This window comes from Melanaphis sacchari, unplaced genomic scaffold (assembly GCF_002803265.2).
Source record: "Melanaphis sacchari strain LSU unplaced genomic scaffold, SCAv2.0 Contig37_pilon_pilon, whole genome shotgun sequence".
Classification (NCBI taxonomy): Eukaryota; Metazoa; Arthropoda; class Insecta; order Hemiptera; family Aphididae; genus Melanaphis; species Melanaphis sacchari.
The window spans coordinates 3,033-75,121 of NW_020271239.1; the positions used below are offsets into that span (position 1 = coordinate 3,033).

At 26.7% G+C, this 72,089-nt stretch overlaps 3 protein-coding genes across 5 annotated transcripts in view; 2 read left to right on the top strand and 1 right to left on the bottom strand.

Annotated features, from left to right (window-relative positions):
- The first annotated feature begins 9,511 nt into the window (after positions 1-9,511).
- Positions 9,512-31,144, top strand: LOC112597126. Of its 2 annotated transcripts, none has more exons than XM_025343053.1 (19): positions 9,512-9,924; positions 17,020-17,105; positions 18,299-18,560; positions 24,408-24,689; positions 24,789-24,921; positions 24,997-25,139; positions 25,251-25,550; positions 25,746-25,853; positions 25,921-26,363; positions 26,436-26,560; positions 26,819-26,979; positions 27,082-27,260; positions 27,731-27,870; positions 27,960-28,196; positions 28,313-28,463; positions 28,542-28,700; positions 28,784-28,950; positions 29,544-29,705; positions 30,496-31,144. In XM_025343053.1, exons 1-19 carry the CDS (start codon positions 9,849-9,851, stop codon positions 30,707-30,709), a joined length of 3,528 nt encoding a protein of 1,175 aa, XP_025198838.1. In that variant the 5' UTR covers positions 9,512-9,848; the 3' UTR covers positions 30,710-31,144. The 2 variants fall into 2 exon arrangements, with proteins under 2 accessions (XP_025198838.1, XP_025198837.1); XM_025343052.1 differs by having other exon boundaries at positions 9,849-9,924; positions 25,233-25,550.
- Positions 31,145-33,270: 2,126 nt separating this feature from the next.
- On the bottom strand, positions 33,271-37,091 carry LOC112597108. The gene is made up of 5 exons (XM_025343027.1): positions 37,077-37,091; positions 36,878-37,006; positions 36,633-36,760; positions 34,102-34,389; positions 33,271-33,583 (listed from the first exon to the last, which is right to left on the bottom strand). Exons 1-5 carry the CDS (start codon positions 37,089-37,091, stop codon positions 33,271-33,273), a joined length of 873 nt encoding a protein of 290 aa, XP_025198812.1.
- Positions 37,092-42,496: 5,405 nt separating this feature from the next.
- LOC112597111 (filamin-A) overlaps positions 42,497-72,089 on the top strand; it is a 112,005-nt gene continuing 82,412 nt past the window's right edge. Inside the window, exons 1-2 of one of the 2 annotated variants that reach the window (XM_025343034.1) lie at positions 42,497-42,925; positions 52,518-53,189. In XM_025343034.1, the coding sequence (XP_025198819.1) occupies positions 52,808-53,189 (382 nt within the window). In that variant the 5' untranslated portion in view covers positions 42,497-42,925; positions 52,518-52,807. Of the gene's footprint in view, positions 42,926-52,517; positions 53,190-72,089 lie in introns of those variants that run through there. The other variant, XM_025343035.1, reaches the window with a different exon arrangement.

Below are 72,089 nucleotides of genomic sequence, written 5' to 3' on the forward strand. Positions count from 1 at the left end.
AATGTGTGAGTAGTAAATGAACATTAGTGTATGTAATCTATTATCGTTTTTTTGTATAGAATGCAACTTTCGCATGCGCATGTAAACGTCAATACGTCGTGAAAAATTAAATGTATTTTTATTTGCAAAATTAAAAGTGATTATAAATTAAATATACGTACATACTTCCGAAATTCTTGCTTATTAGTAGTAACATATCAGTGTATTCACTGATGTATTTAAAATGTTATTGCTGATGAAGTAATAGTTAATACTTAACTAATAAGTCAATTGGTAATTTCAAGAACTAAATAGATATGCATTATATAGGTATGTTATCATTGTCCATTGATATTTACTCTGATCTCTGTATATATTATAGTTCTTTAATTATTCATTAGCCAACGTCTGCTTATTTAAATTTTTTAATTGAAAGATTTTCCGAGAATATTGTAGTATTATATTATATTTATTTTGCTCTTAGTAATTTATAGATTAGAACATTACGAATAGGTTTGTAAGTAGCTTAAAATTTTTATAAATATTTTAAAACAATTACCTTGTGTAAATAACAATTGGTATAAGTGGCGAAAAATTTCAAGTCTCTACGGTTAATATTTTTTAAATTATAAAAAAATAAATTATATTATTATTTTTCTTTAAAGTATTCTATGTTGAATTTTTAAATTGAAATATCTATAAAAAATTAATTTTATAAAAGTAATTTATATATACTGTATATGTTTTTGGCGGATATTATCAACATTTTAACTTCGAATGCTTATAATAAAATTAAAATTGTGCCTATGTATTTCGATATTCGAAAATCTATCTTGAATGAGGACGATCTATCAGCCTATTATTACTAAATATATTTTATTTTATTTAAATCAATATTGAAATAATTAATTTTACTATTAGTAATGCGGTAAATTTAGTTAATTTTTTTCGAAAACATTGCATTATTATATCTTTAATATTGATAATACTTAATTATTATAGTTGTAGTACCTATATATTTATATAATATATTATTATTATTATTATTAGTTTTTGAGTCAATATTGCTTTTATTTTTGTAGCATGTGTGTATTAAGTATTATAAAAATGTCATTGTGATATTTTTTTATGTAAAATACGTAAAAGTTTCTAATTCCTATTAATAATATTTTTGAATTTCAACAAAATAACTAAGTATTCTTTGTAAAATTTAAACTTCAAATATTTATAAAAAATAAAAAATAAAAATGTGGTTATACATACATTTTGGATTTTTAGTTTTAGTATAAACCATTTATGAGAAATATTGTATCCATAAAATATCTAGATAATACTCATATGAATATCTTTCATGAAATTCAAGTCTACACACTACGCGGTAATTAATTTATAAAAAAACTAAATTTTGTTAAAATTGAGTTTGTTTGAAAATTCCCGTTTTTCCTTGATTGTTTTTTTTCTGTAATTCTTGATTATTATGAAAAGTGTGCTCAAAGTTTTTTACTTTTAATCTTATAAAACACCAATTTAATTAAATTTACAGAAACTACTTTTAAAGATTAGAACCGAAAATTTGTTTCTGATATAAAAATTCTGTGTAGACAAAAACAAAAAACATATTTTTGTTGAACCAATAAATTTACTGTTTCATAAATTTATTATACAAGGTGATCCATTTAAGACTCTTTAATCATTTTTTTGAACTTGTAAATTTTCGAAAATATTATTTTTTATAAAATACAGTATTCATTTGTATGTATTAAATTACGCCAAAAAAATATTCTACTCAGAAATACAAAATTAAAATTTGTGTTGTCGATCAAAAAAATTAAAACTTAGAAAATGATAACGATCAAAATTAAAAAAAAATTATTTGCTGCAATAAACGTTGTTTTACAATGACGTACAATTATGAATGTAAACATTTAAATGGATCACCTTGTATAACATTATAATATATTAATATTCAGTTAAACTATATTATTGTATATTCGTTTTTACATATTTTGTTATTATAGTATTTTATATTCACTTATTCAATCCTCCTATTATATTGTTCTATTACTTTTCAAGGTTAAAGGTACATGTGCAGAATTCCAATGTCGACATATGTAATGATTATAGAGTAAAACTAGATTTGTTGGAATGTAACTAATTATTCGGTCATTTAATTGACTTTTGTCCTGAAAATATTCATTTTTAAATAGATTAGTGTATTGCAGGGCCTTCAGACTCGAGTCTATATATCACCAGAGTAAATTACTTTGATTGTGCTTTTAATTATATCGTACAAATACCTAAATTAGTTTTAATTAATGATCATAATTATGTCAAGTTTATAAAAAAAAAAGTTAAGTGACAAAAATTTAATTTAATTATATTAAGCTCATATATATTTACTATTTAACACTAAAATATATAATATGTAGGAATTTTATAAAATATAGAAATAAAAATTTATGCAAAATTTGGCCTAAGGCTAAAGAATAGTTCTAAATGAGATTCGTGAACAAGAGAGGGATTTATGGCTGCTATGGCTAATGATAATTGGTGTAGAAAACTAATGTAAATGTAAATTATTGATAAAGGTAGTGAAGATAAATGTGAAGAAATTCAATAATAGTTCACGCATAATAGGTACATTTTGGAGGGGGATGATTGCATAGCACCACCATTTTTTAATTTTTAATATTAGTTCTACTACAAATTTCTTTTAGATTTTTGAGAGGATATAGTTTCTATAATTAATTGCCAATGGACGTTCTGAAATATTTATAAGCTCCCCTGTGTTATTATTAATATTTTATATTTAACTTTAAATGTTTATCTAATTTATTCATAAATTCTTAATATTAAAGAATATGTACCGATATCAGTTATTAATTCAGAATCGAGTGAATCAGAAGATGTGGTTATTGTTACTTGTTAGTTGTATTAACTTAAAAAGAGATGTAAAATAGATGAAGAAAACAATATAAGAAAATAATATTTTATTAGTCTGCATTTGATAAAGAAATTATCAAATAAAACATTTTAGGTGTGTATATATATATAATAAATATATATCTGGATGGCCAACTTGTAGCTCTAATCATTGTCAGATGCGACTCGTGTCTTTTTTACAAAATCAAAATTTACTTATTATAATTATTATGAATTTAAATTTTCTAAGTATATATTTATATAACATGCATAAACATTTAGTTCCTGGTATTATTGTAAATATCCATATATATCCTTGTTGAGACGAAATCCTGTTCTGTGTGGTAATTTATTATGGTTTAGGTAGATTTCTATAATTTAACGTAGAATTAAATCCTTGATAAAACGGAACCTGTCTAACGTTAAACGGAAAGCTTTTTTTTGGTCCCGTAAATCATATAGGTATACTTTTAACCCATTGACGGACACTACTGCTATAGCAGTAATAAACGAAAAAGCATATTATAAAATGAACAAAAATATTTTCGATTCCCACATTTTTTTATTTTGTTATTAAACAATTATTAAGGTCAGCAATATTAATACGTGTCGATAGATAACTACATTTTATCTTGAATCTATATCACGAGTGCTCATTATTGATATACCGTATGGTCGTAGTTTTTCTGTCTTTCGTCTTGTCTTACTTGTTTTCACAATGTTTTCGAAGATTTATTTAAGTTTAAATAAAAAAAAGAAAGTTATTGAAGAAAGTTGTTAATTGTTAAAGAAAAAACTGGACAATAACTTTACTCAAATTTTGGAATTTTTAATTGTATTTTAATTTGCTTAATTTATTTTATTATATTATTATTTGATTAATACCTACTAAATATTATATTCTTTACATTTTGGAATTGAAATTTATCATTATTTTGAAATATCTAATTAATACATATCATGTAATTATTTATTAAAAATTAAAATTTATTGTAGCCTATGATATTTATTAATTTTAAAAATTTTAATTTTTATTATTGACCGGAAAATGTTATAACCTTAAATCTTAATCATGCAGAATATAAAATATTGTAACTTAATTGTATGGAATTTTCCTTTTTATTCAGTTACATGAAAACCTGCTTACAACGGAAATTTTTATTGGTTCCTTGCAATTCCGCACAGGACAGGTTTTATTGTATATAAAATAAATACGAGTAATTAATCTAGAATAATAGTTAGTGTTAAAGATTGTTGCACTGATGCAATACTGCACATTGAAGGATACCTTAAATTTTTTCAACTTTTAAATAGCCGAAACTATCGAGGATATAATATGGTAATAAAAGTAACCCGAACATTAAGTCTTAAATTTTACAATTTAAAAATTACTAATACTTTGAAATCGTAATTCAATCTATCATACTTGTATTATGCATGACTAATATGATAGTTTTTAATATTATGAAAATTCTTAGTACTTACATAGAAATACAATTGAATTTTCAACAATCCTGAAAATTAATGTATGATATAAATTAATTTAACGTAAAAAAAGTGAAAAATGTACCAAATAACAAACAATTGGAAAGATGTTTTACTGTTATAATTATTATTTTGGATTAGGTTAACTATTTATCTGCGTATGATATTGAAGATGTGAGTACTTAACTGATTATTTGAAATATGTAAGCTTGAGTTTAAATCAAATTTGGAGAATTGTAATCATTTTTGTTGTATCCTTGGATCACAATATAGGTAATTGTCAATTTAATTTATTCAAACCCTGTGATCTGTGCAATGAATAATGATATTTAAAAATGTATTAAATTAACATTGCCCTATTAAAAAAAAGAAAGGAATTTGCATTAATTAAATGTAAGCTAGGTTAGTATGTATTTAATGAACATTAAATTAATAGTGATCGCAAAGTTTAGATAGTGTAAAAATAGTAGTTATTAGATTGGAATGCAATAATAAAAAAAAAAAATTTACTAATTTTTATTTATTTTATTAAGGATCAAATAATTTAAAAATATATTTTATCTTCGAAATGATTTGTATGTTTATAATTAGTGGTTTGCTTTTATAGATAATGAAGTACCTACGAATGTTTTCATTAAAACGACCACGATGCAACTTTTTTTCATTGTTCACATAGTCGCATTGCTATATTTTTTTTACACATTTATTAATTGATTTCATTGATTTATTTTCAAATAAAATATCATTTACTAAACCACAGTAATACGTTCTTAACTGCATTATCTATATTTTTCAAGAAATACAAAAAAAAAAAAAAAAAAATACGTATACTAAAACACAGATATTGATTTACATATGTATTTATTATGCAATAATGTAAGATTACTATTAATTTTTATTGTAATTTACTAATGTACGTAGTACGTTTATTAACTACCAAAATTGAAGATGCCACATATTGGAATTGGTACTATTATGTATTGTTTAAGGAAATTATTTTTATAGAGATGTACAAAGAATAAAATTAAATAGCAAGTAATGACTCATAATTTTTTTATTATTTTTTGTTAGTTAATAATTTTACTTACAGAAGTAGATAGGTTATACATTAACCATACTATTTAAATTACTAATCATATTTTTATTTTGAATAAAACAATTTTAGAATATATTTTAATAGTTTTAGATTACTTCAAATTTTGAAATGCAAAAAATAGGGTTTATTGTTAAGATTAAATATTAAAAAAAAATCACTAGATCTTATTAAACATTACATTTATTGAACTTCAGTTAATTTACATTGGCGATAGAAGAGGATATAAAGATCAATATTTTGACAACAATACGTTTAAATTTTCACCCCTCGTATAAAACAAATAATTATTATAATTTCTATATTTTAATTATAATAGTATAAATTTCATAACTAGGGCTCGGAAGTTGTATGAATTGCATATTATTCTGTATGCTTTTAATTTATAGTAGACCAAGCTAGAAATCTGGTCTGTACAATGGAGAGTTAAAAATTGAAAATTGAAAATGCATATTTTGTTAATTTTAACTAAAAAAGCGGATATTTCATTGATTTTATACGTATATTATGTAAATTTAATATTTTTCTAAAATTTAATTTTTTTCCTTAACTTATATAATTCAATTAATATTGAATATAAAACTCAAAATTATCAACGAAGGTATTTATTGTCATCGTCATAGTTAAGAATTAAATTAATAACAGCGAACTTTAACTTAACTATTGGTGGTTCATTGCAATAACTTAACAGGTATTAAATACATGTTTTTTTCGTAATTTTAAAAATATTGGAAAAATATTTTTAATTATATTTTCAGCTCAATAAGATGTTAAGATTTCAAAATGCCAACCAGCTATACATTTTTTTGTTATAAACAGTTTTTATGTATATTATTATTTTATTAATTTATTAACAATATCTGATGTATTTTTTTTTGAAATTCAGAATAATTTTTTTGCATAATATTTAACATTTTTAATGCATATTTTGCAATTTTTTCGTGCCTTTTTTAACTCTTTCAACTTCCGAGTCCTAGTCATAACTCATATATTGTCATAACAAATGAAATTCGTTCAAATTTGTCAGCAATAATTTAGTATAATTAATAATTATTTATACAGTATTAATATTGATTATTGAATAATGAATAGTATTATATTATTTTTTAGTTTTATACTATCTATAAAAAATTTGTTTAACTTTTAAACTATATTCCAATATTGAAATAAAATTACATAATTTATTGAATTTTTACTATTATTAAAATCATAGCTAACAAAACTATGTTATGTTGATGACTTTGCGTTTTTCTTTTTTTTTATAAGATATTAAAAAATTCTTATCAAGTATAAATGCATTTTAGTTTCTGGACGCTTCGTCGTTATTTGATTTTTCTTTTAAAACGTTTAAATTTTGATAAAAATCGTTTGTTATTTTGAAATAAAATAAAATTTTCAATCTTTTTAGTCAAGGTTTGGAGATTTAAAATAAGGTTTTGACATTTTACTGAGCTGAAAATATTATTAAAAATGTTTTTCCAGTATTTTTAAAATTACGAAAAAATTCATATTTTTAATATTTGTAAAATTATTGCAATGAACCACCAATAGTTAGGTTAAAGTTCGCTGTTATTAATTTAATTCTTGACTATGACGATGACAATAAATACCTTCGTTGATAATTTTGAGTTTTATATTCAATATTAATTGAATTATATAAGTTAAGGAAAAAAATTCAATTTTAGAAAAATATTTAATATGCATAATAATATGCATATAAAATCAATGAAATATCCACTTTTTTAGTTATAATTTACAAAATATGCATTTTCAATTTTCAATTTTTAACTCTCCATTGTACAGACTAGATTTCTAGCTTGGTCTGCTATAAATTAAAAGCATACGGAACAATATACAATTCCTACAACTTCCGAGCCCTAGTTATCAGTATATTACAAAACCTAATCACAACGTTAAACACTTAGTCCTTATTGTCCGTATTGAATTAGAAGTTTATAACAATAATAATATATGACTTACATATTGTAATAGGTGTTAAAATAATAGATATTAATAATAAATTTATATAAAAATGCAATGTTTTTGAGAGAAAATAATTTTTAATCTACCCCCCTACCGTTTTACTAATAGTAAAATAAATATGTGCTAAGTAATCAGTTTTGTAAAAGATACTTTTTAAAAGTATTCAAATATAATAATAATAATATTTATTTATTTGCAAATAATTTCTTTTGTACAATAATAGCGTATCTTATAGTATTAACAAAATAAAAATAAAAATAATATAAATATAAGACGTATATATCAGAGTTCATTATATATATATATATAAAAAAATAAAAAATAGTAATTTTAATATTTGCAACCTTCCTATAAGGCATAAGCTATAGTTTGTTAAAAAGTTCAAAAGATATTACATGTGTTATTTTATTTTGGTATTATGTTTATTTATTAATTTTTTCATACAATTTCAATATTATTTAAATTTATACTCTTTAAATATGTTTTAAATTGTGTTACGTTTTAAAAATCTTACATAACTTTATTGCTAAATTTGTAGAACTTTTTGCACCAAAATGTTTATTGATTATTAAGGCTTTAATATTAATATTTTCTTTATATCTAGTACTATAGTCATGATCTACAATTGTTATTGTATTATCTATATCTGAGTTTGCATAAGGCAATCAAAATATTTTTAAAACACAATGCTTTAACATTATAATTTTTAAGTTCATGGTACATATATTCATTACTTGTATATTTTGATTTATTAATTTAAAATTTTAATAGACTATTTTTAAATATAGATACAGATACTTATTTTGAAAAGTATTTATGATACAATTTTGAATACTCAGTAAAGAAAGTATTTGAGTAGGTATCTGCAAGCACAAGCACTTAAAACAATATTTATTAATATTTTAACATTTTTATAAGCAATTTTTTTTACCCATTCTAATGGTTCAACAAAATGATTAAGTTTTTTTAGTCTATAATTGTTTATTGATACTATTTGTTTTTAATTTTATAAAGCAGTATGTATATAGGAACTTATTAATGTGATTGTACAATGTCACGTTGTTCTCGTTTAATGTAATCACTAATCATACACCTCTCACTGTACAGAACTACATCAGTATTGAATTTTATTTCTTTATACTTACTAGGTTTATACAAAAAATACGATTCTAGGATTTGTGCTTAACATTATGTTACAAGAAACGCCAGGTTGATCACATCTAGTGCTTACATAAAGTGTAATATTTTTTCAACACACATTCGGTAGAATAGTTTATTACTAGTAGGTAGGTATATGATTTAGCCACTGCCCATATCCGTCCGCCTACGTCACGGCGTTTTGTTGCCGCGAGAACCTCACAAGATATAGTTTCGATGGACACTGAGTGTTCTTAGGTGCATGACGATATGGCGTATACCGTGATATTTCATTGGTAGATACCTACGACTACCACTCTTGAGGCGTAGACAAAAAAAAAAAAAAAATAATTAACCACATAGTATTATATAAAATAATACTACGTACGCAGCGAAAGTCCGAGAATTACTACCGCTGTAGTTATAAATGCTTTTTATTTTTTAAAAGTTATCAAAATTATATTCTGTCTATCCAAAATAAAATACATTAAATCACACGATATTTTGTATTTTACTTTTAACCAACCATTTCTTAAACCAATTATTAGCCACGCCCCGGCAATAATGACCTAACCCCCCTTTTCTCCTTTAAATACACGGCTTACACAATTTTATTACAATATGCATAATAACATATGTACCTATATATATTTAATGTATACAGTGATGGAAATTCATGTGGTGACAGCTGAATCGGTTCGACGAACTCACGATATCGGTCCCCTCTACTGTATTCATCGTACAAAAAGCCACACACACACAAACGTGAGTTCACACCTCGCGGAGCCGGCGGCGCTATTTTTCCGGAAGTCGGATCTCTCGGACACAATAGTCGCGCGCACTTCCGGATTCGTGTATGGACGGTGGCTCAAGGACAGTGGATATTCACCCGTGGAGATCCCGGGCGTCCGCACAGTTCACAACGTCCGCCGATCTTTTAGCTCCACGCCGTCGATTCGGTCGGTTGTGTTTATCAGTCGTTCGATATTCGACCCATCCACCATACGTCGCGTGTCTCCCGAGAGCTGTTAAGTACGTCGTGTTTTGTTATTTATTTTCGCAGACATCAACAGTACATCGAACGTTTTCTGTCAATTTCGATAGTTGATTTTTTTACTATCATATTTTATTCAATTATCCACGCGCACATTACTCTTACTAGCGTGGACCGCAGTCAAACACTTGTTGTTCGTAGTGTCGGACACTCGGAACATGTGCTAGCACTTTTCAATTTGTGATTTACGCGAAAATGACATCAACAAATTGTTTAACAAATATGGTTCAAGCTATCACGGTTCTCACTGTTTTAAAAATGCTGACAAACGGTATGTTGTAATGTTATAATATGTGTTTACTTATTTATTATACGATAATTATTATTGGTACTATTAAATACAGGTACCTGTATCTATGAATATATTTGTGCATACGCCATAGGTATTATAAGTTTATAGAAATTAATACGTTTTAATACAATAATATAATTATAAAAGCTACATTATTTAGTATTTATATAAGCTGCACGTGATAAAAGATGAACTGGGTTTTATTGAATAATATAAGACGTATAAAAACGGACATAATTTTAAATAAATCAGTTTTTTTGCTTGTTATGTACAATTTAATAGCTAATCATAATAAGATTTTCGGATAATTTTGTAATATGGTCAAAAATTTGTTAACTCAAAATATTTTTTACAAGTCTGGTTTCATTCTCTCCTCAGCACACCACCAAAAGTATCCATCGCAATTTAGCGAAATATATGCGCTGGCTCTGAGGGGCTGTAGCTATTCGTTAACAATAGTAATTAGTCCTTCCGGTCGGCGCAGTCACAGTGGTTGCGCACATAATGCAAACTCAGGGTCCAATGGCCCTGTAATTAAATTACCAAACGATCCGTAGAATTCGAATAGAACAAAAAAAACGTTCAATATCGTATTCATATACTTATTACATAATGTTATGGCTTTTATAGGCATGAGTACTGAGATTTTTAATCATTGTAATTATTTATCTATGATTTTACAATGATCGACGCGTTTGAGTGAAAGATTTGACGGGATGACGCGTACCACCACATCTGTAGATTATTTTTAAATACATATAATTTTCCATTTTTACGCATGCCAATACGATTTTCTACCGGGCTAGTTACGAATACAAGTTTAGCGAACCGGTAACAAAAAAAAAAAGAAAAAGATGCAATTAGGGATGTAACTAAGGTCCTTGACACAAATACATATAAATAAATTAATTACCACTCGGACTTTGGTTATTATTTTTGTTATAATTGCATCATTTTTATTGAATACTTATTAGATATTTTGATTTACAATATAATGAACCACAAAAACAGTTTTTAAAATTTTTAAAAAAATAGTATTTTTAGCTGTTAATTTGATTACAAACAGTAATAATTGTGTTTAATATTTTATGACTTTATATTATAACATGTGAATTTGTAATACCTATGAATATATAAATACATTTGTATTGAAAAAACTTTTTTTTTATCAGGGTTTTGAATTTATCACATATTTTCCAAAGTATTATAAATTATAACTATTAAACCTAATAGTTTATAACCATGATTTAAAAATTATTTGTTTATCATATGTTGAAAATATTATTTCGACTTTTGTTTGAAATAATAATACTTTGTTTTGTATCTAGTTTTTATTTTTCGTTATTAATTTAGTATAAAGAGGTTTTATTTAAATTACATTAACTAACATTGAATTATTAAATTAAACTCAGAGTATTTAAGATATTTGAGTTTAGTTCTAACTAATAATCTTAGTGTTGTTTTAATCTTTTTTCATCTATATAAGGGCACAAGTATTAAAAATAATAATTTGTTCACACTTTAATGTAACGTAGGCAAAAATAAAATTTTTTTCTAATACATTATAACTTTTTTATAATTAAAGCCAAGCTTTGTAAAACCAGCAAGGTTAGGTATAATATTATAAAATTTATAATTATATCTATGGCTTATACAAATTAACTAATCATTAATTATTCGATTCTTTTTTTTTTGGTTATCTTTAAAGACTTTTATTGAAAACTTTTATGATTAAATTACAGTTATGTCTTGGATAAGTAAGTTTTGTATGTATAACCTTAATTTCAAAGTTTATAGTTGGATTTTTATTCATTTACGAAAAACATCAGTTAATAATTAAATCCTTAACTACACACGTTGGTGCACTTTTTACATCCAATTTTCCATTTATCTTCTTCTATTTTGATTCTTAATTGTTTTCAGTTTTTCTTCTAATCTAACTTTTTTGTTTGATATGTATAATAGTTAGAAATTCATTTCAGTCGTCTTTAGATTTTTGTAGTAGCATAAGCAAGCTCTGTATTAAATTATTTTTCTGTTGGTGAACGAAACACGGCATGTGTGTAAAACTTTTATCAATAAAAATATAAAAATGGGAACGTTTATTTTCTTCTTTTATATATTGTTATGATTAAACTTGAAAAAAAATTAAATTGCAATTTGCTTCAAGTTTTTTTAACAAGTAAATAAAGGAAATTGTATGTTCAGTACTATATTGATTTCTATGTAAATCAAATAATGTATAAAATACACTATACATGTAATTAATGAAAAAAAGAATAGTGCATATAGTTATTAAGGATTAACTATTATGCAGTAAAAGAAGTACGATAATTAATTTATTAAAATGCCACATATTTAGTTAAAGGTATAAAAAAAAGTTAGATGATCTTTATTTTTTAATCACTCCGATTAGGTGAAAAATTCATTATTATACGATTTGATGTGCAGTGGTATACCGAGGTATATTATTTTTTAAGTTCAATTTAGTATATCACTCCAGTATCCAGTCAGGTTTTTGGATATAAATTCTAAACGCAGATATTAAATTTAATGGAATTATATAAAATATTTCCACTTTCATACTTGTATCCTAGGCATATTTTAGACTTGAATTCGATAATCTATTTAACTAGTCGATCTCAAAACCAAAATGTGACACATAATGATATATGAAAGACAAATTTGGGATGCCACTATAGAAATAGGCATGAGAGTGGGTCTAAAAAGGTTAGACACAAGATATAAATTATTAAATTACAAAAAGTATGTAGTAGTTTTATAAAAAAACTCGAATAAATCGATCTACTGTATAATAGGTTTTAGGTGTATTTCATCTTGAGTAAGAAACTGTTATTAGTGCATTAAATTTTGATTCAATAACTAATTTTTATGGCAAATGAATAACGATTCCTAACATTCTATTACCCTATATTTCTAAGGATATCTAATTCATAGTATATTATTTTATACTGCTAAAAGTAATTATTTTTTTAAATAAATATACTAGCTAGATCAAATAAAATGGTGCAAAAAATAAATAGCATAATATATTTTGTTTTATTGACATAATACTTAACATTAAATTGGTATTAATTTATACATAATTATTTTAATATTATTTTATTTAATATTACTAATTGTTAATAACTTATTAAGTGTTAATATGTAATATAATTGAATATTTTTAAGATGTCCATGTGTATAGTTAATGAATATATATGTTATTTATATGTGATGGCTTTAAGTTTTCAAGTCTTTAGGAATAATATTATTTCAATTAAAAGTTTAATTTTACTATACATTTTATAACATTATATTTAAAAAAATTGTATAAACGAATTTTTTTGAAATTTAATGGTTATTGTAATTTTTGAAAGAGAAACCTTAATACACTTATTTTTAAAATGAAGTTATTCAAATTGAAAATGTTATAAATGTTTAATTACAAAATAGCTTAAGTTTTAGTGATTTTGAGGCATTATAGAAAAATTTTAACTTTAAATGCTTATGAAATATGAATATAACTTAATGTTAAACTTTTTTTTTAAATTTCAGTAGGAAAAATTTACGAGAAACTTGGTAGTAATTTTTTAAACTTTTTTGCTCACAAACAAAAATGTGATCACACGAATTCATAAAGCACCTAATAAAGTAGAGAATTTTAAAATTTTATAAAGAATAAAAATATTTGGAAAATTATATCTTGTTTAGAAAATAGCAAATGTCAAAATATAAATATTTGATGAATAATTCATGTCTGCCTATTTACTGTTGTAAAAAAATTAATATTGGACAAAGTTAATTTATGACGATTTACGAATATTCGTTCGTTATTTATTTTCTTATCATCTATTATTGACAACGTTGGCTTACAATATCTGAATTATTTAAATTTTGAGTCCCGTATTCCCACGTATTACAATATGAGATGTGTACATAATATTCCAACTTTGCGAACGTTTCATGGCCGCCGAGAGTTCGTATAGATCGTTACGATAACACCCCGCGGTTCGTTGCACTCTTTTGTTGGATAGATTCGAACGCCACAAGTTATTGCATGAGTGATTTGCAATAGAAAATAAGTGTTAAAGGACCAAATTATTATAATAAGCTTCACATATTATAACTGGTACAGTACGTGTATTATCTGTGTACGTAATTGTATATGTTTACGAATGTATTGTGTCAATGAAATGCGAGTTTTTATAGAAGTTCGTTTGAATCAATATTAAGTTTAAATTTGTTGAGATATTGATAATGAATAAAAATCCATGTTATACCTATTTATGAAGTCATCGAACGAGATATGAACGTTCGTAATACCAATTTCTTATTATTGAGTGTAATAACGCGTTTTACTGTTTATCGAAAATATCATAACCTCATATCCGTCAAATCAATTCACCGGAAACGAGAACATTATGCACATGTTTATTATAATATTTTACTTATATACAATGTCAGCAGTTTAGATTTTTGATGATGATAGGCGATTCGTTACAAGCATCTGATATATGATAAAATAACAAAAAAATAATTGTAATAATTTGTAAAACGTATTTAGTCTGAAAGGGATTGTGTTGCAGACGATATTTCAATACAAAAAATATAAAAGTATATTTAGTATTTTATACGATTGATTTTGATAAGATATTGCCAAGTTTTTATAACTAATTAAACAATAGGGTGATATTTTCAATTTAATTTTGTAATATTAAAATTATTTCAATGATAAAGTATAGTGATAATAACTATTTAATATGACGGCAAAGAAGTTAAATAGTTTTAAAAATCGAATTAAACTAATAGTCGATAAAGTAAATAATATGTGTAAGATAATAATTTACAAAAACGCATTTAAAAAAAAGATCTACGTATTTTTTGATAGCAGATATATTTAATATTATAAAATATCATTGGTAAAATACATAATATAGTAATAATTTATAAAATTAATATTTTATAAATACAAACCACATAGTTTTTGCTATAGGTTCACTTTTTAGTATATTAATAATGTTAAATATTAGAATATTTTTGTATACTAAAATCAAAATTAAAAAAAAAAAAAAAAAAAAAAACTATTTTATTTAAAAAAATAAAGGGCAGCCATGGGTCCTGTACATATTATAGTGTGTAATAATAAGCACAGTGTTAAAATGATAATAAATGATCAATGTTGTTTTTATTTTGTATTGTATCAATTTATGTAGATTTGGCAATATTTCGGATTAAAATCTGTCCACAATCATTTTATTATCATTGTGCTTTTGTCGTATCTTCGAAATTTTCTCTGCGACGAGAATTACTTACAATTGTCCTTACTTAATCTCAAATTCTGTTCAATTGTCTTTAACAGTAGTTGTTACCAGTCGCGAAATTTGATCTCTGCACCCAATACACGATTAGATTATTATTGTGAGTTGTGACACATTGTGAATAACCGGATTAACACACGGTTATGGTGAACTTTTGTGCACAATAACGGATTTTGGGTATTGTACTTTTTTACCAACGATAATGGGCCTGCCAAACTGTGTCAAATAACAATCGAACGTTGACTGGTGGTCTGCAGGAAGTTACGGTGAGTTTTCCTTGTTTCCGGTCCTGTTACCGCTGGGTTTACCAACCTCTGCACGCAGACATTTCCCCTCGTCTCCACTATTGACCTAGCCCAAACATTTAAATCTAGTATAATAATAATAATTTTATATTAAAAAAATTATAAATCTTTATTTTTATAAAGTTATAACGATAATATTTAATAATGCATTAATCGCAATATTATTATAAATTATGCCTTGAATAATATTAACAATGTAGTTTTATGCGTATCACTTTTGCCTATTCGATACGCCGTCTTAAAACTAAAATTATTGTAAATATTGTTAGTTAACTAACATAAATTTTTGGGTAATAAATTTCTTGAGCTATCTATAATCATCAAAAAGTATTAAAGAAGAATATTATGAATATTGTTTTAAAGTGTATAATATAATAAAAACGTTATAATTTATTTTATATTTTTATTTTTGTTAACATGTTTGATGTTTATAAAATGATAAACAGAGAAAAAATGTTTGTTAGCTCTCTGTTGTCATTTATGTTGCATATTATATAGCTAATTATTATTTTATTATAATACAAATTGATCAACAATTATCGGTTTGTTGATAATTTAATAATAATTATGTTTATTAAAATAAAAGCAAAAATGTTCAAAACGTAAAAATTTAAATATAGTTAAAATTCAGATATAATATAATATTTTTTAATGATATTTTTGATAACTTAAATTTGATGATGATGATAGCTTAAGCATATTTTCATTTCAGTGTATTCTATTGCATTATTTACAGTTTCAGTAAGTAATAATTACAATCGCGATATCGCATTAGTTTAATTGATAAATTGTACTTGACATAAATTAATAACCCCTACTCATTAAAACCCACACCATAACTGAAACGTATGATTTGCATTTATTTATCTTTTCATAGTATTGAAATTTTGTCGTGGATGGAAAGGACACATACAAAACCATAACTAGTTCGTGTCACACTCTCACACTACGACAATGAAAATTATTTACTGTTTTTCGTTTGATATATTATTATAGTATAATTTTAGCTCTTACACAGGCATCTACTCGTACATATTACCTTTATAGGTTCCTATATCATTAATGTTCATAAAGTTTTAATTTTCTGTCGAGTGATTATTTAATTTTTCATCGTTATAAACGATAACTATAGATAATTGTTTATCAAAATTTGATTTAATTTCAACACAGTACTATATTTATGCAGATCTGATCTAATATTCACACATTGTGCAACCATGATAATAAAAACGAAACAGACACATTACGTGTTGTACGTAGTGAGTCTCGTGGTGTTTTCAACTGCATATTCCACAGGTACAATAATATGACTGCTGTACAAACGCGCGATTTCTTTTTTTTATTATTTAATATTGGGGCATACATTAAGTCATATTTTTATAAATTAAAACGGTTCTAAAATGTAACTGGCAGTAATGTAATATACTTGATAATTCATTATTTTTCAGCACAAACAACGTGCAATCAAGGAATCGGCCGAATTGTTTACGAAAGACTACCAGACCAACAGTTACAAGGATTTGACGATGACGTGGTGAGTATATATATTATTAGCCTATTACCTACGCCAATTACGAGGGTATGATGTAAAAAATATTCCGCTTTAGTTTTTACTGATAATCTATTTTCAGGAAATTCAGTTTTCATAATATTCGCTAGTATGCAGATTTTTAAAATCCAATAATGTTAATAAAATAACATATAAAAATAAAAAATATATTTTATTTGTTTTTAAAACTCACGTATAGTATTATAGCATTAATTACTGACTTGGTACGAAGTTTCCATTAATATCATGTAAAATATAAATTAATTGAGATTATATTTCCATTCTTGACCTGAAATTTTTCTATTAAATTTGTCTTAATTTGTATATACAATTATAAATTATAAATAATTATAAACGTACAATTTATTTTTAAAATAATATCATGTACAATGTACATATATACATATATATAAATAAAAAAACCAAATATGTAATAAACTGGTAACTATTACAATATTTTATATCAAAGTTTTTTTATTGAAAGCTATTATTCATACTACTTATCTACCTATCGATTTTTCAGAGCCTTTAATCTATAAAAATTAAGTTAAATTTAGTTTATAAAAGTTATCCATACATTTTTAAATACATTTATATTTTATTGAGTTTTTTATTATTAAAATAACTAATTTATAATGCCAACTTTAAAAAACCTATATCATTATGTATATGATTTAGAAGTGTTATACAATACAATAATACATTTAGAATTATTTACAACTAGTAAGTATTATTTATCAAAAAAGAAAAAAAAGTGTATATATTATCTAAAATAATGATTTACATTTTAAGGGTTGGTACATAGCTCTAATTTCAATCTCACATGGTTCTTGTACTTGCAAAAATTACTCGTGGATACCGTGGTCAAAGGCTCTTAAAAATAAATTTATATTATTATTAGATGTTTTTTATAATTTTGTTATTAAAATCATATGATGATTTTTAAATATTCATGTAATATGAAAATTATTAAAAAAATAAAACAAACATTTATGTCCTTTTATTGATTAAATAATGCAAGTCAATAACTAATGATTTCATAGGGACTCTGCTTCCCCCTTCTTTACCTTAATAAAATGACTATAATATTGACCCAAATAGTGTAAGGGTGTGACTATTTTAAGTTCTACCTCATATACATTGTCGACGTCGTAAATTCATAATAGAATGTTGTACAGGTACGCGATACAGCTCCGCCATTCCGGGTACTGGAAAAGTGCCAAGAACTGTGTTTGCGCGATCGCACGGCCACCAACAATCTTGTGCGAACGTGCACGTCATTTGACTTCCAGCCGGGCAGTAGGATCGCGTCGTTTAGTGGCACGGTCGAGTACGAAGAGTCCACGTGCTATTTGACTAGGGAACAGGCGCACCCCGAAGGCATTGGTGTTCTGGTGCTGGTTCCCAACAGCGTGCACTATACTGAAGTCTGTCTGTCGTGTAAGTACTCAAACGCACAGTGTGATATTATGTTTTTTTTTAACGCTAAGTCCTGTTTTAAGTGTAACTTTAAGCCATGAACGCTAAAGCCACATTAAAACATATAATTGATCACTTGAGAAATTATAATATTTATTTAATAATGTTACGGCTTAACTAAATTTTTTCATTTAGATAAAAATAGCATAATGCTTTAATCTATCTGTACAGTATTAAATAAATAATAACAAATACAAATAAGTATATAGGAACTGTAGTCAGATGATTGTTTGTTAATTAAAGAAAAAATTATGAGCAAGCCTTAGTTAACCGATAAAAGGATAATCAGTTAAATTGTTAAAGGGAGATAGAGAAATATGAATAGGAGCAGTATTTCTAGTTTGACTTATAGCGGTTTTGAAGCTCTAATTTCAGTTAGTAGAGAATTGGAGTCAATGTAATTAGAAAAGAGTTTGGAAAGAAATTTAAATTAAATAATTGACTAATAAATTGTTGCCTATTGTTAAAACTATATATCAATCTAATATTTAATGTAAAGATAAGATAGATAATCGTTTAATACAAATTTTAGGTTTAATGGGTTTCTATTTTTAAACCCCATAATGATTATCATTTGTTTTAAGATCGACAATAATGTCATAAATATATATTTTTACTGGAATGAAATGTGTAATGTGAATAGGATTGTTTTCAGAGTTAATTAATTGCTTTATTAAAAATGTTGTTTGTGAAAAGAAAATGTTTGCTTATTTTTAATAGATCAATTTTTAAAGATACAGAAAAGTTAGCTGCATAAAAATGTAAAAGTTATTTTTGTTTGTCAATACCTTCTAAATAGTGAAAAGTAAAAGGAAAAAAAAAATTGATTTTGATTAAAAATCCAATTCTATATTGTCAAACTATTTGAATCAAAACTAAATAATGTCTCCGAGGATAAATAAAATTAAAATAATAATTTCTATACCCGTATTTATTTTATGATATTAACTTGACGTGTATAATATATTTTTTTACGTTTCAACGGTTGTGGTCAGTTTTTATACTATGCTTTAAGGAATTATTGAAAAATAAAAATGAAGTAACCTTTTCAAAAGTGCTTTTCACATTAAATACCCGATGTTCTAACTTTCTAAAGGTGGTTCAATAAGTCGTTTGGGCCTAATTAAAGATACTCATATTAAATAACCATTAAAAGTCTTCACATGAAAAGATAGCAAAAATACTTTATAGCACTAATATCGTATTGTACACTATTCACTAAAAATCTTAACTTATTATTTAATCTTGTTATAATCACGAATCGTTATATTTTTTAACTTGAATTTTATTCTCTCATAACTTATAATTAGTCACATTCAGAAATTAAAGTAATAATAAAACTACGCCGCATAACCGCATAACTAGGTAGGTACATCGTACATGGCCCATTATTGTTTGATAGAAATACAAACAGTAAAATAAGCTACCATTGATCGCGAATTTCCGTTTTGTAAATGTAATTAAAGTATTCTTTGTTACTTTTTTTTCAATCGGATCAATTTAAACGCCTAGACACTACAATTAACGATGTAAGAAAAGACAGTATGCAAATTTTATACTTTTTGTTTTCTATTTACAGATCTAGTAGTATCTTTTAGTTACTAAAAATTCTTGGTATAGCGTATCCGTCGTCATCGAAAATTTCTTTCTATAGTTATAATATGATAATAGAAAAAATAATAAAATAACAGTGGATTTAGGTACATGTAGTACTTAAGTTGTTTTGTATAATATTTATGGTATTAATAAAAATAAATATCGATATTTATAACAAGATAAGCCATTGGAATTTGACAACACGAAGATTTTATATAAGAATTAGGGTTTTTATCTAAACGCCTATATTATATCATAGAGCTCGAAGACAAAAAGACATATTAAATTTGTTTCAAGTCCTTTCGTTTTTAAGTCGTCAAATTTCCACTAGTAATAAGAAAATATTGAATTTTCGAAAATATGAATATTATCTATTTCACTTGTTGTTTGTATCTGCCATTAATAATTAATTTAGTGTACAATTTTATACTCTACGCGCATAGTATGATCAAGGTTCTTATATGAACAGTGGAGGACGATGTTACGTATAGCTATAAATTTATAATGTACAAAATAATTGTCACTTCTCCCGATTAATTAGACACGCCCATGCGTAGTGGGTAATTTAAAAAATAGTCGATAGATATTGTATAACAGTTTACCTATTGCCAATGATTGATTCTATATACGTTATGTATAACACTTATAGATAATAAGTACATAGGTATATATATTATATTTATTATTACATCATTAGCTTCGTTTTTTTTTTTTTTGATTCGTATAAAGTCTTAGCTGTACAATTTTGTTGTTATATAATTTGGCAATAACTATTAATAAGTGTTAGCCCCTTTTTACACTTTAATTTTTTTCAAAAAAAAAAGAAAAAAATAGAAATAAAAATGTTTGAATAATTGTATAAAACGATAATATATTATGATTTTAATGCCCTGAATATTGAAATATTCTAATTAGTAATAATAGATGGACGTTAAAACATTTAAATAATGTTATAAATTTTTTTTATTTTATAACAATTTCTTATTTGTGCTGTACATATTTAAAAAAATATGTATTTACATTTTTTTTTTTTGTTATTGTTATTTTCTTGTTCGAAACTATATTATTTAATACCTATACATTTAATCAACTGAAAGTATTGATATTTAATTATATTTTAAACTTGATTATAAATATGGTATAAAATACATTATCATTTAAATTTTTACTGTAGAATAACATTAATTTTAAACTTATTTCAAAAAACATTATTATTAATATAATAATTATAGAGTACATTTTGAAATTAAAATATATTTAACATTTACAAAATATCGGTGCAATTACCGCAAATTATAAAACTATACATTTAAAATATTTTGCCGTAAATTATAATATTTCAAAATTCTAATATTGTGTGGTGTTTAATTGACAAATAAAATAGATAATTAGAAATACACGGAAATCTTTTTAGAACATAAGTAAAAATTAAAATAAAATATTAAAATACTGTGAACGAGTATTTTATTTGGTCGTTTAGTTTTTTCATAATATACTGATATAACTTATAATATAGTTTACCTACTATGTTCAATTTAATCTATATACAATATAAATATAGTATATTTTTTACTTATAAATATAAAATAACTAGATCTGATTGCAGAGGCGATTTAAAATTTATTTGTATATACCTACATATAATAAAATAAACAATATTAAAAGTTTTCCAACAGAATTATATAAACATAATTATATTATTATGAACACATAAATAATTTACGTGTTATTTATATATTAAAATATGTATTTGGATCCTCTGATATTCCATTGTATTCTAGAAGTTCAATTTTTATTTTTTATTTCGACCTCGATTGACGTATAAATTTTCTTTGTTCTGGACAATAATAATCACCCCCGGTCAAACACACTATGTGCAACCAACCATAATGTTGCGTTATGTGATCGACATGAGGTTAATGACCTCATGAGATACAGATCGCGATTTAAATTACTGGGAAGTATAATTTAGATTATTATTTTCAAATACATGTAAAGTTTTTTTTTTTTACTGACATAATTATTATGATTAATAATTAGATAATTTGAATTGAATAAAATTATTGCCTAAAAATACATTTAAAAAGTATGTAAATAACAAATAAGAATATAGCTGCTTATAAAAATTTTAAAATTTCACTAAACCCACTACATAAAATTATAGTTGTTATAAATTGTGATGTTGTTTTCTTGTTTCACAACAAAAATAATGAATAAAAGAGTTTGATGGCATTTAGTAGAGCAATTCTACTCTAAATTTTTATTTTACACTAGTTATACAAACTAAAATTGACAAAAATTCATACACATTTTGAATTTACTTTGAACCATTCAATGATAAGTTAAATTTATTTTTATAATATTATCGTATTGATTATTTTTTTTCAATATAAAAAAAAAATATTATTTTTTAAATAGTCTCTTCACTTTTTAATCGTTAAATAGGTATCTATACTTTGCAGTAGAATAAGATAAAATTGAAAAAAAAATTGTAAGAATATTAGTTTTTTAGTTATATACAATATACATCTATAGTCAATCTATAGTCAAAATTGTATATATTATTTTAATTGCTTTTATATTTTTGAACAACTATATTATATTTTTTAAGAAAATGTATTATAAACTTTTTTGCAATAATTTGAATATAGCTTAAATTATTTTTGTATATGTAGTCATCGCATATTCATGTTCAGTTTAATTTTTCGTAATTAGTCAAATAATTTCATGGTTAGAAGAATTTAGATTTATAAGTTGTATTTTATTTCCATTATTTTATTTATACCTATAACTTATTTATCATATTTCTAGTAAATTAAAACTATCCATCAATCAATTTTTTATGAAACATTAGGTCAGTATAGCACTGTTATTTTTATTATTATTATTTATTTTTTGGTAAACTCTAGGATTTTGTATAACTTTTACAGGTGTTTTCAATTTTTTATTTAATTTTTATATTTTTATGCCTTAATGCATTGTTTTATATAAATATAATATCTAATATTAGCGAAGATAATATCTTAAATGTATAAATAATATGTAATATACACATAGATAATGAAAAACCAACAATTATTGTGCTCAGAATCGAAGATTTTTTGTATGCAACAATCATTAAAACTAGTAGTCAAAGAATGAGATTTGAATTAATTATACGTAATGTTTTTTGTTTTTTTGGGTTTATTTTTAGCTTTGGTGTTACACCTCTCACTTAAAATTAGAAATGTAAACAGGAAAAAAAATTAATTTTTTATTATTTTTATAAAACTTAATATTAGTAAATCATACTTATAAGTTATAGCTTTAAACTTATAAGCTATTTTATAAATATTTTAATTTAAAAAAAAAAATCCTAATAGATAAATATAAAGTGAAAATATTTAATATCTTAAATTAATATACACAGGTTTATACAAATTTTTATTAGTCATTAAATCTTGAGCTTAATATTGATTAACTATATGATTTAACAAATATAACGAAATGTTTTAAAATTTAAAACCTATTTAAATTTGTGTTCTTTTTATTTTAATGGGATTGAAGATTTCTATATTAATTTTACAAACGTTCTTGGAAAGACTCATCAACATTATTAAAATAAATTCTAAATAACTATATCAGCACTTTGTTAAATGAGATTTAATTTTTTTTAGTTAGATGTTATTAATTTTAACATAAAATGATTTACTATATATCTTATAGAGTAAATATAAAAATGTACCCACCTATTAAATTTTAAATAAACTAAAAAGATATGTAATATTATAGATAAATTAATATACAATACAAATGTTTAAGAACCATAAATCATAACATGGAGTAATATTACATATTTATTTACATTGTAAATTAATTGTACATTTATACTATATTTATTAACTGTCAGTGAATTTACCATAAAATGGCTATAATAGTGTTAGGCAAATAAATTGTTTATTTCATGTAAATTGTTTATAAACATCAAGATAAATATATCACACTAACTTAATATTATAAATATCTCGCATCTAATTCAAAATAAAATCAAAACATAAATAATTAATTAAGTATCTATCTACTATTAATTATTAGGTTAAGTTATATGTTATAACTAATAGTAGTAATAAAATTTAAGTATACAACATTTAACAAACTCAACATTTCGCTATTTCACACAATTGTAGTCCCTTGATAGAGCAATTAAGTTAATGTTATGCCTTTTATTTACAGCAAGTAGAATTGAAAGAGAATGTCCGAATAGGCATTATGTTTTCGAAAGACATACCAGGAAGAAACTTAAGTTACCATCTAGCGAATACAAGGAAATGATAGCAGCCAATCGGACAGATTGCGAAGATAAGTGTTTAAATGAATTTACGTTTGTTTGCCGATCGGCTACTTATGACTCAGCTTCAAAGACTTGTTGGCTAAGCCGGTTCACCAGGAGATCACATCCGGAATTACTAGAAGAAGATCCTAGTTCTGATTATTTAGAAAACACATGCCTCAATGGTAATAAGTGATTTTTTTTAACAAATATGATTTTAACTATAATATTTGTTTTAATATTATTTATTAAACCATAATATAACGAATTTTGTATAATTACAGTTGAAAGACGTTGTGATGGACCGGTTATATTTGTAAAAGAAGAAAATAAGCGTTTGGGTGGACCTTTTGAAGTGGATATATTCGCTAATCTATCGCTGATCGAATGTCAAGCACAATGTTTACGAGCTGAAAAGTGAAAAAATAAATATTTAATTACTTATTAAAATTAAAATTAAATATAACAATCGCATTTTTATTGTTCGTTTAGATACTTTTGTCGATCAGTGGAGTACGACGAACAAATTCGTCGATGCATTATATTTGAAGAAGATTCAATGTCACAGAAAGATGATCTAAGAGTGAGCAGTAGTCCAACACACGACTTATACGACCTAGTCTGTTTAGACAACCGTAAGTCTTTATAATTTGTTTAACACAATCCCCCCATTTTCATAATCTATCACCTACCCAATGTGTGTGCGCAAATCTCTAACGAAATATCAGGTGGTGATTTGCTTACAGCCAAGGGAAACGAGTTCTCGGACAACACGTTAACGTCACACCTTTTCGCTGATGGACGACGACCAGATACAGCGTTTCAACGGTACAGGAACAGCAGACTCGGTGGTGAATTTCATTCGGAAATTACTGGACGGTCATTGAGTGAATGTTTAGACGAATGTCTGAGACAAGTGAGCTTCCAATGCCGGTCGGCTGTCTACAGTGAACGTTTTAGAATTTGTAGACTTAGTCGTTTCAACCAAAGAGACGGACATCGTGTGATATACGACGCAGATTATGATTACTACGAAAACTTAATGAGTGAGCGCAACACATTTATAAACTCAAACATTAGTTGTTAAAATATTACTTAATTTGTATAAATATATTACTTACATTCAGAAATATTATAAGAAACTTCTTGAAAATAATTTAATTAATAAATAAATAAATTATAAATATCGACAACATATATTAGTATGCATACATTTTTACATAAAAAAAATGTATTTCTAGATGGAGGTGCTACTTCACCGCCATTTACAAGGCCTGATCCTTTAGGACAAGGATCAAATTTCCTTGGTAGTGGTAAACCACCTTATCCAACACCTGGGAAACCAATAGGTGAGTTTTAAAACAACAAACTAAAATAAAAAATCAAAATGAATAATAATGATTATTATAATAATAGGAGGTGGGTTTGGTGGCGTTTATGGAGGAGGTTCGTATCCTGGTTATTCCAGCACTGCAGGAAGTGGAATAGGTGGAGGAGGAGTAGTGAGTTCAAGTGTTGGACCTTATCCAAGTGAAGCACCTGGAGGATATTGGGGTCACGTTGGAGGTCATGGAGCGGACATACCTCCTTTTTTGGGACAAGGAGCTGGAGGAATAGGTGTCAATAACTATGGATTTGGATCTACACCAGCTGTTATTGGATCTTCAATACCACCCTATACACCTTCGGCTATACCAGGTGGATTACCACCAATTGGAGGACCACCTCTTGGACCTCCTTTAGGCATACCTTCTATGCCGGGATATTATGGCGGAGGCGTTGGCGGAATTGGCGGAAATGGAATCGATGCTAACAGACCGTTCAACATAAGATGTGATGACACCGATGGATTTAAACAAGTTATTTTCTAAAATATATTAAATTTATATTTAAATTGAATGTGTGTTAATATATTTTTTGATCTATAATAGATGGGCGTGCGAATGCGAATGGCAAGAGGATTAATCAAACGTTTTATTACTGCGCCTACATTATCACATTGTGAACGAGAATGTTCGATGGTCAGAGACTTTAACTGTCGATCATTCAATTACAGGTGTGTATAACGTGCTTTTTATTCAATTTAATAATTTCTATTGATCCGATAATACCTACTTGTTGAATGATTTCAATAATAAATAAATAAGTAAATAAATAAATAATAGTGATCTAAAATAATATAGGTAATTGAAAAACGATCAATTTCAATAAAATCGTTGAACCAAAAAATTCGATGTTAGAAATAGTTTAGTATTGAATTTTGTAAATGAATTCATTCTGTAAATGATTATTAATTTTTTATTACCATTCATAGAACCGCACCATACGGGACACAGAGAGAAAATTGCGAGTTAAGCGACCAGGAAACACGATTTGTCGATATGGGCAATCCAGCATTCTTTGAAAACGCCCCAGAATACGATTTTTATGAAAAGTCTGCAATGGGCAGTAGAAGCAGTCAAGAGTGTTTAGATGGTAAGTTTTTTCATTCATTTTTAATAAAAAAAAAATAAATAAATTGCCATCAAACCAAATTATGTTATTTGCGATATTTATTGGTTTCTTTATGGTTTATAGTGACTCAAGTATGCAGCGAAGACGGAATGGAATTTACGCTGCGTACGCCTGAAGGATTCTTAGGGAGAATATATACACATGGATATTACGACAGATGTTTCTACAGAGGAAATGGCGGAACTGCAAATGTTTTACGGATCAGTGGTGCACAGGGATATCCAGATTGTGGAACGCAACGGGTAATATCCTAATAAATTTATAATTACGCTTAGTTATACATAAACAAATTGCACCAAAACTATGTTAGCTAAAATAATACAAACACTAAAATAATATTATTACGGTTTTCTGTAGTGTAATCATAATACATATCAAGCATAATTTGTACAATGACAAATGACAACAGTCCGAAAAACGATTTATACTTAATTATAAACTATTTTGTATAACATTTTAACTTAAAAACTTATAATTTATAAGCATTCTATTAAATTCAATACAAAATATTACATTATATTATATGTACTTAATTAATTTCATTTAATATACAGATTTTGAAATTTTAATTTATAATAATTTATAATTTAAACTGTCGTAAAATTTATAATGTGACAATTGTACTTTCATGCAATTCTACTATTCACTTTATTATTTTAAAATCATTTTTTCAATAAAAAACTTACTTGGAACTCTTAAATGTTAACTTTAGTATGGAGACACAATGACCAATATAGTTGTGGTACAGTTCAGCGATTACGTGCAAACCAGCCGAGACAAGCGATACAATCTAACTTGTTTATTTCGAGGCCCAGGGGAGGCTGTCGTCACTTCGAGTTACATGACTGCAAAGTAAGTGGCATAATTTCATACACGACGAGCATCTGCATCGGATGTATACGTTGCATAAATGTTGCTTATTACTTGATTCCCACTTACAGTTCTGGAAGTCCGATTCCAATAGAATACTTACCGGCGGAAAACTCGCTGAGTTCGCGTGTGCGGCTGATGATACTATTCCAGGGCCGACCTACGCAAACTATAGCTGTGGGAGATCCGTTGACATTCCGGCTAGAAGCTCAGGATGGATACAACTATGCTAGTGACATATTCGCCACCAACGTCATCGCTAGAGATCCATACAGTGGTAGAAGTGTGCAATTGATAGATCGTTATGGGTAAGTCTTATGAATGGTTCTCTCTAGCCACTTGTACTTTAAATATTGGTTTTATTATTAGTGAAGATAATAATTCAATAAACACGAGATAAATTGTTTCTGATTTTTATTCTTAGATGTCCAGTGGATAACTTTGTATTCCCTGGGCTGGATAAGGCTCGAGAAGGTGATGGCCTGGAAGCGAGATTTAACGCTTTCAAAATTCCAGAATCTAATTTTTTGGTGTTTGAAGCGACTGTTAGAACATGTCGTGAAGGCTGTCAACCGGTAATAATATTAATAATATTTTAGTTATATTTTCGTCGACGTTATGATCATATTCACATATTATCATAAACTCTATAGGCGTATTGTACATTGCACGCTGGGAGAACGGAACCGTCATTGGGCAGACGTCGTAGAGACGTGAGCGCCATCGATACAAATAAAACGGCAATGGAAAAACCAAAAGAATCAACGGAAACAACACCAAGCGAAGAAGAGAAAGTGCGACAAGTCATAGAGGTACGTTTTAATACAAGCAGAAACCGTTATAAATGTATAACTATTATCTGTAACACTTTATACGCAATGGATCTGTTTTCCAGGTATACGAAAGTCGATACGACATGCCTTTGGAACAACTTTTGACGTCGGAACCGGCACCTCAGAGCGTTTGTTTGACGAGCAGAGAATATTATAGTATGGTATTTTCGCTGTTCATGTTTTTTGTACTCTTGATCACGGTATCTATGTCGGCCGGAATATACTACAAGTAAGCAAATTACACTGGTCTAGATAATAATTTTATAATCATTTGACCAATGCTTAACACGAAAATACATTTTATTTTTATTAAATTAATTTATTGAACTCAATTATTCTTGAAATCAAGACAAAATATTATTAGTCTTTTTTCGCGATTACTTATTAGAATCTATATACGTAATTATTATGTAAATATTATGTATTACGGTAACATATTTTAATATTTAAAAGCATGTTATAACAGCTTTTTTAAAAATTAAAATAAAATATTAACTTTGTAATTTTATAAAAAAAACCTTAGTAAAATATTATCCACATGCATCTTAATTAAAAAAAAAAAAAGTAGATTACGCTTAAATATCTGAAAACTTAGGTATGGTATTCGATCCCTCACTTAGGTGAAGCCTTGAATTTGACTAATGATTTCTCACAAATTCGGTATTAGTTGAAGTTTCTAAGTACAACTCACTAACATGTATCTATAATAGATATTTTTATTTCATACTAAGGCCGAAATTCTAGGATTGCAATTAATAATTGTTTTAACTGAACAATATGTGTACTGTGTTATATTATTGTTATATTTGACATTTATCACAGGCGTTATTGGCTGTTGACGACTAAAAATGAATTAGCAAACAACAGTTGTCTAGGAAGCACGGCCAACTGTAGCAGCGGATCAACGGGGAGGATGTCGTTTTCGGGGCGTAGCTTCTTCTCGAATATGTCATTTGGAAAACGCAAACCGTTCCTAAACATAAGGTTGGTACTTATTATATAGTTACTAATACTGTTTATTGATCGAAATTCGATCATAGAAACGGTTTTTTCTACTAAAATCTATACGTTTTAAAAGTTTTAATTATTGCATTTCTTATTGAACATATTTCGGTATCGGAGTATTTAGTTTTTGAATTATGTATATTATGATCATTTCGACATCTTATGTAAATTTGATTGAATAATAAATAGCAATAAAATATCAATTATTTTTACCATACAAATTGGTTAGAGATTTCTGTTTTTTTTTTTTTTTTTATGCGAAAACCTACTAATTAATATCTTTTTAATGATTTATCTATTTTTTTTCTATCGTGCATGGAAGCGTCATGATGCGTCAGGCAGAGTTAATGTTCCGACAAAAAAGTATTTGTGTCTATAATATATATATATAGAAATAGATGGAAAAATATTTATTTGTATCTTTGCCGGTTATAACGTTTGATATGGACGCAATTTTTTTGTCATGTGATAATACTGAATGTGCCGCTTGATAAAAAAGCACGGTAACTAACTTTTTTAGAAACAAAGCCAAATATTAACGAAAACATTTAAATGAGTTAATGTAATTTTTGACACGTTTTAAGATGTTGCATATTAAGATTATTACTCTGTAATATTTTTTAAACTGCAGCTGTACACATAATTGTGTAGTACACAAAATGTGTGTATATTTAGAAAAATTGCCAATTTGCGACTATCAAGTCATTTAAAATATTATTATTCTTCAGTTTATTAAATTGTATTTTTTGTTATTATTTTTATTCCAAAGAGCTCCGGTGGAATCGATGGAAACGGGATCTGCTAATCCGACGGCAATGGTGGTGGGTGGCGGAAGCGGTAACGGCCGTGGAAAAGGATTTGAGGACCCGAGCGAACCAATTTACACGGACCCGTCGCTTTTCGAGCGATCACGGAGCTTGCGCAGCATCGCATATTCGTCGGCCGGTCAAAACGTATTCAAAAATGAAGCCTTTTGTCACTGATACCGATTCCATTCATTTGATTTAAATAGATTAATGCCTACAAATTATTTACATATATATTATCATAATATGTTATGTTTTTATTCAATGCGTCCAAATCAGATCGTCTACGTCACAAATGTTATACCGGTAATGTGATGAGTATATACCTCCTATTCGACTTTCGTCGAACCTATATCAGAACAGTGAAATATGCGTACAAAAATATATCAAATATTACGATCATATAATAATAATATATTGTATTGTACTTCCTCGCCTATCTAATTGTAATCGAATGTAATTTGTGTGTGTGTGTGTGTGTCGATATTATATTTTATTATCTCTTAAGTTTAAAAATTAATCGCACACGTCGTTTTGCTACTAATACTTAAGTTTATTCATGCAATTTTTATTTTTAGATTTAGATTTTTTTCTCGGTAATAGGTTAGATATATATATATATATAGGTACACAGTTTGAATTAAATTTACGCTGTTCGTTATCACGTTTTTTTAGTTATTGTCTCCATTTTGAAATTGAAGTTTTTATTGTAATTGGATACATATAAAACTCCTTAATTTGAATGTCACGCGTTGAATAAAAATTTACTCTAAACACAATATTGAATTTAAACGATGATAGATTTAACGTCGTGTATCTATATATGTTTATTATAAATTTTTTTTTTTTTTACTTATTTGATAGTTTTCACAATCAATTATTTTTCGTATTATTTTAGTTTTGTTAAGATGGACGTCAAGAGTGCCTCAGTCAAAAGTATATCGTGTGTATACAATATATTTAAATTTGCTGATTGAAAAACTATATTTTACTATACGCAAACATTTTAACTATTTTCATTGGTTCATCGACTGTTTATTTTCTTTAACATATTTAATAACTAATGCTTTTTCTTTACCTGAGTAAACATTATACGATATGCTTATAAACATTTATTAAGATTCATAAATCATTTTATACATTATATATTTAATGTCTGGTAATACACGACTACTCTTCGCTGAGGTATTTATAGATGTTATTACTTATTATGATATTATTTTTTACATAAATATTACCATAATTTATAACTATTATTATTATTATAATTATAATTATAATTATTATTATTATTATTATTATTATTATTATTATTACTATTATTAATACAACTTTATTATAATTGTTTATTCATCATAGGTTATTTATTTTATGAATATTTTAGTTATCCGTCACAGTTATTAAAGTCAATAAAATATAACTTAACAAAAAATATTAATTTGTATTATTGGTTATCAATAGATTTATTGGGACTTGGAGAGTGCTTATAGTTTATTTTATTAACCCCTTTAAGTTGATTAAAGTAGAATCAAAAGTATCAACATGTATTTAATTTTGGCTAACGAATATTGAATATTTTTGTTTATTCAAATTGTTGTCATTGGTTACAGATTATATTAATATCAATATATTTATTGAACATAATTTGATATTTTATAAATCCGTTAAAAATAAAAAAAACAATTCTTAAAATCAAATACTTATGAGTACAAAAATTGTACTTTCTTGATTAACTTTCTCAATTCTAGATATATTTTAGACGTAAACACATAAAAATGAATACTAATCTAAACAGTTTTAAATTTACGTCAGTTTTTAAGCATTCATTGTACTTACTTAGTTTTGTGTTAAAATAAAAAATAGGTGCAAAATTAAATAATGGAAAATATTACATTTATTTTATTATTATTAATAGCTTCTTAGTACTTAATTATAATACATACATTATACATTTATACCATATTATATTAATTTATATAACTCGAAATTATATTCTTCTTTAAATACTATTTAATAGCCAAAACAGATTTATAGTATATTAGTGTAAATAGATAATATATCTTAAATTATGCCCAAAACGTCATTGATTATTGTAAAATTCATAATAATAAAGTATATGTAAAAGATCCATTTGTTTTGTCACAAATTTAAAAATAAATTTATAACTATTTTTCTGGTTTGGAAACATAGTATTTTAGAACAGTAATTTGAAAAATTTTGAAAAAAAAATATATCCAAAATTCCTAGTATTTGAATAGGTTTTTCAAAACTTATCAAGAATAGTATTCAAATAAAAACAATTAAAAATAACGAGTGTTTGAATTTTTTTATTTAAATTAATTTTTTACAAAACTGAACAGGTCGTATTATTTAAAAAAAAAATACTGACAATAATATATTTTCACAAGTCGTTTAGTGATTCCTGTAGTTTTCCTAATTTTTTTTTTATTATTTTACTCAATACTTCTCACAAACAAACATACGATGTATGTAATAGGCGCATCGTCGAGTAGACACGTAATAATATTATTGTAATACGTCACGACTAGTCTGTTTAGATCATCATTAATATTATTATTATTATTGTTATCACATAGCCAGTTTTATCATTATCGTTGTTAAACCTACCTGTCTGCATGTGTGTGTGTGCGTGTGTGTTACACGTTTATAATGTGATATAGCACCTCTGGCAGGTGCCTAGTGAATTGGAGTGTAACAGTGCATAATATTAATAACGGTTAGTGTACGAGTGCAATTACTAAATAAATACTATCACATGACGACGGGCGGCGGCGCTTTCGACCAGACCGCGGGCCGTCAGAAAAAAACGAAACTTCGTCAGATTCGTTGAAACCGGTGTGATAGCCGCCGTACCGCACCATGAACTTGTTGTGCACCTCATAGTGAATGCGACTGTTGTTTTTTTTGACGAAAAAGTGGTGGTTGGTGCCGTGCGACGCCGTGCAATCCACCTTGTCAGAGTACAGATTTATCGTGCCGACGGACGCCGACGACCGGATCTCGAACTTATCGCGTCCGTCCTTGATCACTCTGCGTTAAAGAAATAATAATATTCCCGAAGTCAAATGCGACGAAAGAGATTGAAAGAATAGAAACTTTTGTTCTAAACACTACTATAGGGAGAGGAGGGACATATTTTACTCGTTTCGCGACTAATTTTTTATTTTTACCGTAGTTTTGAAATTTTTAAAAATTTGATAGCATTTATATTCATTTTTTTTTTTTTTTTTTTTTTTTAGTTCACCATTAATTAATCGCGCACTTATTATGAGTAGGTACAAGTGATATTTTTGATTTTCTTCTTTAATCGCGAATCATAATTATTATTAAAATAAAAAAAAAATATAATCAGTTCGTTTTTTATAATATATCAGTCTTATTCTCGCAGTCATATCCTAAATGCGCGACAATGACAAATAGTGAAACTCATACTAGTAAACACTTATAAAATAAAATAGTTAGTCAAAGTATTAATAACTAAATATTAAAATATTTTGATAAAAAATAAAAACAAAAAGTGAAAAGAGATTGTTACTTTTTCTACATACCTGATGAAACCATGAATGTTCTCTTGTATGACCGAAACATCGTACAGTTTCCATTCCGTACCAGTCTCGAGCACTGTGCACTTGATGTCCGACAACAAATCGTTGCACACGTTCATATACATGGCCCCGTGACGACAGTCTTTGTACAGCACATCTAACGTGATGTCTTGGTCTATGCGCATAAAGTTTTCCGAGAAGTTCGTCCTCACACCAGCTTCGTCCACCAAGTACACCAGAGGGCTTTTGATGGCCTTGAAGTGAATGCCTGTAGGCCTTATTTTCGCCAACCTCAATAGAAAGCAATACAACATACGTTAATCACAAAAGGGTATGTTGGCAAATTATATTATAATTATTGTGTATAGGTAAATTAATTAGTTAAACACTACACTTTTACCATTTACCTTCTCATTTCAAGTCATTAGTCAACTACCCAAACTAAAACCTTTGTATAATACGTAAATTAATAAGTTAATTTCAGTGTTCGGAAAAAAACATATTCGTATTTAGCGAACAATACGTAGACGTCACTTGCTTAAATTTAATGAAATGTAAACAAAATTTATTCTTTTAAGGAATTTGAAAGATTTTTAGGTCGCTCAAATGAAATTTTTTACATCATGTTATTGTATACAACATTTTATCTATATGAAGGTATTAATAAATTCATATCTCTCTATTACAAAAAAAGTTTTAAAAAAAAGTATCGTCTAACAATTATTATTATATAAATCAATATTAGAATTCTTCTGTTAATTTTAAGATGGATAAAAAAAGGAATAAAAATTATCAGATAAAGAGCGTTCATTACGAATAAAATAACAACATCAAATACTACAAAAAAACCCTGAAAAAATAATTTTTTACAAACTTAAAAAAGAATCATGTCAAGTAATCACAAGATCAAAAATTAGAGAAAAAACAAATAGATAAACCGGGATACTTAAAAGTTAGTTAAGTTATAGAAAAATGTTAATATTTTAATGCATAGTTTAAAAAAAAGTTTAAAATGGAGATTTGAAAACACTTGCTATTGCCGTGGAAAAGTTATACTCCCTGAACATAACACGTAATCACAAAAATTGAAAGATTTATTATAGCAGTGATGGTGAAATTAATAAACATTAAAGAAAAAATATTAGAATTTATAACAATAAATTTGCACTCATTTCATTTTTTAGAATGCTGATATAAATTAGGGTAGTGGTATTTTATATTCTTTATAATATTAAAGTTATAAATTATTAGCACCCAAAAAAAGATTGAAAGGTGATGGGTGAGCGAAGTAAATACGAAAAAACCTCCAAATGTTATTATTTTAAAAATTCATTGTATGAACAATTAAATATGGATGACGGATTAATAAAATTATTATTAAAGTCTGCAGTAAATTTATTAAAAATGAATAAAATGAGAGATGTTTATAAGCATGTATTTTTTTTTTTCAGAAGTTATCTAATTTTCTGAATTTACTATTCTAAAAAATATGAACTGAAGAAATCACGTCAATGATCATAACCTTCAACGAGATAACGGCTACAATGAGTAAAATACATCGAATTATAGAACAGATGTCTGGTTATTACGAGTAGATCGTTATCTTTTTCTTATTATATATATATATATATACATATTTAGGTAAATCTGCTCATTATATTTTGCTAATATATAAATTTTATCTTTAATTTTATAATTATTTATTATTCATATAATATATTTTGTACTTTTGAGTTATTTATAAATATAATTTCTACGATTTCTGTTGTTTTCAAGTTATTCGTATAATAATAATGAGAAGCGTCATTTGTGTGTCAACGTAATAAGATATAATCATCTGTTTTTTTGTATTTCCAATAAATTATTTCTAACCATTTAGGTATAAAAAGCACTCATTTTAACTGTTTATAACGGCTTATTGGTTATAGCGGGGGAAATTCGTTAGTGCTTGAAACTCATTGCAATAGATTTCTGCTATATTGTATTTATTTAATTAATCAAAAAACTTATAAACTTAGAAATTATAATTAAATGCATATTTGGTATATTTAATACGTGTTGAAACTCATTTATAATCTATACATTTTAGCGATAATTTATTAAAATTTATAATGATTAAATAAATTAATAATAAAATTATAGGATGAAGAAAATTTTGACACTTACGACAGGTATAATATACACTAATATTTTTTATATTGTCTGTAAAACAGATAAGTAATACAGATAACATTTTTTTAAATTAATATGATTTTCTCTGAGTTGAGCTGTAATTAGTTTTTTAATATTTTGAATTTTAAAATTTAAGCTCTACTAAATTCAATTTTAAGATCTTAAATTTAAGCATATACTTATATTAGTGAAATTTATATGAAATTAACGGAAAAAAAAAAATGTAAAAGCCGTTTTAAAAGTAAAATTAATAACAAATTCAAAGCTGTTTTCGGAATTTGCGTTGTATAAACTATAAAATCTGTATGTTATGGTTATTACTTAAATATTTACATTACAGTTTACTACACCGGAGTTCTTACTTATGATTCTTAAAGTGCATATCGTTCGCTTGTATGTGTACGATTTCGTCTTTTTTATACATAAAACCGACAGGGTGCATAACGGCCGATATGTTACCGGTTGCATTTACGGCTGCAACAGCGTTCGCCTGCAACCGTCGTATCCGAACGGGTAAGTATATTGTATAATATTGTTCGTTCGTTTTATTTTTTCATAATTTTAAGTACGAGATTTATTTAGTATTTATTTATTTTATAAGAATTACCGTTCGATTAGTCACTCTGATCGATCCATCAAGAGTGATGTCTACGGAAATACCGTTTTTGAATTGAAACGATATCGTACCTTGTTCGGTATTCTTAACAATATCACCATTATTACTGTTTTTCAATTTCTAAAACAAAACATAAAAAATTTACGCTTTGCAATAGCGATCAGTAGATATTTTATCAACATGCGCTTACTATAGCTGTCGTCATCACACACAATTACTTGATCAATTTAATAACAAAAAATACTACGAAAAATATAGGACAATTTCGAAATGGTTTTTGTGTGATGATCGAAACAACACATAACCATAACGATTAGTTACTGTTACTATATATTAAATAACAATAACTGTGCTAAACAATAAAATGACTGAAAAATAATCTGTTTTTTAAATAAAGCCCGCCGCTGTAAATACTTGTAAACTTCAAGGTAATTAAACATTTTTGAGATTTTTTAACATAAATTATTATGAATTCAAATTTCAAAGGACAAATTAAAAAGTTATAGACTTACAATACATTTTACATCATAAAAATACAATGTGTATACTTTAAATACATTTAAATAAAAAAAATAAATCGTTATTATTTAAATTTTTATCTTAGGTAGTTTTGTATGTGCCAAAAGGCAATAAATAATAGTAAAATATATTATACACGAATATTTAATATTGTCAACACAGTAAATTACAATCGATCCCAATTTCTATTATAAAGCCAAAAAATACTCAATATTTTTTGAAAATTATTTCATTTGTTTTAAATACCTACTAAATCAAATCACTGGTGATCAAATTCTAAAGATGTATTAAATTAAAATTTTATTACCAATACACGATGTATATTATACTTCAGAAAATTTTTTGTAATTTAATAATACAGTTACGTACTAATAATGCGCTAAAAAAAATCTATTTACCGAATTTTGAGTAAATATTAATATTAATATTAATGTTTAATATATTGGTAAACGACTTTAAATATTCATATCAATTAAAAATTTACTTAAAAAAAATCATTTCACAGTTAATCTGAAGCATTTTTTACTTCATCTGTCGTCAAATCTATCATCAAACTTAAAAATGTTTTTTTATCTTCAATATTTTTTTTTTTTTTTTAAGTATCATCTGTAACGCCATACGGTGCAGCTAAAGGTCTCTCAGTGGATTGATGGAAAACGTAAGTGTTAGACCAATTGCCTGCACCGTGACATCTCAGGCGTAATAAATTGTGAAGTTACTTACACAAGTTGTAATAATGGTTATCCGGAACGACATCTCACTACCGAAATTAACATGTTCTCGATGAAAGGTATAACCACCGTGGTACATATTATATTTAGACTTGGATACAAATTATATTAATAATAATACTCTAGTTTACAAAAACTTTCCATTATCTACTATATTTCACTGTGATAATATTACAAATTTCGGAAGTTAATAATTTTTTCAACTATACAATACTGTTAAGATTAATTACTAAAAAATAAAAATTAATAAAGTTAGTTCGTAAAAATAAATCAAACTTAAGTTAGAAGTTAGTGTTTTATATAGCTTAAAATATAAACGTATAAAATTCATTCATTTAAAATAAATGATTGATTTTTGTCTACGCAAATCGGTTTTTAACGTTTATGGACGTAAAATATCGTACGTTGCACGTATTTAAGAAAAGCCAAAATTAGAAAAAATCTTTTATCTCGATAAAATTTTATAAGGTATTCAAAAATGAGATTAATTTATGATTCATAAATATTTCAAATTTAATTTCGCATTCTACTGATAGGTATCATAATTTTTATATAAAACAGTTGTCTAATGTTTTATAAGCAAAACGGTTGGTATCAAATATTTTTAAAACTAACTCATACATTATCAATTGTAGTATATTTAAATATGTAGCTACGAATATCAATGATGTATTTAAATGACTAAATTTCTGCTTTTGGAAGTTAAAATTGTTTTATCAATCCTTGATACAATACGAGTAGGCTCCCCGACCACGTTTCTACTTCTCTTCTATTACCCTTTCTCAGTAAAATCTGAAAATGTTAAATAGAAGTACTAAATTTTCACGGTATCATAATTCTTAGGTTTATACTTAACCTATTGATTTCAATGCTTCTTGAAATACTACAACACAAAAATGTGAATCGTAAATTTTGGATTGATTTTTCTTCTTAACCTTTATCACATGAAAATTAATTTTCTCTTAGATTCGTAATTTACGCTTAAATTCCGCTTTATGCTGTCAACTTTAACCTATTAGCAATATTTGTAAATTTTTAGAAATCAGTTGTAAAATATTGACACTACATGTCGCAAACTCAAGGTAGGGATGTTAATTTCCCAAATATCGTGGGACGCATATACAATATATAATTCTAAATTTCTTGTTTATGCGACAATTTTTTTGTTTTTTTCAATCCAATTTATGTCGTACTCAAGACTGAAGGTTCTTTTACTTGTCATGCGTTTACGTTAATGTCGACGGAATGATGACACGATGTTGTCTCACCAGCAGACGGCAAACCGCCAAACTAGCAATTCGTAATATAATATATCGTATAGTGGTCAGTGGATAGGATTGCGAACGCTTTGAGGCCAACACACCATACACGGGACCCTGTGCGTTTCGGTGTTGGCATACAAATGCAGAGGAAGGGGGAGGCTAAGAACAAAAACAAAAAACTCGAATAATTAGATTTATTAAATTATTTAATAACACGCGATATTGATGCAGAGTGCATTCGGTATATTACTATTTACTAACCACTACGCAGTGTGTACGTATATAATATATATTAATTAAAGTTTGGTGGCTTGGTGCAAGAAGGGCCAATGCAAATAAAGAAAGTTGTTAGGCCATTTCATTTTAAAAAAGGTGAATAAAAAAAAATAAAAAATAAAAACAGTTAGGAATATCATGTATTGGATTTTCTAAGACTTAATTTGTCTTTCAATCTTAATTTAATGTTATTTTGCCAAACTACAAAAATCTATTAATTTGATTTGGCTGTTAGCCTTTTTGATGAATAATAAATATTATTAATACCTGGCATTAGCCAAACATAAGAATAAACGAAAAACACATTTTTAATAATTAAAATACTTAAATAACTATTCATTTTTTTTTTTTATCGTGACCCAATAATTGTATCAAATTGCACATAATTTCTAAACTTATTCTGATAAACTTTTATTTATTTAATAAAAAATTCACTAAGAAAAATAAATATCCTAACATTTGTAATGTTACTTAATTAAAATTAACTTAACTTTTTTTCTAGTCTTGAATTTTTTTTTCAAATTAAATTTACAATTTCTATTTAGTTGCACAATGAACAATGCAATACAGAAATGCATGCATTGATACATATAAGGTAATAAAACAATTAAAAAAAAAAGTTAACAATTAACTATACGTAACATATGAATTATTTGTAGAAAGCAGCTGCCCATTAGCAAAACTTTCAGATAACAAATAACTTTGTAACAATTTAAAACATGAATAAATAAAAAATGTACGATTACAGTAAAATATTTTTTATTTATATCACAGTCAAGTTTGTGAACGATGACTGCAATGTTTTTGGTTATAATGCCTTTACAATTTTCATCAACCGTGCAATGTATAATCAAATATGTGTTAAATTTTGTTCATGAGTGATACTTAAAACTTCAATTTCATAAACTTACAATACTTAACAGGGTTATTTTTATTAAACGTAAAATTCTCATTATTTTAAAAACATAAACGTTTTTAAAAATATTTCTTTTACACAATTACAGTATATCGATAAAAAACACATTTTTGGAATAAATTATATTTTTAGCATTTTATTATCATAATTTTTGATGTGTTTTTTTTTACTATTTTGAATGACAGTGATAATTTTTAATTTCATGTTTTTAAGCAAAATATTATTTAGAGTATTAAGATCTAAATAAATCAAATGTTAGACAAGTATAATTTATTAGTCATAAATAAAGCTTAAATGAGCTGAGTAATGGACCAATATTTTGCAGGGTACTTATGTACCACTCCACTCCACTCGTTATCATCACATAAAATTCTTAAAATTCATACATTTAATGATTATTGAAGTACGCAAAAAAATATTCAATTTTGGAATAAAGAATTAAAAATGTATATAAGTATATAACGATTGAAAAAGTAAACACTTTAAAAATGAAAATGATAAAAAAAATGTTGTATTTTAACAACTTAAAATAATATGAAATATATTTTCAAAAGTTTTAATAATATTTTAAACAATAAGTGTTTTACGTTGAATGGATTACTTGGTATTTATGTTTTTTTTTTTTTTTATATTTATTTATTTAACTTGTTTTTTTTTCTTGGCGGTACACTCACCATAGACCCGCGTACGCTCATCGTCGTAACAATCGGCATTGATGATAGCATAGGTGTTTACTATAATATAATAATAATATTAATATATGTGCATATATAGGTACTTCCACATATATATAAATTATAAACCTATTTTGAAACAGTCTAGTAGGCATGTCGCTGAAGTGTGTTTCGAGACCATATTTGGCCGTGTCGGATATATAACTGTGTGCCCGGACTTGGTGCAGTATTCAGCATAATATTATAATATATACATTCACATCGGTACGACTTACATGTGTAGTACTATTAAATATTTTGTAATGACGTAGGAAAGTGGGTGTCGTTGTAGCACGTGCACAGCATTGCAAGCAAGGTAATTGTTAATTGAGTATAAGTGCAATTCAAGTATATAGTGTATAGAAGTATAAAGAATACGAATTGTATTTATTTTTATCATGTAATCAAGTATTAACTACCTACTACATTATATTTATTTTAAATTATTACCAGTAAAAATGTTAACCTTAATATATTTTACAAGATTCCTAAAAATATTTTGCATTTAATTATGAAATATAGGGTTTCCAAAAATAGTTTATAAATTATGAGTAGATAGATTCATAAACTTATCTGTACAAAAATCTTTTTTTCGGAAAATAAGAAATTTAACTTGGAAATATAGTGTTAGTACACGGTAGCCAATCAACAGGATCTTCTTATATATCAGAAATAGAATAATGATATGATAATACTTGGTAATTGTTCTATAGGTACTAAAAATCATTCCGAAGAAAATTATGCCATTATGAGAAATCTTCATTACAAATCTAAAAGATTAAAACGTTACACATCGTGGTGGATTATTTTCGAAAACCAATTTACGGTTAAATTTGTGTATTTATTTGAAAACTGGACGCTTCCACTCGGTGCTGCTTTTAGTTCATATTATACAAATAATTATAATATTTATATATATATATACATTATTATTATTGTAAACATTAGGCTGTGACGGTGGTCGTCCGTGGAATTGCGTCAAAAATTACACACTCGAGTGAGTGTTTCTAAGTCGGTTTCTTGGTGTGAGTCCGCCGTGTGTGCGTGCGCGTCCCGTGAGAGTCATAGCTACAGTCACCGCCGCCGCCGCCGCGAAGGATTTATTTTTAAATCTCCCGCCGCCTCCGTCTCGCAGCGGCCATCAAAACATCCCAAAGCCACGCGACTTTGGCGGGTCGACGACAAACGTACACGGCTGCTCCTCAGTGTCGCACCAGCAGTAGCTACAGCAACAACAAAAACAACGACGGCAACACCTACTCACTGTTCTCGTCCAAAGACAATCGAAATACTAAAGAAAATTTTAATTAGCGTCGTGTTTTTCACACTCATTTATAACAACTTTTGGACGGTACACGCAGCACGCGCCCGCAAACGCATCATCAGAATAATATAAAACCGTATCGATTTCGTATTTATTTATTTATTTATTGTTTTTTTAGTAAATTTTCTTTCAAAACTACACCGGTCGCGTTCGACCGCGTACGGTATAATATAATAAATAGAATTTTTAAATTTTGCGACGGCGATTTCGACAAGGTTTTAATAGCTGCAACGCCGTCGTCAGCAGTCAGCAGAGATCCGGCCGGAACCGAACACAGACCGCTCCACGTGTCTTACCGGTACGTATATTATGTAATTAAATGAAATCATAAATTATTGTTATAATCAAATCTCGTAACCAAAACTGTAGACTGATCAAAATTGATTGGTTTACGGATTTGTGGTTTTAGTTAAATTCGGTAAAAGCAATAATTGGAGTGGGACAAGTACAGTGTTTATTCCAGACCTTCTATCCCGGGGGGGAAGGATATGGTACATTTTCAAGGGGGTACAATAAGATAATAAGATAAAAGCAAACAATTATTTTATTGTGGGTTGGCGTAGTACTCTTACATTTTTTTTCGGGGTGAGGGAGGGCAATAGCCCCCTTAATAGGTTTGGTTCTTCAAATTTAATTTGACATTTTATCTGTATGGTTACCGTGGTAAGCCAGTAAATCATATTATACAACTATTCGTTTGCACACGTTTTAAAAGTCATTAGAAAGAAGTTATACGTATTAGATAATAGGTACTAAAAACAGATAAGGAAAGAAATGTATGAAGAATGCGAGAATTATTGTATTAATATAGTATACGCTAAAGGCATATTAACCGTTACTGCAGTTATTGTGTGTTTCATGATTTACGTGTTATACGTCTACATAGGTATGTACAACTAAGCTTTAATACAATAACTTGTGTTTTGAGTTATCATGTTATGTACAGAATGAATCATAAACTTAACAATATCTTACAAAAATAGGAAGAATATTTAAATATTTAAATATTGTAAACACTTATTTATGAAAAATTTAAATTATAACATGTTCTTGAAAATGATGTCAGAGCATTGTTTTTTCTCAATAGCCCTAGCCCACGCACAACACAGACAAAACGTATTCACGGAAAATCATATTTTTTCGTTTGTATATTATTGAAATTAATTTTAAAGTAAAAATATAGACAATAATAATGTTGAAAGTATGACATATCGATTTAAAAAATTTATTTTTATTTTTAAAATCAAATAAAGATTCAAGTAGAAAACCTATATGTCAAACTCTCAAAAATATTATCCTCTATAATTTTTTTAATTGGTTATTTTATTCTAAGATTACTAAAAATTATAAAAACGATTTTACGCGATAAGATTTTTTTATCTATGTTGCGCGTGAGTTTAGAATAGAAAATAAATATACGCTGACATCCTCTTGAGTTAAAAAAAATTTTTACTTTGTGTCATCTAACAGTATACTAACAAATAAAAATAATCACTCTGTATATTATATTTATATTTAATACTTTTACATTCAGAAGTAACCATATCGGTACGAATGGTGCGCGTGTTTCCTATCGAAGAATTATTTCTACGGTAACCAATAACCATATATATATATATATATACATGTATTAAGTGTATAATTATATATTAATACAGCATACGCGTACAATATATATTTTAACGTCGACCTCGGATCACCAATAATATGAAACCATGAATAGACATATCATGACCAATACGCTAAATATTAACGCTACGTCGCTACGTACTTCTGTTTAGGAATTGTCAAGACGTATTCGCGTCCATATATGGACAATAATATTATACACCAAACGCTCTATGGATTTAGTTGACGGGTTTGTGCTGCACATTGCGTCACGCATAATATATTTTCGTTTGGGCATATAAATAACATTAACAACATTGTATACAGCGCCACACCATAGGTACACATTTAGTCTTATGTAGTGAGTAATGTGCGGGGAAATCGCTTACCCCCGTAACTACCGAACAAAACATTTTTTTTTTTCGGTGTAATAGTAATTTCTTTGTTTTTAATCAAAATACAAATTAATAATAAATAGTTATTTATTATATAACATATATTAATCTTATAAATTATAATAATATGATACTCGTTGTATGAGTTTTAAAGATTAAAGATGTACCCTCCTGGAGATAACAGTCCCTATTCGTACAATATATTATACAATTAATATTTATAATTCGTATGATATACATTATATATTTATATAAAACACATGTAGATAACTAAGCATCCATTGCAGCCTAATCGAATGTCGGAAGACCATAATAAATTATTTACGAAAGAAAAGTTTTTTTAATTAAACTCACTAAAATCACTCTCGGAAAATAATAATTTTATCACGTTTTTTTTATTTCAGAAGTGTCAGTAGGTACACAATAAATAATAAAAAATTCGCCGCTAGAATGCTATCTGTCCGTTTGTCTTCTATACATAGTGACAATTATCGCGTTTTTACTTTAAGATACAATAATCATCACGGTTTTTTCATTTTGTCTATATTTAACAAAATATGAATACTGTGATACACCATCCGTTTACAGTTGTAGATTATTATTATATAACTAAATATTAATGGTGGATAATACCTACTTGAGGCTGATGAATTAACATGCAATTAACTAAATTAACATAATAATATTATTGTGAAGTAGATACTACTCGACGAGACAACGCTGAAACTAACCTATATAACGATATTAATATATTATAATCGCTTATTGATGATAACGCTGTAATAAAATATTCACGATTTATCTAAATAACATGGTATTATTATGATATAAGATATATTTTGTCAAACTAAACACATAAAAATTCATAAAATCATTTAATTTATTATGAATATAAAGTTACTAAATTTATGATATGTGTCCTAGAAACTATTCTTTAAATGAAAACTCTCCTTTATATTGTAATTCATTTAGTATACAATGTTTTCAAAAATGTTGATGTACATAATATAATTTAAAATTTGAACGAGTAGTTTCTCAATTATTAAAATATTTTTACTGAGTATAATAGTCTATAAAAATATAAAATACACATAACGTTGAATTAAGTATTCATAGAAGTAGTAAACACACTTTGTTCTTAAAAGACTTGCAACATTTTTACAAATTAATATTGTTTATAAATTATCGTTAATTATTAAAATGCTTTAATCACCATAGTCCTCATATTTTCTAAGTAAATTATAATTGACCACTTATTTGTAGTGTACATAAAGTTATATAACCCAAGAACAACTTCTTCAAATTCTGATTTTGATATTCAAAATTATCTGCTAATAATTTACAGTAGAATGAAGTTATGTTTCCATAAAAACTTTTTAAGTATTATAAACAATTTCAAGAATTGGAAAATTTGGTCTTAAAGTATATTTAAAAAATTCAATAATTATATTTTGAATAATTGCAATATTGAAGTTTTTCTTCTTTTTTTGGGAGTGAACATGCTTGGCGGATCTCTCTATGTTTAGTTACTACAGTGTATTTTACATATTTTATGTATTTGCTGTATTGTTTATTATTAGTTAGGTATATAAACTGTATTTTTGATTTTTCTTGTTACTTAATTTGAATTTTACTGTACTTTGGAATAATGCGTGCTTAAATAATTTTCCTATAACTATCCTAATAATTCGTTTTTCGTTGGAAATTGGTGTACAGATTAAAATCATCTCTGACACTTTTTTATTTTTCAGTATTATAATATGTGTCTCACATTTATTACATTATGATTATAAGAATTTATGAATTTATACAATATAATATATAATAATTATTGTATTTAATTATAATTTAAACTATAATTAGGTCTTCGACAGTTGATATTCTGTAGGAATTGTATTTTGCTGTAGTGTTATAATAAGGAAATATATTCATAAATCGTTGGAAGTCTTAAACGGTCAAAACTTATCGTTTATCAATCGTGTGGGATGTATTTTTGTTTACGAGCGCATATTAACTAATCACCGAATATATTATGGGAATCGAGTGTTTTCTTTAAAACAAGATAATTTAATATATTACCTTTACATAAACACTTGTTTACACAATATGGCTGCTGTTTATTTAACACATGTTTGTGTTAAAACGAATTGACGCTTTAAGTATTTGTAATACTAAAAAAAAAAAAATGTATCAATAAAATAGTGATAACTTTTTTTTTCTCTATATTTTATGGAGTCATGTGAAACGCACAAACGTCGTATATACGTCCTTTTATTTACAAATACATTTATAATTATATTTATATATATTTATATAACGAAAGTTTTTTTCACCCGCCGATCAGTCATATATGGGTAGGCATTAAAGTGTTAAGAGTTAAGCAAATCATTTCGAAATTAATCGATTAAACACTTTAAACCGTTTTTATCAATCTATAATAATAATAATAAAAATTTTCACAAACTTGTGACTCTATGAATTAATATTATCGAAATATTAATATTATTTAAATTTAATTACAAATATTTGATTTTACTGTCAGTTATATTATATTAATTAAAAACTATGTTATAGTTCTGTTATGGATTTATATTATGAATTAAAATGCATTTTTGCATGACTCAATTTATATAATTTCAGTTTAATACATGAAACACTAGCAAAATATTGTTTTAATGACCTGTGTGGACTGTGTGATATCTAATTTATTTAATATGGTTAAAGTTCGTTTAAATATTTGGTTTAATCGATGCAAAATCTCTCGGCTGACTATAGAACCGTTTTCGTATGTTTCCTAATTTTATGAGCAATATGCATGCAAATCAAATTATAAAACTAAAGCTAAAAAAATATAAATTAGATTAAAAACTCAAAAAATACCAAAAAGTGTTTAAAAAAAAGTACAGAACGTAAATAAATATAAACGTCGTGTAATCGGTGTTATTCAGTATTCATCAAAGTAAATTTATTATTATTGACTATTGAAAGAAAATCCAGTATTGACAAAAATAGATGTTCTAAATTAAAAAAAAAAAACTTATTGCGTTATATATGAGTACATAACAAAGTAGTATTAGCGATTTGAAATGTGGCCAAAACTTGCATTACCTTAACCTCCTTTGTCTACCAAAATCTCGCGATTAGATTCATGAACGTTCGTTATTCAAAAAAAAAAAATAATAAATAACAAATTTCACATCATACAAAAAGCGTGAATCTCGAAATTTTAAATTTACTGTATTCGTATAAACCAGTTTATTCCTTTGGTACGTTTACATTTGTAAATTTAATATTCAGTCGAATCTTAGACCGTAATATTCGTAAAAATAATGAAATATTATTAAATGTGTTAATGTTAACGAAAAAAAAAAAAAAATTAATCAAAATAAAATTTATAAAAAAAAATAATAAGCCCACAATTATCTTTAAAAATGGTTTTTCATATTTTATAAAATAATATAAATTTAAAAACATGTAATACAAAATCCGAAAAAATGTCAGCCCTTTTGGAATATTATTATTTTTAGTTGGAATTATCTGATTGCGTTAAGACTAACTGCACCATTAATGGTAAAATTCAGTTATTGCTCCATATTAAAGAATCGTGGATGTTTATGAGTTTATGACACTTTCATATTTTTTGGAATCTAAAATTGTTTTAAAAACATTGAAAACAAATAAATTTTAATTAAATTACAAATAAAATAGAGTAAAAAAATAAAATTTACGTAAAATTAATGTTTTAAAATAATTTAAATAATTAAAAGTTAAAATTTAAATCTAAATCTAAGAGTTGGAAGTGAACTGATTTTAAGGAATTTAGTATAGGCAACATTACGTACGTAAATGCGCGATGTGCGAGCGTGGGTGTGAAGGATATAAATGCTGTAAATAATAATTTAAGTGGAACAAGGTTTATCGAACACACAGCTGTTTATTAGGGACACCTCTCTTAATGGATAAAACAGATAAGATCTCTACAATATTTTGACTTATTTTGACCTGTCTATAATGGCCTCTTTATATGAACAGGCTGTAATATTTCGCACAATTTCAATGGCATGTTAACGAGCAGTATTAGTTCAAATTCAAATTTAATTAGCGAAGTCCAAAAATGATTCGTAAATTTTAACTAATATATAGTTAAAATATTATATATAAAGTACGACCAATCGTATTTTATACAAAAATTAACGCCATTATAATATTATGTATAAAATGTAAGACGTATTAAAAAAATAATTTGCAATTATAATTTTTCTATTATAACATAATATTTATTTTTATTTATTAGTATTAATTATTTAATAATATTGTTAATATATATATAATAATAAAAATCATAAAAATTATAGATAATAATATTATGTACGTATGTGTTGTTTTTATACATTTCAATAAAACATTTTCATTTTATATTATGTGCATATAAATTTTACAATAAAAACTGTTTATATAATGAACACCTGTCTATTAAGGACGCATTATTGATAGTTTCGTGAGTGTCCGCAATAGACAAGTTTCATTAAATAATAATAATAATAATAGTAATAATATGATCATTAGTGTGTCCCAACTTTCAACCAACCCATAATACTTCGTAAGTCATCAACAATGTGTATAAAACTAAAAATATATTTTGTTCTAGCATGACCATGAAAAATGAATAGTGGGACAAAAATTCACCTTGTTTCGGTTATATAATTCTTATTTTAAAATAAATTAATATGATTTTTGTCATAGACACGTAGGTGGTAAACGTTATTCAAGAAAATTAAAGTTTTCGGAAAAAAATAAATATTTGAAATATAGATAGGTACTACACTTTCTCTCCACCCCTTCTTAAGGATCACAATTTGATTTAAAATTTGAAATCGTACTTTTAAAACTATATTTGGGTTAGTGTACCACGCTACTAATTTATTAGCAAACATAATAAACAATTTAAATTTGATATTATTAAACCGTATATTGTAAAAATAAGTATTCCTGATGTGAAATTTCGTTTTTTATTACGGGATCGTAAAAACTATATTATCTACTAAACCGCTCATGAGTACATTCAAATTTGACGAACTTGACAACTACTAATAAACGCGAAATAAAAACACCCTGTTAGTTTTGTTAGGATATTATTTAATGTAAAAACATTCAAAGAAACGTTTAAATTCAAATCTATTCGTACAAGTGGTGAATTGTGTACTATAATAATACTACATAGTTTTAAAATTATTGAGTCCGGAGTAAGGGTGTCTTAGCCATTTCGGCATTTATGAAGAGGTGCAAAGTAGAAAAACTTCTAATTACGTAGCGTAGCAGCTAAACACATTTTAAGCATTCAGACTCTAAGGGAAGTCCTCCGTTGTCCATATTTAATGTATTTAATTGTAATCCCGCTTTTCATTCAAGATGAGTTTTAAATACACCAGTCAAACAATATTACAAACATTTTTAACGGAAAACATAAAGATTCTTATCGTCTATATGTTTATAGATTATAAGCTTTATTAGAAACACTGTAAATTACCATAGAAACAATAATTTATTAATTTTGTTTTTCAATAATATTTAATGGATTAAAAGAATTAAAATAAATGTAGAAAAAAAAGTTATCTACTTATTACTTTCTTCATTTGAGAGAGTTTATTAGTAATTGTGGATTTAAGTTCTTCCTAAGACCCTCTTATTTGTGTAAATGCTATGCAGTGTCGAATCTACGTAATCGGTGTGACTGTGAAAACTACCGATCCCCTTGGTTGTTTTTATTATGTTAGCTGACGAAGTATCCTATTGGCGCTCAATGTGTAGTATTTTTACGTACATAATTATAATGGTTTTTAATGTCGTAATTCGTTATTTTAATATATCTCACATCCCAACACACCACCATAACAATATATATTTATAATATATGTTGTACTAAGGGGAACAAAACAAAATGGGCGCCAAATTTTTTATTTTTGTAAATGTACCTAGGTACTTAAAAAAATAAAAAACATATAAATAATAATATTATTAGGTCTATTACAAGAATACTAACGTGGAGGCTAAACGAAACAAGAAAAAATTATCAATAACAGTGCGCATATCCAAAATTAAAATAATGTAAAAATGTCATAAAAAATATTTTATTATTATTATTATGGTTCAATAATATTTTAGATTCTGAGCGGAGCGATGAATGTATGGATTTTATTTTATTTCATTTCATTTCATTTTGTATATTTTTCATCACTTTTTAGGACTGTAAAAAGACTTAGCATTTCAATTTTGTGCGCAATTTCTGATAGCAAGAGTAGTATTTATAACTGTTACTTTTGGAAGGGTAAATTTGAAAATGCTTATAGTATCTATATTTTTTAAAACAATCTGTTAAAATTCAAACATTTGTTAAAATTACAATATATTTATTAAAATAATTGTTTGATAATCTTGGTCAGGATTGTTGACTAAGTGATTTCGATTTTTATTTTTATTTGATGTCAATAAAAAATTCTAGGCTCAGTTAAAAGTTTAATAATTTAATAGAAAGTTTTTTTATAAATTGTTAATGTAATTAAAAAACAAAAACTGTATTTTAAATACACAATAATGTTTTACGAATTTTTATTGATAAAATTACGAATTTCGTCAAAATTGTAAAAATTGTAAAATTATTTCGTAGTTAAATATTTTCAAGATTTTTAATATTTATGCATAAGGTTTGAAAAATTGATCAAAGGTCCCTTTTAAAGTTAAGTGGTTTCTCACTAAAATTACAAAAAATAATTAACAAATATTTTTTATTAAATATAAAATCAATTAATTGAAAATATCAATATCAATAACATAAAGTATAATATTATATAATATAAGCTGTTTTCGTTCAGAATTATTTAACACATATATTCATATAATATATTACAGTGATTTATCCAATAGGTACCTACGGAGTGGTAAAGCGTTTATCTATTTTCAATCATTTTTTCCTGTGCAAAAATTAAAAAATAGTAAAAAGAATATTGCATTATAAATTAAAAATATATAGTTAAATGACGTATGAATGTTCTAATATATATATAAAGTTCAGTTGTACAGATGTAATTTAACTAGGTAAATAATTAAATATGTATAATTGTATAAAAATAGTATATTGGTATGTAATACGTTTTGTATTAATATCACGAAAAATGTAATGGTATAATACAATATGAAAATACTTTTAGGTAGGTACAACAATATTATGAATATACTGTCTTCCGACGTTATAGGCTGTTAGCCAGAGATTCCCAATCAAGGTGCCGCGAAATTATTTGAAATATATTTTTTTAAATGTAATATGTTTATACAGCATTATAGTATTTACCTACACCTTACTAATTTTGTTTGTACTTATGCACTGATAAATAAAACCGAAGTAGTCTATAGGGCCTAGGGTGCCTACAGATTCTTAGAAAATAACTGAGGGTGCCGCGAGTAAAAAAAAGTTTGGGAATCTTTGCTGTAAGCTGCAGTTGGTAGTTAAAGACATTGGAATAGAGCTTAATATTATAGTAGATTCTAGAGTATATCACGACGTGTAAATTCATGCCGATTGTGTGATTTTGCCATATTTACTGCTAGGTAGGAAAAACGCGATATACCTATTAGGAAATAATAGTTAGTGGGAGGAAATACATTTGCCTGCATAGTCCCTCGGTGTTATGTCACAACGCCTTAGCTAGCCAAATAAAAAAAAAAAACCTATGTATACTTTGTATAGTATTAGTTCACTCTTAATATTTTTCGTAAACATAATATTAATTCCTCCGCGGCAGCAGAGAATGCAAAACGCGACAACAACAATTATTATCGTGTCTTTGTATTGTTATTATTTATTATTATTATTAATATTCGATTACATCACAGGTACGCCACCGGCAGAGGGCGCGGTTCACGCAGCCCGACGGCGACGACGATCATCACCACCACCACCACCACCACCGCCACCGACGAGACCCAACGACAGTCGGTGTCGTTTTTTTTTCGAATATAATAATAATATAATATAATATAATACCTACCTAAACGAATTATTTGTTTCGCGTGTCTACGTCGAAATCTCGTAATCACATCGTACACACGCACAGGCGCTGCGCACGCCCGCACACCTCACACCAACACTAGCGCACGCGCACGCACACAAGCGCGAAACCGGTATGTCAGCTGTGGCGGCAGTGGCGGCGGCGTCGGCGGCGGCGACCGCGACGGACGACCCGGACGGATACGAAGCCGGCAGTCAGGAGGACGACATGGGAGCCGCCGAACGGGACTTGGCCGAGGACGCGCGCTGGAAGCTTATCCAGCAGAACACGTTTACCCGGTGGGCCAACGAACACCTGAAGACGGCCGGTAAGGCCATCGGCAATCTGGAAACGGACTTGGGCGACGGGCTCCGGTTGATCGCACTCATCGAGGTGCTCAGCGGCAAGCGATTGCCCAAGCACAACAAACGGCCCACGTTCCGGTCGCAGAAGCTGGAGAACGTGTCCGTGGCGCTCAAGTTCCTCGACGACGAGAACATAAAGCTGGTCAACATAGGTATGTACGGCACGACAATATAGTAATAATAACACATACGCATATTCCGTAGGCACTCGAGCGTAAACAAATATTTGCCTTTGTCCGGACGCATTTTTTTTTTTTTTTATAAAATGAGAATTTGGCAGTAGGATTTAGTCTTAAACTTTTAGCGATTTGAAATTTGTTGGGGGTTCTGCGGATTTCGTATTAAAAATACACTATAGTTGGTGTCGGGTTTTAATCAAAAGTGCATTATTTTTTTGGGTGCTCCGGGATAATGCTTCCCAGTATGTAATTCGTTTTATGTATCAGATTTTTCAAAGGTGAAACTTTAGTTTTTAATATTTTCGGGTCATCTTATTCATTTAATACATATATATATAAAATCATGTACTAGGTGTCTATGTCCAAGTATTTAAAGTAATTTAAGAATTTTAAAATATTATTTTTATATTAGTTTTTAATTATTTTTCGTCTGTACCAAATAATTCTAATCGTTCTATCACATAATATGAATATAGTAACTTTTTCATCTATCTCCAGCAATTATCGGATATAGTATCTTATAACGGAACTCAAATAAAATTGGTCAATTAGAGATGGATAAATAATTAGTTAAGTTGAGTATCAAGTAAATAATCCGAAAATTAATCCATCGTTATTCTATCACTTGCATGCCTTTGCGTTGGTTTATTTTTTAAAGACATTATTGTATTAAAAAGGCAATTCTTATGAAATTTTTTTTTTCAAAATTACGAAAATCATTAATTAATACCCTATGAAATACTTTTATTATTACTGATATTATACATACATAACTATTCCAGCTGACAGTCTTAAGTATTATAATATTATTATTTTGATATACTTAAGTATATACGTACTTAAAGTATGTTGATATTGTTATTATAATATAGGTAGAAAATATAATAATTATGAGATAGGTACATTTACTTAGATTTAATTTTGTAGGTAACGAGTTAGTTAAATGCAAGGTAATACTACACGTTGACTACGATTCAATCACGGTAATGATTTTCGTCAAAATTTCGCATTTATATAAAACACCTCGAAAACTAATCTATCTGTATACAAATTTAATATTTAATTAACCTACTTTTGATTTCAATTGTCCACTACAACATGAAATTCGATAATATTATTGTACATTATTAAAGCTATGATGTCGCTCTGTTGTACATTTCGTGTGTACCTCATCATTGAGTAGGTCACAGTAATTTTGTAAATTTTAAATCAATGACAAATGATTGTGTACAAAAAATGATTCTTTCTATTTATCGTTTAAATATTAAATTTCGTAAAATTTTTAACTAAAATGCCTATAAAAGTTGATTTTGTCAAAACTCGGTGTTGCGTAAATTTTACTACTTTTCAGTATTTTTTCTTTTTATCGATTGCAATATATCTATTGATCCGTTTAAAATTTAAAACATGTTTACTGATATGTTAGCATATTGTACTATAATCTATAATACAAATAGCCTTGTTAAAAAGTCCCACAATCCCGTTAATTTTTCGCGATGTATCAAACATAAGCAGTGTCAAGGTCTGCTCGATGCCTATTATTAGGTATATCCAAGATTAACATCATGTAACCGCTATCCTTAAAAATGGGGCAAGGATTTTTTTATGTTAACCCTAGTAATTTATACTTACTATTGTGTTCTAAATATTGATGCTTATATAATTTTAAAATTAAAAATACGAGTTTATATTTAAAAAATAGTATATTATAGTTAATTAAATGGTTGATTTCATGGACAATTTAATTTTTATTAAAATAACTTGTAGACAATGATTTTAATATATAACTCAAATTATTTTACTATAATACTTTTGGTAATTATTTCGAATTTTAAGCCATGTGTTTTTTTGATTAATAAGAATTTGACTAAATTAATTATTGTTATTCTTTGTACATTTACTGGGTATATAATTTATTGTTTTCTGCTTTCTCAGTTTCACAATTGTAATACATAAGATATATTTATAAAAATACGTAATTTATTTAAAAATATATCAGACAATAACATACAAATTTAAAAAATACTTTGAATAATTAATAAGACATAATATAATGTCCTAACTTAATAAATACTAAATTAATGCAATTTATGTAAGAATAAGCAATTCAAATTTTCAAACTTTAATTTACGATCTTATGAAACGCATTTTGAACTTATCCATCATACTATGTAGGTACCGTTGACCAGAAAAATATGCAAATGAGCAAATGTTTATGAAAGTCCTTGCTCTAATTAATAACATAGGTGAATACACATAAAAATTTGTTTGTACGCCCGTGTACGACGCACGTATTAGTTGATACACGTATTAAAATGTTAATGAGTACACTAATCATACTAGCTATTTTTTTTCTAAATTCATTTTATATTTTTGTCTAAAAATATATTCAGCACGAGAATTTGACATAGGAAATATTACAGTATTAATGAAATATGTCAGCCGTCAGCGAAACGAATTACTTATGGATTATGCAGGTCATTTTAAGGGCGTGTTACAAATCATTGGTGTTAAATGCTAACGGTTAACTTTAAACTCTTTTAAAATTACCCATCTTTATGTTAAATTATTTATGTATACGATAATATTTATATTATCAATTAATATGCTTTTAAAAATTATTATCAAAAATCCCGACGTTTACACTTGTGCGTGATTTTGTATTTGCAATACTTTTAAATATACATTAACGTGTTTGTTGTTTTTATCAAGAGTTCAAACATTGTTTTTAAAACAAATCATAGTGCACATTTTTATGTATATTTATACCACTATTGAAACGTGGCGTATAATATGTCTTTCCTTACTGTTAAAATCATATAATCACGTAGATATGTAGGTATATACAGTATGATTTTGTTAACTTAAAATAATGGTTATTGCAGTCGATTTTTGCGTTTTATAATAACATATAGGGAACTAGTAATATAAAATTAAATTTTTCATTTCTTTTATTGCTTTGATTAGATTTTTTATTTTAATGATGCGATAGAAATACCTATATTTAATTTGTAATTTCATATATTGAAGAAAAATGTTTTATTTTTAAGTATCAACCTATAAACAGTATAATTATTATTTCTGTGTTTTTATTTATAAGCCTTCATAAAATTTAGAAAAGATGTATGAAGTGACCGTGTAAAGCATTCCACAGTTCAGTTTCACTTCTCCAAAGGTGTAGGCTTTTTTTAAGGTAGTCATAGTTCATTTTTTTAAAAAAATTATTTGTTATTTGGACGTTGATATTTTTAGAAAAGCGTACTGATCATCAGGAGTGTGGCAAAATGTATTTACAAATATAAAACTAAACAGGTACAAAAATTGTTTTGTTTTTCAAAAAAAAACTATTTTAAATAGTATAAACTACACAGGGGCGTACCTAGAATTTTTTCAAATGGGGTCCAAATTTTTTAACATTTAAAAAGTATAAAACAAATTATGTCAATAAAAAAACAACAAACATTCAGATTCATGAACTTTTAAATTGCTTAAAAAAATTAGTATAAAATAAGTATAAGTATGATTAAAATTAAACAATGTGTAAATACTGTCAATTGATGAGAGGGTCGAGATCCGAACCCCCTTCCCCCTATGGTGTGTGCCTTTAAAACCATCCATATATTTATGAGTCTAAAATGTGGTACTAAGTGACATACTGGAATTAATGACCAAAACAATATGTGTCGCTTGTATAATCAGTTTTGTTACAAGCTGCGTACTTTCAGGGTTGAAAGCAAAATTCAAAATGATTAATTGTAAAATACGCAGCTAAGACTAAATTCTGCTGCAGGATTCGATAGGTTTTAAACTGGAAATACATTTAAATACCTATATTATATATGTTATAGACATAATTAATTTTTATCCTCGTAGTATTTTCATTCCTGTTATATTATAGTGAGTGGTATTGGCTATTTTTAAAGGCACTCTAAAACATCACTCTACAGGAACAAATCGATAACGAACAGCTATTAAAATTTAGCTTGTAAACCGTCGTTATCATATATCACTTATTATACATGATGTTAGTGTATGTAGGTAGTTTACGCCGAGTTTGTTTGTTTTTGCCATATTTTACGACGTCATAAAAAACCACCCAGCGCACATGCATTGATGTTTATGTTGTATACAGTTTCTCATAAGTTACGGTGTCTTCATAGGTGTATACGACCGATACTAAAGCAAGATATCGGCTATACTATTCTGCGCTAGATCACAAATAAACATTTGCCTTTTTCGTAAAATCGATTGGAGAAAATGTCATATCGTAAACGCCGCCATAATAAATTAATGAATAATACTGCAAATGCATTTTTGTAGATGTTATAAATTGATAAGCGATGTTTTAATTTATAATCTTTTATTGTTAATGATTAATTATTATGTATGTTTATATTTAATACTATTCGGTGTGGTGTAGGTCGCCATTCAAAGATTTTCTATTTTTATAATTTCTCTACTAACACACGCTGTCGTCGTATACGTCGTATGTAATTCGTAAGTATAAATTTTATTTTACTCGATACTTGGTCTACAAATAAAAACACTATATTACTTCTTATTAACGTTATCGTACTATTATTTTAATAATGTATATTTTATATATTAAAATGCATGAAAATCTCACGTTGTTATAACATTGAAATGTATAAAGATAAAATCACAATATTAGTTGTACACATTTAGAACGTTTCGATGTTTAAAATCGTGCATCGTTTGCATGTTAGTATATGGAGATTGCCGTATTTAAGAATAGGCATAAATTTATGAGGTATCTATGTAATATACTGTTCATATTATACTGTTTTATGTGGTGTGAATCTTATAATATTATCATAGAGACAGGCACGCGTCGTTTAACCTGTATCGGCAGGTGCAGGTCGACAATCTATTGATCCGAGACGTAAGTGCAATCGCTTGAAATGTTTGTAAATCTATGACTTATTTTGTTTTTCATGTAGATACTTGAAATAATGTAGGTATCTACCTGTAATATACATGTAGGTTAATCTTTTTATTTAATGGCTACATATTTTTTAATAAATTAACGTTTTTTATCGTCTACTTAAAAATAGTAATGTATTAGTACAGCGGTTCCCAAACTTTTTTTTTCCGCGGTGCTCTTTTAGGGGCACCAAGTTAGCCACGGTGCCCTGCTGTATACAACATGAAAGATAGAATAAAAAAAGTACTCATTGAGAACCAATGAAACGTAGACCGTGGTGCACAGTTTGGGAACCGTTGTATTAGTATATTAAAAGGATACTATAATTCATGGAAACTTAGATATAGATATATTGTATATACAGCTTATACTAATTATTGTTTATTATTATAGTTTTTCTTATTCCAAATTAAACTAAGAAAATTATATTTTACTTTTTTTTTAACATTTGATTAGAAGCATATTATGAGTAAAATAAAATTAAATAAAACTAAATTTATTTATATATTATTTATTTAAAGTAACATATACTTGCTCTAAACATTTTTACTTATATATTACTAGCTGAATTACCCGGCTTCGCTCGTGTGTAGTTTATGCTTTCTTAAAATGACTGTAATGAGTAATGTTGAATAAAATTAAATTGTGAATAACAGATCACACATAGGAGTATTTGGTACAATCTTGTGAACTAAAATCGGAAAAAACGTTTAATAGTGTCGTAACAAAATGGGAACATAAAAAAAAGGCCTGTTCTTTTATATATATATAAGGATATGTAATAACTCGATATCGATACAATAAGTATGTTTATCGTGAGACGACCAAATGAACCAAAATGTTCGATGCTTCTTCACTCTCCATGCTATTATATGAAGGTATCATTGAAGCATTGCACACACACACAACAATTCAAAATTATCTGTACCTAAATTAATACACAAAGGGGCATAACACATAAGGTACATAATAATATAAAATTAAATTATATTTCATTATATCACGTCTTTGAGCTTTTGATTTGTTTTTTTTTCGGTTGTATGTAAAATGTTCATCTCCTGTTCGATATTTACATAACAAGCGCCACAGCTGTTCATTATCAGCTTAGTGTATGTATTAAATATATGCACTATCCGTATTATTTTAAAGCCCGCAGAATATTATAATAGAAGTATATTATTATTTTCTAATTTTAGTACATTATATTTTTATCCGAATTCCAAATAAAACCAGCGTTAAATAATTAAAAGGATATACATGTAGCATATGCAGGCTTTATGCTGCAGTGATCGTAAGCTCGCCTCAGAGTAGGTGGGCGCCATTTGTTATTGCTACTTTTTTGTATTTTTTTTTTGTATTTTTTTTTTTTTTTTTTTAAACGGACATGATCTCATGATTTATACGTCACACAAAATTACTACACACATAACTTAAAATTATGACGTATTGCTCATAGTAATATTTTTATACTTGCAACCATATTATTGTTACCAAAATCTAAAAAAAGACACACAATTATTGCATACAATATCATCTAGACTGTGAATCGTAATAAAAATAATATGTAGGTACTTTAGTTGTAGTAGGTTGGCATAGGTACCTACGTTCTTATCCACGGTAAATAATTATCATACTTAAGTTACATAATATGCACGTATAATAATTAAACCTAGATATTATATGTTAATATTCAAACAAATTGTCATGATAATAAAACAAATAATAATATTATATTGTTGCTTACATTGTATATTAGGCACTGAACAACTTTACACACAAAAATCAAATATGTATTATTATTATATGTTATATATTCATATAGTATAATAATATATATTATATTGTAACATTTGTTACTAATTTAATTTTGATCGACGATTTTCTTATTATACCTTAATACCTATTTATTATTTAATTTTTGGATTAACTTGCCTCCAATGAATTGTTCTAAGTTATAAATTTGTCGTCGCCGTGCCGAACACACTCTCAACATCCGACCGTTAACATAAATAATGTGTGGCGAGTGTATTTGGATCATAATATATTTAATATTTAATTATGTGTTCTGCAATATTATTCTTTTGTGTGTTGTTCTGTTTATGGTGATCTATAAGGCTCAAGTTCCTACGGAAAATGTTTTCCATATTTATTTCACTCTCAAACATCCAAAAATCGTGCTAGGTCTGCATTACACACTATACAAAGTATGTTAACAGGTAGTGTTTAATATGTAATATAATAGTCAATTGATGGTTATAAAATATCTCGTCATACATTAAAAATCGTATAATAATCATCCATATGCCAATTGTTTAATTCAACCATCGTCCCTGGAGTCATAAACTCACAACACAAATATGTTCTTTACGCATTTAATTGCGTGTTTCCGACCATTTTTATTTCATTCGTGTAGCTATTAACCACAAAATATATTAGACATCCGCGAACGTGACGAATTTCTTAATAACTGTTGTAAAGTTTATACAACCACACTCAAAATTTGCACTATCGTCAGTAATAACACACATATATTCACCAGTGACATTATATTATTTCCGCAACCAATTATTTTTAATTTGCGAAATATATTGATTATTTGCGTTGGTTTTAAACAATTGAGCTAAGTTCCTCAAATAAAACTTTTATTTTTATTTTTTATTGTTTCCGCAATAAAATGTATTCATGTTTCGGCTATTAATCAACTCGCTAAAATAGTGTCATAGGAGTATAGGACTATAAAACAACTGTCGATCGATCAATATTTTAATAAATGAAATATAAATTTAAAATTTAGTTATTAATAATCCCATTTTAACGTAATATAACTACAACTCGAGTTCATATGAGTGACTTTAAAAATGTATATTTAACCGAAACAAAAATCGAACGCTGAATAGAAAATTACTTTATAGTTTTAGACATTGTTTAGAAAAATTATTTTAAAGAAAATTATAGATAAGTCTGTGAAAGTTCGTAAAATATTAAATAAAAGTTTTGAGTTGAGTATAATATGTATATAACTGTTTTACTCAAATAGATATTTACCTAACTTATTTTAAGTTTTCTATTGAATATATTTTTTTTTTGTCATCGTATTGTAAATATGTAATATTTTAATCGAGAGCTATTGTATTAAATATCGACACGTTTTCTAAGAAATCAAAAATTTTAGTCACAACGAATAACTTAGCCCAGTAAAATAATAACTATTAATAATAATATATATATATATACTCGTGTCACACTTGAGTTTGATCTCGTACGTACGAGACTCGATCATGAGCACCCGGTAATTATTATAACGCATATACCTACTAGCCTCATAAATCATAAATCTGTCATAAATAGATACCTATAGGTATGAAGTAATAAAAAGTGGAAGTTGTATATCATCATAATACAAGAGTGTTAAATCGTCAATTTATATTTTATTCTTTGATTTTACATACACAATTCATTGGCCTTCGAAAGCTCCATTTTTAATCCGTCCAATCTTGTAAATATATTTAAAACCAAAATCAGTTATTAACTCACGAAAACAATATTTTTTAGTACCAGCTTTAGAGATATAGGTATATTTAATTATCATAGACAATAGTGAAGGTTTATTTAGAAATTAAACAATTTGTAGTTGAGTGACTTCTTCAACTCACATACGGTACACCTTTAACGTGCTTCTATTTAATTTTTTATTAGTTTTCCAATATTATAGTATTCATATATATATATATATATATATACATAATATATAGTATAACTATATATATATATAGTTATACTATAAGTTTTGTCCCTATCTATATGTTTTATTCTGAAATATTTTACGATAATGACTTTGTTTTTAATATAATTTTAACTAAGTATTGTATTTACTATTTCAAGTTAGTACGATTATTTTTCACGCAAATGATTACAAATGTATTAAAAAATGACACATCATTGGTTAGAGATCAGTTTACCTGAATTTATTACAGTTCAAGATTGGTCCACAGAAAGTCCAGAACTCAATTCTTTAGACTACTTATTATGGAGTATTTTGAAGGAGAAGGCTTGCTATAAATTTCGTCGAAATACAGGGTTATTAAAAGCTGATTTGGTAGAATCAGCTGTCTCAATATCGTTAAAATAGTGATGCGTGCAGTAGTAGACAAGTTGTCAGATCGTTTGAAAAAATGTGTAAATCTAAATAATATACATTTCGAATAGTAATTATTTTTTTCTAGTTACTAACTTAATAAAGAACAAATAACATTAGATATTATTTTATATTTACTTTCTTTTATGTATTTAATATTTCAATACACTTTATCATGAGAGACAAAACTTATGGCACGATTAGGTACATGGTAATTAATAAAAAAATAAGTCACAAATCTATATTTTGAGACCCATGTTAATTTTTATGTTTCAATCTCTATGTGCAGGTACTTTTAATATTAATATTGTCAAATATTTTACGATGAATTTTGGAAATTGTTCATTTTAATTAATTTTACGTTGTTTGAAGCTATTTTCTGAAATTATTATGAAAATAGGTATTGTAAATAATTATTGAAGTACTGATTTTTACGGCGTTTACTATATTTATGTCGTATAGAGACATGAAATACATACACCAAGTACGATCGTAAATCTTTCGGTTATTATAGACAATTTTTTTTTTAGTTCGCAAAAACATTCGCTTGTTCATCTTTATATAACACACGCATTCGTGTTTCGTCACGTTTTGAAATGATTACGGTTTTTATTCACAAACTAGTTCAATATGATATTGGCTTATTATTACTACAAATTATTTTTGTATAATGTATGTACCACTCTTACAATATAATACACATGTTATGTCTTATGTATAGTATATACATATGTATATCACAACAATAACAGTAATAAATAATAACTTTCATAGGATTTATTTTTTTTATGTATTATCATAAATAATTTAAAACAATTGATTTTTAAGATACGAAAAAGTAAAAAAAAATAATATTATTTATATACTTTATTTATGTACCTACATTTTAATATAAATATGTGTAACGTATGACTAAGACTTAAATATTTTGGAACATAATCAAAATATAAAAACGATAAAATTGTAAACGAAACTTGAGATATTTTCGTACTTTCTAGTATTTGTAGTTAAATTTAAACAGATCAACTAAATTTAGTACATTATAATATAATCTATATTATAAGAGAGCGTGGAGGGGAAAAGTGAGTAAAAATTAAAATATAATATTTTGCAAGTAAAACTACGTTTTTCGTACTTCAAACGTTAAACATTTTTTTACAGATATATTTTATTACACAATTTAAGTATTATATTTTATGTAAAATCCTGAATTTGTGGACAAATAAGTCAGAATTAAGGTTTATGTATTTAATACAAACATTGAGAAATAGATACAGAATAAAATATTTAGAATTAGCTGTGAGTTTATCAAAACCAAAGATCCGACAATTGTAAATAGATACGCATTTATTTAAGTTTTAATGATGTGTTGGGAAGTGATAGAGACAAATCATAAATCTACGGGTTTGTTGAATACTTATAAAATTAATAAGCTAAGTACTTATAAATTTATTTAAAACACATTTTTCTGATATTAATTTAAAAAAAAAAGTTACTCATGGCTGTTATTGTTGCTATAAGATACCTACTATACCTACTTACCTACCTATTTATCAGGGAATTGTGTTTGTATCTGGTATTTAGCATAACGACTTATTTTTAGTCGAAAAAACACGTAAAATTGCTAATTTAATAATGTAGAACCAAGCGTACGAAAAAATATAAGTTTAATCGTCTTGATGTGTGTTAATGTAATATTTACAAACAGCCAATGTCACATTGTTCAGTATTCGCGCTCTTATAACATAATAATACAGTATGTCAGTATAACATAATATTATAATTTATATAGGTATGGTATAGGTACATATTATATAAAGTATTATGTATCGACCGATCAAAAAATAAAATGTATATTACATATTTACGTGATAAATATTAATCCGTGACCACCTGTAGGTACTGCCATAATCACAGAGCAGCAATGTGACGGAGTGTGTGTATCGGAAATACGAAACTCGATTTTTTTTTCGTTATGGTTCACCGCGGTTTGTTAGTGGTTCATAAGCACTATGTACATATATTTATTTTTTTATTAATCTAAAATAAGATGTCCTTTGTTTATTTTCAATCTACATTTGCAAATATTATGCTAAGTTGTACAATGCAATTTCACTATAACATGGTCCATCGTCTGGATTACTGAAAACCGTTTTATGACCGATCTGTTGACGAGTCTATGTGAGTTGAAATAATTATCGTACGTTTGTCACCAAGTGTGATTACTATTGCCGTCAATGACTTAAAATCTCAACGAGAGTTATTAAACATTCAATGTAATTATTAAATTACAGTACGTCGAAAATAATCGTTGGCAATTTGGTCATATTTGCATAGTTGTGTGATTGAAAAAAGTGCAGTTGTGTTGATGTCGACGAATGCTGTGAGACATAACTTTGGGAATAAAATTACTACGTTTTTACTGTAGTGTAATCGACGAGCAGTAGCTGTTCCAATAATCATTCTTATAACGATAATGTTGATGAGTAAATAACATAACTGAAGATTATAATATACGAATAACGAACAGTTTTTAATGATTATTTCTTCACTCAGTCAGACTCATATTATATTGGTATATGTGTTTAACGGATTTATAATGTCATCCAAATACCGCAGACGGGCGTAGTCCCTAAATAATATTACATAGCTATATAGGTACTTCACATCAAAACAATTCGTTTTATCCTACAATGTTTATACAATAAAAGTACCGCATTTCGCGTTTTATACATACGTTTATATTTTAATACGAGTATTTTGTCATAAACTTGATAATTTCATCAATCTTATATTTTAACGTTCACCTACATAAATTCATACTAAAAAATACTTAGCATTGTTTAAATTACAAAATTTAGTAAGAAATTTCCTTACAATTTGTTTTCCAGAACATTAAGTTTCCAGTTTTTTAGAGAATGACAATTTTCTTGTTTCATTTATTTATATCAATTATATCATTATCAAATACATTTTTTTTACGTTAAAAATGATAAATACCTATTATTGTGATATAAAATAACACTATTTGGATATTTTTCTTTATTATCTTCATGAAATTTTAAACGTAATTTTTACAAGATAATTCCATACGTTTTTTAACAGTGATGCCTAATACTATGAATGTGCTTATATTTTTCTTGAGTTTAGGTATTTTAATGTTTTTTGGAGTTCTATTTAAGTTCCTTTTAACCTTGATTCTATGTAATAGCTTAACTTGCATATTATACATGCTGTACATTAATATAGGCCGATGTCGTTCTCAAGTCGGATTCCTCCAGTCTCACAATATACTTCAGTAGTATCGATAGCTGGCGTGTTGGTAGGTATATACATAATACATTAATACAATAATCATAATATCATATTATCAAATAATTGATGCATACTTGTTAAAAACGCGTATTTAAAAAAAAAATTACATTGGTCGTATTTGCTACAGGTCAACGCGCCGATCAACTTTTTTTTTCAATTTTTCGTCTGTCATCTTCTGCCGAATGCCGACCGACTATTTCGCTGTAAGCCAAACTATTATCATATCATTATGTTTGGAGGTTACCTAATACTTACCTACCTATATTATTGCGGGCCGGAGTATTTTTCTATATCGTTCTCCCCCCCGCTCACCATTATCTGTGCAAAACAAAACAACTAATCGTTTCCATTGTATACTGCTCCGTCGCGAGGCAGTATACTGCGAGCATAAACTGATGGCAGAAGGGGGGGAGAGGAAGAAAGTTTCTAGATAATTAGACGCACGCGTATACTACATATATACTCCTATTATTGTGTTTTTAAAACGTCATGGCCCACAGGTACATATTATATATTATTATTATTATTATTATTATCATTATAATTGTTGAAATGTTTTGACTCTACAAGACTTAAAAAAAACAATAAAAGTTCTATAAATAAGATATTATAAATCATTACAAATGCAAAAAAGCAAAATAAAAATAATTTAAAAAAAAAACACTATAATCTGACTTTGATATTAAAGGGTTTTATCATTTTGTCATTTTACATTCTGAAATTAAAATATAATACACATAAATAGTTTATAGTTTATATTATACCGTAAATTATAGGTATATAAAAATAAAAAATGTTTAAAAGTGATAAAACTTAATGTTTTTGACCTTTTAAATAGAAAAGTTGTAAATGTAACATATAAACGAGAGCGATCAAGATGTCAAATGAATCATATTATATTATATCATTTTTCGTGTGACGGTGTATTATTAATAATATTTTATATTATTATGTCGTGAGCTCAAGATGATATTCGTAATGTCACGTGGGTGGCAGTAACAGTGTTATTTTATAATTGGAAAATCGGGCAGCGCTCACGATATTAGCATCGTGAGCAGCGTGTTTCGGAATTCGAAATACCATTGTAATATTCAGATGAAGTGAAAAAAGAATTTAGTTGGGACGCTCATAAAAATAAGACTATATTTACCATTAAAAGGTTTATGTATACTACATTATTGTTGAAATGGATTTAAATGATTTAATGATTCCAATTTAGTAATTTAGCTTAACTTTTTTGGCAGTCTTTCTCTTAATACTAATCTCCAAAGAACAATGTTATAGTACTATTATAAAAAAAAAAAAATCATAAACATATTAATTGTAACTTCAATATAATATCATCATAAGTGATTCATAACATAATTTAATTATATTCAAATAATGACTAGAGATAATGGTCGACTCAATTCTAGGATTATTGATTTACAATTAAAATAATTGGAAACATAAATAACTAACCGAAAAAAAATTATTTATATATGTATCGTTGTTTAATGCACTGAATAAAAATAATAAATTCTATTATCTAGTTAAAACATAAAAATATGATCGAATTTTTACAAGTAATATATTATTTCAATGTTAAACCCACATATCTGCTTTTTAGTATGAATCAAATTGAACAGAAAAACAAAATATACCCACATAATGAGTAGGTATATCATATTATTATATTATTTTTATAATGACTGCAGTTATTATAAACATTTTATTTCACTTATTTTTACTATCATTAAAATTTAAGGAATTATTGTCAATCCAGCAAAAAATTATTTTTCATAATAAATACACTTCTACCTATCAATTCCTTTGAGTATTAAATTGATAAAGAAAAAGGTATGCACTGTTTAATGATATAGTCACTTGAAAATCTTTAACATTATAGCTTAACTGGTTTATATTAGGATTTCGATGTTTGATAATACCTATTATTTCATTATTTTTATCAAATTTAAATTATCGACACAACTAGTAGTTAATCGTTCTTAGTTCGTATTCATACAAACATTAATGTCAATATAAATATTATAACACCTTGTTATTTGTATTGTAACTACTTCAAATCAAACGTAAAATAATAATAAATATACAGGGAAACCGTTTAGCTCTTGATAACGACTACTTTTGTCACATTGGTCAATGGTAATTTTGTGATCTCAGCTCCACTGGCCTATCTATATAGCTTATTTTTCAGAAAAACAATTTTCATTATAGATACTATCTATTTTTAATTTTTATAAAATATTTATAAATAACCGCGTAATGTATGACTAAAAAATTCATAAATCCAAATTTATCAATGTATAATAAATGTGTTAATGAACTCGTTCTGTATAATATAATTTACTAAAAATATCAATATTAATAAATAATTTAAAACATTATCAGTATAATAATATTTTAATATTTATATATAAAAAAAAAAAAACCATTGAAGCATTTTTGTACATAGTCTGATTCATTAAACATGCTAATCTCCTTTTACTATTTCAATAAAATAGGTTATTTAAAATCTGGTTGGTATTTGTAAATATACTTTCCGCTTTGAATAATCACCTGGCCATACACAAGTACGGTTTCTCTTCCGTGTACATCTGTGTTTTACGCTCAATCACAACTCTATTGTTATACTATTTGTTATATAAAATCGTAAATAATATTAACTTATCGAATAATGAAGTGGTTACTTCGATTGGAATGTATTAACATTTATATATTACATTATTTTAAAGCTAATAATTGTTTGTGATCACGTTTAAAATTTTTAGAATCGAAAGAATTAAGAAAACAGATATAACTTAATTAACATTATGTTACTGCGTCACGCTGTTGAGTATGGCAGTAGTGAGATTATAAGTCATTATGCATCGTTTTAATAATGTAATTCCAAATTGTTTACATGCATTATATGTACCTAGTTAATTTTTTTTTCAAAAAACTATCTTCTACAATGAATTAATTACCAACAGTTTAAAATGTTTAATTTTAAATATGTGTACATTATATTTTATTTAAAGCTCGGTGAAAGTGGTAGGCAAATAATAATATTTATCATAAAAATAGTGTAACTGTTGGAATCGATAAATGCCCTCCAAAATACCTAAAACATCTTTAAAATCAATTGCACATAAATTTATTCCCGTGATACAATCGGTGGTGGTTTGTGTTTTCTATGACTAATAAAATGTATGCGTGTTAGAAAAAATGAATATGGTTACTTTTTCATCTATAAATGAGGATATTTTCCGCGAAATAAAAATAAAAAATAAAAAAATGTTAATAATATGTCAATACGATTATATATTTGGGTAAAATTTTACTATATGGTAAAAATGATCAGTGCTTAGTGGTTAAAAATAAAAATTTCAGTAAATTGTAACTAGGATTCAACTTTTAGCTTGTCATCGGTGACCAGTCATTTAAAAGCACTTTACAGACTTATAATACTGTACAAATATACGGAATACAAAATATTGTACGTTTAGATATAATAGGGTGGTATAGTGTAGTTTTTCTGTGAAGTATTGCAATTATCATTAAGTAATGATTATTATGTTTAAGTTTTCATTTCTTAAATTTGGATAATAAAATTGTCTAATTAGTGCATGCTAGTAAAATGGTAAAAAAAAAAATCCAATTATATGCAGTTATAGTGAGAGCAGCAATCAAATTGAGTTTCACCATCAGAGTAGTTCTGTAGGTATTATGTATCATTGACCATTTGTCCATTGATTTTATAACAGATACAAATATTCGGCGACCATTTAATATTTCACTAAGCATTGCTGTAATTATTTTCATTTAAAACCATATCATCTCCATTTACTCTGCAATTATTTAAAATTTAATTTAGAAGGTATACTTTGGCCGCATGGACGGCTTGAGAAAAATGTGTTGCGATAAATACTACAGTAATAACTATGATACATTTTCTTAAAATAATATTAATCATAATATGTTATATCAATATTATGTACACTAATTTGCTGTCGTGATACAACCGGTAGTGGTTGTATACTATTTTATATAATAGTTCTTTCGGGACTCTTCGTTAAAAATGTTTATTCTGAATTATTTTTAATATTTACTTAAGTTATATTTGACTTGATCTATTTATTGGAGTAAATCACTACCTCCAAAGTTCATGACTTTAAAATATTATTTTCATGTAGAAATTTATCTTATACCTATTTATAGTTAGTGGTGTATAATATAATATTATGACGTACAACCTTCATAAGTTACGTTTTTGTCTCCGCCTTTATTCGCTTTAAAAAATTTTATTTTCTTTTATTAAAAACCGTGACGATCAACTTTAACTATTATATAATTTATAGTAATAGCAGACATTGAAAACTGCCATATAATAAAAAACATTGATTTAACATTACTTGGGATTTACATTAATTATATAATATTATTATAGACCAAATAAATAAATATTGTTCAAAATATTTATTTTATCATTTCTTTTTTTGGATACAATAAAGTAACATAAGTTTGTATTTTAACTTAGACTTATGTAAAATTATTGTATGATTGTTGACTGCAAAATTAACATATTATCTATGATACCATTTTTAAATATTTTTTTTTTTCGTTTAATTTAATATTTTGATCTTTTTGAAAATAAATTGTTTTTTTATTAAGCAGTAATGTGAAATATAATATTATAAACTTGGTGTGAGGTGGAAATTTTAAAGGTTGGTTAATATTCTTGTATATTTTATCATTGTTTTAAACGATAAATAATTATAGCTATTAAAAAGAAATCACAAATTAGGCATGCTGGTCGAATTTTTTAAATTTTCTTGGATTTTTAGTTATTATTGTGCCATTTAAAATCGTAATAATGTGTTTCGTTCAACGACAAAAGTAAAAAATAGTAGAGTTAGAATTAAACGGGAATGATAATGCTCGGATGAGAGCGAAAGTAAACACCGTGACCTTGTAGCAGCCGAAGAATCGGGCCGTACGAATATTGTAATATATTTTTATGACATAATTGTTCGCAGAATGTCCCGTTGACCTCGAGCATTTTTTTCCATTTCGGTCTGCCCAGCCGTCTACGTACATTAATCGATGAATATAATACATAAATGTACTTCGTCTATCACATTTTCGGCATTTCAACTCGTTAGTCTTGCGGACACAGATTTATTATTATTATTATTATTGTATAATAAATTGTATAATAGGTATATTGTTTGTGTCACAAGTCACACGCGCTCCGCATTACACATAATAAAATACAAGTATCTGCATCAGACCAAGAGAGTACACAAAAACAAAACTTCTGACGGTCTGAGGAGTTAACGAGGAGGGAAACTGTGGCTTCAAAATATAATATTATTTTTTTTCTCCATCTCGGCCATGTGAAATCGCTATTGCCTATATTATACCACATAGAAATATAGTAATACCTATCTATACCTGTGGTATTAACTTATTGTGTAGATCACACCGTGGTTGGGTCGTAGTAAATTTTTTTTCCGTTTCACTCCGACGACCGACCGGTCGAAGTAAATGTGTAATAGATACGCGTGTGCACGGACCAAAAATGGCAATCGTTGCGTATGGTGTATTAGATCTACACCGTTCCAGGTAAACGTGACAAGAACGTCGTTGTTGTTGTTGATGAATTTTGTCTCGTTTGTATTTTTGTAATTATAGCTGGTTATCATCTATATTATAGACCGTAATATTTATGCGACACGTATCACCGGCGCCACCGGTGCATCGTCGGCCGACGGTCATGTCCCAGATTATCAGTGTCTGCGGATACAGTGGATGTCGAACAGTAGTAGATGTATGTACTCAATTTCCCATGTGGCTTGAGGTTTGAAACTTCACCAAGCCTGGTATGTTCTCGCGGGTTGGAATTGCTTGGCTAAGCTCGCCCTTATAAATTCTTTTATCTGTAGATTAAAACGAAAACAATAGAAATGCAATAAAATCATTGCTGAACTGTGGTAGATCGATCTAAGTCAATAGTAATTGACACCTAGCCGAGTCAAACGTAGAGCATATGAACCATGAAGAAAAACGATTAAAAAACTTCCCAAACAAATGGTTAAAGATTATTTACATCCAAGATTACCCAAAATTAATTACTAAACAGTGCATTGCATGTGTCTTTTTGAAGTACTACACATATTAAATTAAAGTTGTATGCGGTCTTCTGTTCTGTGACCTTAACTTTTAAGCTGTAATTTAGTAACTGTTTATTTTATATTTTTTTCAAAGTTTGGTACGCCAGAAATGATAAAATGGATAATTGCGATCTGATTTTTCACGAAATAGATTGCTCCTTGTACACGTCATATGCATATATTATTAATTAATTATGGCAAGCTATCCAACCGGTCAACACATGGTCAATGATTTTGGGAACACTTCATCGTTTAATAATATTTAAATTATGTTATTTATTTGGTAGCTATTATAATTGCTTATGTATCTACGCCCTTTTTTG

Coding starts and splice junctions, on each gene's coding strand:
- LOC112597108 (XM_025343027.1), bottom strand. Junction 36,761..36,877: donor TCAGAGTGACTAATCGAACG/GTAATTCTTATA, acceptor CGACGGTTGCAG/GCGAACGCTGTTGCAGCCGT. Junction 34,390..36,632: donor ATGCACTTTAAGAATCATAA/GTAAGAACTCCG, acceptor CTTTCTATTGAG/GTTGGCGAAAATAAGGCCTA.
- LOC112597126 (XM_025343052.1), top strand. CDS start 9,849: ATGACATCAACAAATTGTTTAACAAATATGGTTCAAGCTATCACGGTT. Junction 9,925..17,019: donor TTTAAAAATGCTGACAAACG/GTATGTTGTAAT, acceptor ATTATTTTTCAG/CACAAACAACGTGCAATCAA. Junction 28,197..28,312: donor CAATTGATAGATCGTTATGG/GTAAGTCTTATG, acceptor TTTTATTCTTAG/ATGTCCAGTGGATAACTTTG.